The following is a 59,146-nucleotide window of genomic DNA, read 5'->3' as shown; positions in this document are numbered from 1 at the left end:
TATTCTGGCTAATATTGAAACAACACCATCAATTGTCCATATTCCTAGACAGATACCAAGGGAAGAACTTGAGCAACTTATTCTTCAGGTGTGGCTGACAAATTATGAAAGACTTCATGCTAACTCTAGACCTATCCAGTCTACAGAGTCATCCTTTCATCGACAGACAGATGGTACCATTCGAACTACATTTTAGCCTCCTCGGAGTTTTACAAGCACTCCTCCCATCTTTCAGTCACTGATGATCACTCCTGTTGATGAAGAATAAGAAAATATCCCTTTCCATTCTATTACAACAGAAGAACATTACATCTATCCCAGAAAGATAGATGGTCATTTTCTTTGGGATATTCCTAGATTGGATATGTGTAATCCCGACTGTGACTGTGAAAATGAAGACTGGGAAGGAGACAATGACCATCCTTTGGCTCCAAAACAGTGGAAAAAGTTATAGCACCGCTCTCATTCTCGGTGTAGCAACTATAAGCCCCGAAGAAACTCATCTCCTAATTTTGGGCCCTGGATTGGGATCAGAAAGGAAATTTAACAAAGAAATCCTTTGCCTATCTATGAGATGGCTTTGGAAATACTAAAGAAGGAAAGAGCTAAACAAGGAAAGTTAAGTACACCTCCACCACCTCCTTCGGTGTTACCCCTTGTAGCTCCATGTATGATGTTCTCAGAAGAATCATATGAAGAAAACTTTCCACCTTTACGGCATGGGATTTATCCTATCACAGGAATTTGTTTCAGACCTTTTGTCAAACATTATGCTATCGATGTAGAAGGAAAACCTACTTCTCTCACTCCTGCTTAAGAAGTCTTTAATTGGCAGACTCAAAATGCAAAGGCCTATAATAGTTTCCTGGAGAAAATTGATTCAAAGATTGATGTGGTAGTAAGTCAAACTCAATTAACGGAAACTAAGGTTGATTCGCTAACCCTACATATCAATACCTTGCGTGCTGAACTTCAAGCTCGGATCACTCAACTTGATAAAAATCTCAAGGCTCTTCTTCAATAGAAAAAATTTGGTCATGAATTTGATGAAAAGGGATCAGGGATTAAAAGATTAAAAGCTCAAATTATCCAGATTGAAGCTGATCTCACATCCAAGAAACAGACACCTTTTCTACAACTTTGTTTCACTAATTTTAACCAAAATCCTTTTATTACCCCTCCTGCTAGTCCTTCATACCCTATGTCCTCCTTTCACTCCTATTCCCTACTAAACCATTTTATCAACAATCACTTTTCTCCCTACTTTCCAGAACTCACCCTTTTTCCTCAACTACGCATCCTACACGTAGTCTCTCATCTTCTGAATTTATGAAAAGATTTAGCCATGAATTTGATGAAGAAGGATCAGAGATTAAAAGATTAAAAGTTCAAATTGTCTAGATTGAAGCTGATCTCACATCCAAGAAACAGACACCTTTTCTACAACTTTCTTTCACTAATTTTAACCAAAATCCTTTTATTACCCCTCCTGCTAGTCCTTCATACCCTATGTCCTCCTTTCACTCCCTATTCCCTACTAAACCATTTTATCAACAGTCACTTTTCTCCCTACTTTCCAGAACTCACCCTTTTTCCTCAACTACGCATCCTACACGTAGTCTCTCCTCTTCTAAATTTATGAAAGATTTAGCCATGAATTTGATGAAAAGGGATCAAAGATTAAAAGATTAAAAGTTCAAATTGTCCAGATTGAAGCTGATCTCACATCCAAGAAACAGACACCTTTTCTACAACTTTCTTTCACTAATTTTAACCAAAATCCTTTTATTACCCCTCCTGCTAGTCCTTCATACCCTATGTCCTCCTTTCACTCTCTATTCCCTACTAAACCATTTTATCAACAGTCACTTTTCTCCCTACTTTCCAGAACTCACCCTTTTTCCTCAACTACGCATCCTACATGTAGTCTCTCCTCTTCTGAGTCTATGAAAGAAGACAAGTTTGATAACAAACTAAAACCTAAATCCAAAAAGGACAAGTAGCACATGTATCCTGAACCCCCTCCTCAGCAAATGGCCTACCCAGCTTCATTGTCATCCTCTAAATATGAGAATTCTTCTTCCACCTCTGATTATTAAATAAATTTGGTAGACATTACCAACTTACTCATGGCAACTTTCGCAGGTTCCAATGAAGGAATCACTGAACCTCAGGTTAAGTATCCACTTGAAACATAATTTATGGAAATAATGGGCACTGCTCATACTAAACTTGTCGCAGGATCATAGTTCACTCTTGATGATATCCCTCCTTCAAAATGGAGGGATTGTCTTGCAGAATTTAGAGCATAGCTTGATGTTCAAATGCTTAAGCTTGAAGCCAACTTACCGAAAGTCCTGAAAGAATTTACTTCTAGAGCAATTGGCTCTCTACAGGAATGGTTTTCCACTCTTGTGGAATATAGGTTGCTCTAATTCTATCAGTTGACAATTCTGGGTGCCATCAATGTCCTTTATCAAGAATTTATTAGTGATGCTTCTCTATATAACAAACAAATGAAACAAGAATTTTTCAAAATGAGATGTTCATTAAGGTGAAGAGATATTGAGAGACACTACCAACGAATGTCGCAACGATATTATTTGTTGAATGGATATAATGATGTCAACTTGTGACATACCTACATAGTCTCTTTACCAGAGCAGCTCCAACCCGAATTGCAGAGATTAATTTTGGCTACCCATCTAGAAGTTGTACAAATCACTCTAGAAAAAATTCACCAAATGACATTGGCAGCCCTAGATAAGATGTGTGACAAACAAAGGTTTTTTCATGAGATGCTGGACAATAATAAGTCTCTTCGACGTGCATGTCAGAAGTCCCATCTCTCAATTAAGTGCAAAGACAAGAATTGCACTTGTCAAGAGAACAAGAAATCTCATCATCAAAAGCATTTCAAATTCAGATCTGGAAAATATAGAGGAAAGAAGAAAGCCAAGTCATTCAGATTTTTCAGATGGAGATCGGCCCACAGCAAAAATAAAAAGTCTTATAGATGTTATATTTGTGAGAAAAAGGGGCATTATGTAAAAAATTGTCCTCAAAATCCTAAAAAGACAGCCAAATTAATCCAATAAATTCATCAGAGTACCCATCTGGATCTAGAATAGACTGATGTTGAATCCTTATTCTCTGAACAAGAAGCAGTAGATGGAGAAATCATCTTTGCTCTCGAACCCGTATCAATAGACTGTGAAGATTCTTCAGAAGCAACAAGTTCTGATGGTGATTCTAATTATGTAGCCATTAATACTTTACAACATTGCTATTCTACTGAATGTTCAATTCCTATCCCTTTGGTGCACATTCATGTCTTGTTATCCAAGTACAACAGACCTATTCATGTTCTTAGATTCATTTATACGGGAGCACATAAAACTATGATGAATCCGGCTATCCTTCCTAACATAGCATGGGTTTCACATTTAGAATATTTTCGCGCTGCAGATGGCAAGACATTCAAGACAGAGCTGATCACAAAAAAAACCATAAGAATACAGTTTTCCCCTGACTATATTATATAGACAAAAGTTATTGGCACCGATCTTCCAGACAAAGACTTGCTAATAGGTTTTGATGTTTATCAGAAAGCATAGAAATTGCAAATCCTTCCCTCAAGATTAAAACTCAAACGAAACTTCAAGCCCTTCACTACAGTTCCAAAAATGTTCTCCTTATCAGAACCCCATCCTGATTTTGAACATTATCGATGATACGGTGTGTCCGCAAGTGCACGGGTCACAGTAGTATAGTTTTAAAAAATGATATCGATCCCACAGGGAATTGTGCTTAAATTGGAAATAAAAGTATAAGCTAATTAGAATGACAAAAATTAAAGATATAAAATGAAATTTGGAATTAAAATTGGTATTTGAGGAATTAAAACTAAATCAAACAATTAACTAAAATTAATTAAACTAGATTACCAAAAATTAATTTGAAATTTCTATTTATGAAATTTGAGAGGAATTAAATCTAAATTCAATAAAAAAATAAAGTGATTCTAGAGATTGGATTTTTCAATATTGTTTGCATGTGGTTTATCCCTAATTTAGCCAAACACATGAGAATTGCAATTTTGAGGGAAATCAATTCTTAAATTTTTGAAACCTTTTTCAAGCATTTCAAAGTTGATTTTCATTAAATCAAACCATGTTTTCACGGTATTTCAAACCTAACAAAAACCCATTTAAAGCTCTAATTGATTTTTGGAAAGTTCCCCTTAATCCTCTTAGCTTATCTCTAACACCAAAAAAATAAAGTTTATTGCAAGATTATCTATCCCTAATATTCACTTTTCAGTCCATCTATTAAGGATTAAAACTTAACTTAATGAGGGCCCATTCATCAAGCAAGGCAACAAGCTCACAAGCAATAAATCAAAATGTAACAAATCCCATTTAAATGGCTAAATCAGTTCAAAACCACAATACAAATTAATATTTACAAACCCATCTCTAGAATCTCAATCAACTACTCACAAATCATTGTTTAAAGACAAACCCAAATGTATAAATGAAGAAATAATGGAAATGTAAGCTAAGGGGTAGAAAAACCCAAAAATTGCGAAGGATCTGCTGCGAGAAAAGTGCAGAAACGTGATCCTTGCTGCTGCTGGAAAAATGCAGAACGTGCTCCCTCCTTCTCTCTTTCTAATCTTGCCAAAAATGCCTCCCTTGCTCTCTATGGAAATAAAATGATAAAATGAGACTTTATATAGGTGAGGGGCGCCTAGAATGGGTAAAAGGAAGGTTCGGAGAAAGTGAGGTAAAAAGGTAGAGTAACTAAATGCCACGTCAACCATTTCCGATAAAAATGACATAAGCCAGTCGGTTGTGTCGTTGGTTGTGTCGCGGGTTGTGTAGCTCTCGGCGTGAATATCGACGATCGACACAACTGCGACATAAGCTAATTCGGTTGTCTTTGCGAGTTGTGTCGCTCTCAGCCATTTTTTACTCAACTTCAAAATTTTTGCAATTCGACTTTAATCTCCTCCAAATGGCTACTCTGATCAAAATACATCAAATTTCTCCAAATTTAACCTACAAAACAAATAAATTCTAAAAATTAAACTAAGAAAAGTGAAAATTGCAAAATTGACTAAATATATACTAATATCTATAATAATGGCTATGAACAAGGGTAAATTATGTGCAAAAATTACATCTAAATGATGATTTAAAATGCATGCATCAAATTCCCCCATACTCAAACTCTTGCTTGTCCCCAAGCAAAATTTCATTAAAACTCATTTGGAAGGGAATAGAATCAGTCTTTCAAAACACAAAAATCACTAATCCAAACCACCAACTTACCTCTAGCCACTAACATTCCAAGTTCCCACCAGCAAAAGCACAAAGAATGAAGCAAGCACTCTCAATAATTACAGAATAGCTAAGAATTAACCAATCAACCTAAGCAACAAATACCAACTAGCTACAAGAGTCAATTGTGCCAAAACAAACCTAAATGAAATAGATAGCCAATGTGTCTCAAATAGATGGTGAGTAATGTATGGAAGATTATATTGCCAAACCCATATGCAAGCATAAAAGATCTAACTCTACTAATGTAACAAGCAATTTTCAAAGAATCATTAGGTCTTTTTAAGGGTTGTAATGGGGTCCAATAGGGTAAAATTATGGTTAACAAAGAAAGGGAATAAGGAAAACAAAATATGAGAATAATATTAATCATGAAACTCAAAGTGCATCCAATATTCTTTTTTTTTTTTTTTTTATAAAGAGGAAAGAAATTCACAATGAATCTTAAGTGCTAACACAATAAAGGGACTACTTTTATAATATATTTTTTTATTTTGTATGTGTCCCTATTTCACGTCACACCCAAAATTACCTTTGGGATATTTTTGTGACTATTATTTTTTTTTTATCAACTTTTCACAATTACTCTAGCACTTTTCAAGATGTTTCAATCCTCCATTTTTTTTTTAAATTTTTTTATGCACTTAATTGCTAAAATATTATTCTCATAAATAGGTGGTAGTGTTTAGGTTTTATGGCTAGGTAAATGATTTGGGTTCCAAAGAAATTAGGAAATTAAGGTTCAAGGGGGTTTGCAAGGGTTGAAATGAGATTAAGGTAGGTTAAGGCTAAATGTGAGGTTTAAAATATGAAGGAATGCCTAAATCATATTATTATCAAATGCAATTTAAAAATTTCGCTTTGAAAGATCTAAGATACTTGTTCTAGGAATGGTGAGACGACAAGGACCATTTTCTTCCTTAAAGGCTTATCCAGACACTCAAAACTCAAAATAACTAATCAGAATCTGCATACCTAGATGAATGTATTAATTTTCAGCTATTAAGTAAGAGAAAGAATAATGCTTAAGACTTTGTACCCAGCTGGAACTTTCATTCCACTAACCATCTAAAGGCAAGTTGGATTGCTTGAATAAGTGGCTTATGGAATTCAAAGACTAGTTTAAAAATCCAAAAATTTTAAATGAATGAATGATATGCATGAGTGTATAAATGTATAGTCAACCTATATATAACTAAGTATGCATAACTAAGTATATGAAGCTATATGCAGTGTATATAAGTGAATATGTACAAGTATGAAGTAATGAATGTATCGCTATATGCAAAGGAAAAATAATTTTTGCAAAAAATTTACCCTCTCCCCCATACTCAGAATTAACATTGTCCTCAATGTTAAAAGAGTGCAAGAAATGGGATAATTTGGCTATATGTGCAGAAAATGGGTGGCTCATATGTGCATAAAGAATTATTACCCTGTTGCATAAGCGATAGCACAACTTGTGTTGACAGTGACACAAGCTGAGATGAGAATTGTTACCTCATTGAAGTGCAGCCAATTTAATTAGATAAAATTTGGACAGCTGCTGCACTCATTGCAAAAGAAACAGTGCAATGGAATCCATTAAATCAATTAAACTAAAAAATTTGGAATAGGGAAGTTAAGCTCAAAAATATAGCCATCAAGTGTAAATCCGAAGGAGCATATCAAAGCAAGTGAGCAATGTACTAAAGATATAAAAGAAAAATGTATGTTATGAGGAACTAAAAAAAAACTGAATAAGTAAACGGTCCAAGTAAAAGAAAAACAACACAAGCAAAATATTAACTAAACAAGTTCAAAATACTAATTAATTAAGCAACGAAAATAAAGACATGAAATGTTTTTTTTTTTTTTTTTTAGTGGGCTTTTTGGGCTTTGGTTGGGGTAGCTGCTGGCCCATTCTGGTGAAGTGAGTTCTTATCCTGCAAAACAAACAGGCGACACAAGTTAGAACATAAGGATAGGGGGGTTGTGTCGCAGGTTGTGCAACAATCTGCCCAAAAGGGTGCCCAGCGAACACAAGCAACGACACAAGCAAACCCGGTTATGTCGCAGGTTGTGCAATCTGCTGCCCAAAATTGACTGAATTTCATAGCACCTAAAAAATTGAAACAAATTAGATTTCAAATGATTAAACCTTCATAACATGAATTCTAATTGTTCAATTTGTCATGTTCATCAAATACTCATAAAAAATAATTTTTTCAAAGCACCAATTCACACATCCACATTCAAATAATTTTCCTTTTAATCCAAAATGTCAAAATTTGGAAAAATTTTCTCTTGAAATTAACAAAAAAAGGGCAATGAATCCAGCAAAAATACCAGCAAATGCTCAACAAAAGAAAGATGAAAATTATAAGTGAACAAATTTAAAACTAAAATTTAAAGCTAAAAATTTAAAGCTAAAAATAAAATTTTTATTGCTCATTTGCTTGCAATGCATTGCATCCCATCTGCACAAGGAAATTAGAACAGTGTTAAACTCTGAGTAAGGAGTATAGAAAAATTTAAAACAAATATATATATGAAAGAAATAAAGAATCAATGAAAAATTGTGAGTTATGCACAAAAATGCTAAGTTTAGGTCTTTAGCTTGACCATACTCACTCAAGATTTTATGGAGAATGAGAGAGATAGCAAGTTGCTATCTTCTCAATTGGCTCACCAACTGAATAGTGCCTCAACCTTTGTCCATTTACCTTGAAATTACCCGATTTTTCACCAAAATTTTCCACAGCACCATGTGGTAAAACTTTCACAATTTTGAATGTACCGGACCACCTTGATTTTAATTTTCCTGGAAAAAATTTCAACCTTGAATTGAATAAGAGAACCAAATCTCCTTCTTTAAAGTCCTTTTTCTTGATATGCTTATCATGCCATTTTTTAGTTCTTTCTTTATAGATCCTAGCATTTTCATAAGCATCAAGTCTCAATTCTTCTAATTCATCAAGTTGCAAAAGTCTTCTGTGTCCAGCAGCTTATAAATCAAAATTGATTGCTCTAATGGCCCAATAAGCTTTGTGTTCTAACTCTACGGGCAAGTGGCATGATTTCCCAAAAACTAACCTATAAGGTGTAGTTCCTATGGGGGTTTTAAATGCTATTCTATATGCCCAAAGAGTGTCATCTAATTTAAGGGACCAATCTTTTCTAGACTTATTGACAGTTTTCTCCAAGATTTGCTTGATTTCTCTATTTGTGATTTCTACTTGGCCATTTGTTTGAGGGTGATATGGTGTGGCAATCCTATGCTTTACCCCATATTTTCTCATCAAGTTTTCAAATTGGTGGTTGCAAAAATGGCTACCACCATCACTGATTATAGCACGTGGGGCACCAAATCTAGTTAAAACAATTTTTTTTAGAAATTTCACCACAACTTTTGCATAATTGGTAGGTGTAGCAATAGCTTCTACCCATTTAGATACATAGTCCACCCCTACCAAGATATATTTATTCCCATAAGAAGATGGAAATGGCCCCATGAAATCAATTCCCCACACATCAAACAATTCAACTTCTAATATGGACTGTTGGGGCATCTCATCTCTCTTGAAAATGTTGCCTACCCTTTGGCACCTATCACACTTGCTTACAAAATCTCTCACATGTTTAAACATATTAGGCCAATAGAAACCTGATGTCAAGACCTTTTCAACAGTTTTTGAGACACTAAAATGACCACCATATTCAGAGGAATGACAATGGTAAATAACATCATTTATTTCTTCCTCTGGTATACATCTCCTAATTATTCCATCATTACATCTTCTAAACAAAAGAGGTTCTTCTCAAGAATAAAATTTAACATCATGCAAGAATCTTTTCGTTTGCTGCCAAGATAAATCAGGTGGCAAGACACCACAAGACAAGAAATTCACAATATCAGCAAACCATGGAAGTGCAGATTTCAACACATACAACTGCTCATTCATGAAAAACTCATCAATTGGCACAATTTCATCATCTTTATTTTCAGTTTTTATCCTAGAAAGGTGATCAGCCACCACATTCTCAACACCTTTTTTATCTCTTATTTCCAAATCAAATTCTTGAAGTAACAAAATCCATCTAATCAACCTAGATTTAGCTTCTTTCTTGCTCATTAAATACCTTATTGGTGCATGATCAGTGAAAACTATTACCTTTGAGTTGACCAAATAAGAACGAAACTTATTGAGTGCAAATACTACCGCAAGGAACTCCTTTTCAGTTGTAGCGTAATTGATTTGAGCTTCATCAAGGGTTCGACTTGCATAGTAAATGGCATAAGGTTTTCTATCTTTTATTTGGCCAAGGGCGGCTCAACGACAAACTCGCTTGCATCACACATGATTTCGAATGGCAAAGTCCAATCAGGGGTTGCATGATAGGAGTATTGTTAATGCCGTCTTTAACCTGCAAAAGCAACCATACAATCTTGATTAAAATCAAATTTAACATCATGATTCAAAAGATTTGTTAAGGGTTTAGCAAGTTTAGAAAAATTGAATAAATCGCCAGTAAAACCGGCATGTCCAAGAAAACTCCACTCCTTTGTGGTGGTTGGAGGGGCATTTTTAAATAATTTATATTTTAGCTCTATCCACTTCAATTCCCCTATTTGAGATTAAATGCCCTAAAACAATCCCCTCTTGGACCATAAAGTGGCATTTCTCCCAATTCAACACCAAATCATTATCAGCACACCTCTGCAAGATTTTAGACAAATTAGTCAAGCATGAATCAAAATTAGTGCCGTATACTGAAAAGTCATCCATGAAGACCTCCATAATTTCTTCAATAAAATCAGAAAAAATGGCCATCATGCACCTTTGAAATGTGCTAGGCGCATTACACAATCCGAATGGCATCTTTCGATAGGCAAAGGTGCCATAGGGACAGGTAAAGGTAGTTTTTTCTTGGTCATCAGGATGGATTGGAATTTGAAAGAAACCAAAATATCCATCTAAGTAACAAAAGAATGAATGCTTGGCTAATCTTTCTAACATTTGATCCATAAAAGGAAGGGGAAAATGGTCTTTTCTTGTAGCATTGTTCAACTTCCTATAGTCTATGCACATTCTCCAACTTTATACTTGATTCTAGTGGTTATCAATTCATTATTCTAATTTTTAAGAACTGTCACCCCACCTTTCTTGGTACAACATGCACAGGACTAACCCACTCACTGTCAGAAATAGGGTAAATAATTCCAGCAGCTAGTAATTTTAGGATTTCCTTTTTCACAACATCCTTCATTGTAGGATTCAATCTTCTTTGGTGTTCAATGGAAGGTTTACTATTTGGCTCAAGGAAAATCCTATGCATACAAACTGTTGGACTAATTCCCTTTATATCATCAATTGCATAACCCAAAACTCTCCTATATTCTCTCAAAACTCTCAACAATTTGTCAATCTCAATATCAGTCAAACATGCATTAATTATAACAGGATATGTTTCATTGGGTCCAAGAAAAGCATACCTGAGGTTGGAAGGAAGAGGTTTAAGATCTACCTTTGGGGCATCCTCTACCTTTAATGATGGTGGTTTGATCTCCAAAGTTTGCACTTCTTCAAGTTGAAAATTTGTGGCTTCAGGATGTGGTGGAGAGCTCTCCAAGTATTGTGCAAAAGCAGCTATGTTGTGATTATCATCATCAATGCTCCTACCATGGACTAAGAAATTTTCAAGAGGGTCTTGGGGATAGCTTTTTCTGAAATGCTCTTGAACAATCTCATCAATGATGTCTACCCGCAAACAAGACTCAACTTCTTCATGTTTCCTTTTCATGGCAGGATTGATGTTGAATATCATTTGATCATCTCCCACTCTAAGCGTCAATTTCTCACCCTTTACATCAATTAATGCACCAGCTGTTGCCAAAAAGGGTCTTTCCAATAAGATAGGAACTTTTGTGTCTTCTTCCATATCTAAAATGACAAAGTCCACCGGAATGTAGAATTTCCCAACCTTGATAGGCACATTTTCAAGAATGCCTTCTGGATACTTAATTGAGCAGTCGACCAATGAAAGATACATGTTTGTGGGCTTCAAATCTCCCATATTCAACTTCTCATATATTGAAAGAGGCATTAGGCTGACACTAGCTCCAAGGTCACATAAGGCATTTGCCACACAATTATCACCAATATGACAAGGAATGGAAAACACACCCGGATCTTTGAGTTTGGGAGGTAACTTCTTCTGAATTATAGCACTGCATTGCTCTCCCAAGTTGATGGTGTCATAATCTTCTAGCCTTCTCTTGTTGGAAAGAATCTCCTTCAAAAACTTGGCATAACTTGGCATTTGGGATAGTGCTTCAGTGAATGGCACATTGATATACAACTTCTTTAGCACTTCAAGGAATTTGCCAAATTGTTTGTCTAGCTTATGCTTGATGAATCTTTGAGGGTAGGGAAGGGTGGGCTTGTAAGGTTCAGGTGGGATGTATGGTTTCTCTCTTTCATCTTGCTCACTTTTGCTTTCTTCTTCTTTTTCATTTTTCTTGCTCTCAACTGAATTTTCTTCTTTTGTGCTCTCTTTTTCTTCTCTCTTGTTTTCACTCTCTTGACCAACTTTTTTACCACTTCTCAAGGTTACAACCTTACATTGTTCATGAGGGTTTTGTGGTTGGCTAGGTAGTTTCCCATAGGAATTGCTTCCCGATGAGCTTGCTTGTTGAGCCAATTGAGTCTCCAACATGCGGTTGTGGACTTGTAATTGATCCATAGTTTGTCTCATGTGTTGCATTTCTTCCTCCAATTTGCTATTCATCTTGCTTTGTTCAGCAAAAAATTTCTCCATCATGCTTTCCAAGGTTGGCTTTGGTTCATGAGGTGGGAGGGATTGTTGTGCTCTTACTTGATATCCAGGTTATGGCTGCCTTGTGGGCTGAAATTGAGGCTGAAATTGAGGCCTATTTTGCTGCATATACTGCTGGTTATGAGCATAATTTGAGCTTTGACCTTGTTGAGCAAAAGTTGCTTGTGGTCTCCATGTTGAGTTGTTCACATTAGAATAAGCATTTCCCATAGGTTTCTGTTGATAACCTCCTGCATAAGCAGCTTGTTCTTGCAAATAATCATCACCATAAGAAGAGTAATCAACTCCACAACTTTGAGTTCCATCTGTGAAGGCAACTTGTTGCATAGTTGTAGGAGTTGAGGTTGTTGCCTTTGTGCAAAAATCACTAAGAAGCTGAGTCAACTGATCAAATCTTGCATTCATGTAGCTAACTGAGTCAAGTTTATAAATCCCAGCCTTCTTTGGCTCAAGTGCTCTAGGATTTCCCCACAAATGGGTATTATGAGCAATCTTCTCTAATAAATCATAGCATTCTTCACTTGTCATTCTCATGAAATCTCCTCCTGCTTGTGAATCAATTGTGTTTCTTATGGCTGGAGTAACTCTGGTGTAGAAATTCGGAACAATCATCCATTTAGGTATTTCATGATGAGGACATTGCCTTTCAAGCTCCTTAAATCTCATCCAAGATTCATACAAAGTTTCATCTTCCCTTGGCTTAAAAGCTACCATTAAATTCCGCAAATGAGTGGTTTTCCCAGGTGGGAAAAATTGAGATAGAAAAGCTTGAGATAGCTGCTCACAAGTAGCTATAATAGCTTGTGGAAGTGAGTCATACCACTCCAATGCTGAATCCCGAAGAGAGAATGGAAATAAGGTGAGCCGAATAACTTCATCTGAAACTCCAGGTTGTCTTTGTGTACCACATATCATCAAAAATTTCTTCAAATGAGAATGAGGATTTTCAAGTGGACTACCTCCAAATTGTGAATTCTGAACCATTTGAATTAAACCAGTCTTTAACTCAAATTGATTAGCTCCAATAATAGGTCTGTTATCTCTCACATCTGCACATCTAGGAAAAGCATAATCCAACATGGATCTTCTTTGAGGATCATTTTGATTAACCACTTCATTTTGCCCGTTTTGTTCATTTCCTCCATTGTCTCCACCAATAGCTCTATTTTGATTCTCCATATTTTCTATTGTCTCCTCTTGCTCAAATCTTTGTTGTTCTTCTTTTTCTGCTTCCTTTCTTCTCTTGTATTCCTTTTTGTTAGCTCGGCAGAATTTTTCAATTTCTGGGTTGAACAACAATTCAGTGTCACTTGTGCTTTTCGATCGTCTCATAAACAAGAAAAGTATCTGAAAAACACAAGGAACAATAGTGAAAATAAAAGAAAATAAAAATTCTAATTAGCTTAAAACAATTAAAATCCAACTTAAAAACAAACAATTCCCCGGCAATGGCCCCAAAAACTTGATACGGTGTGTCCGCAAGTGCACGGGTCACAGTAGTATAGTTTTAAAAAATGATATCGATCCCACAGGGAATTGTGCTTAAATTGGAAATAAAAGTATAAGCTAATTAGAATGACAAAAATTAAAGATGTAAAATGAAATTTGGAATTAAAATTGGTATTTGAGGAATTAAAACTAAATCAAACAATTAACTAAAATTAATTAAACTAGATTACCAAAAATTAATTTGAAATTTCTATTTATGAAATTTGAGAGGAATTAAATCTAAATTCAATAAAAAAAAATAAAGTGATTCTAGAGATTGGATTTTTTCAATATTGTTTGCATGTGGTTTATCCCTAATTTAGCCAAACACATGAGAATTGCAATTTTGAGGGAAATCAATTCTTAAATTTTTGAAACCTTTTTCAAGCATTTCAAAGTTGGTTTTCATTAAATCAAACCCTGTTTTCACGGTATTTCAAACCTAACAAAAACCCATTTAAAGCTCTAATTGATTTTTGGAAAGTTCCCCTTAATCCTCTTAGCTTATCTCTAACACCAAGAAAATAAAGTTTATTGCAAGATTATCTATCCCTAATATTCACTTTTCAGTCCATCTATTAAGGATTAAAACTTAACTTAATGAGGGCCCATTCATCAAGCAAGGCAACAAGCTCACAAGCAATAAATCAAAATGTAACAAATCCCGTTTAAATGGCTAAATCAGTTCAAAACCACAATACAAATTAATATTTACAAACCCATCTCTAGAATCTCAATCAACTACTCACAAATCATTGTTTAAAGACAAACCCAAATGTATAAATGAAGAAATAATGGAAATGTAAGCTAAGGGGTAGAAAAACCCAAAAAATTGCAGAAGGATCTGCTGCAGAAAAGTGCAGAAACGTGATCCTTGCTGCTGCTGGAAAAATGCAGAACGTGCTCCCTCCTTCTCTCTTTCTAATCTTGCCAAAAATGCCTCCCTTGCTCTCTATGGAAAGAAAATGATAAAATGAGACTTTATATAGGTGAGGGGACTGCCCTAGAATGGGTAAAAGGGGGAAGGTTCCAGAGAAAGTGAGGTAAAAAGCTGGAGTAACGGAAATGCCACGTCAACCATTTCCAGTAAAAATGACATAAGCCGAGTCAGTTGTGTCGTTGGTTGTGTCGCGGGTTGTGTAGCTCTCGGCGTGAATATCTGATGATCGACACAACCTGCGACATAAGCTAATTCGGTTGTGCTGCAGGTTGTGTCGCTCTCGGCCATTTTTTACTCAACTTCAAAATTTTTGCAATTCTACTTTAATCTCCTCCAAATGGCTACTCTGATCAAAATACATCAAATTTCTCCAAATTTAACCTACAAAACAAATAAATTCCAAAAATTAAACTAAGAAAAGTGAAAATTGCAAAATTGACTAAATATATACTAATATCTATAATAATGGCTATGAACAAGGGTAAATTATGTGCAAAAATTACATCTAAATGATGATCTAAAATGCATGCATCAATCGAACCCTTCTCCTTTGGTCTTATGCATATTCTCATGCAGAGTTCACTCATCTGCAGCCTTTGTGCAAAAACAAAGACTTCTTCATAAGGCTTCCTTTTAAGGGAAATGAGGATATCAACCCTACAAAGGCATCTCATCCAGGCATGACTCCATTAGACCTTGCATTAGCTCAGGCAGAGTCTCAACAATTACTCCAACAAGGTCTTATTGAACCCATTAGTTTTGCGTGGGCATGCCAGGCTTTTTATGTGAAAAAACAATCAGAAATGCTTCAAGGGAAAAAATGGCTCGTAATAGATTGCAAGCCTTTAAATCACTTCCTTCAAGATGATAAGTTCCCACTTCCCAAAATGAGCTCTTTGTTCATCTAACTTTATGAAACCTACATTTTCTTAAAGTTTGACTTAAAAGTAGGATTCTGACAGCTTGAAATTGATCCTACAAGTAGGCCAAAGACAACATTTTGTATTCCTGATGCTTAATACTAATGGACTGTTATGCCTTTCGGGCCTAAAGTAGCACCCTCACTGTTTTAAAATGTCATGGTTCGAATATTTGAGCCTATTCTTCATAGTGCACTCATCTATATCGATGAAATTCTACTTTTTTTCAAAGGATGTTCAGGCCCATAAAGAGCTCCTGGCCCAATTTTAGTCCTTAATCTATCATTATAGTATAATACTTTTAGAAAAAAAAAAAAAGAGTTACATAGCCCAATCTGATATTGAGTTTTTTGGCATGAAATTTGAGAATGGCAAATATCAGCCTCGTCCGCATATTACTCAAGAATGACTCAAATTTCCTTATAAAAATCTAACAATAAAGCAAATTCAGTTGTTTCTTGGTATCATCAATTATTTGAGAGACTTTATTCTTCATATCTCTAAACATACCAATCAACTTTCAAAGATGTTAAAGAAACAAGCCCCTCTTTGGAGAACTGAGCAAACTACAATTGTCAAAGAACTAAAGCAAATAGCTTAACATCCACTCCCTTTAAAGATTTCCAGTACAATATAAAATGATCTTAAGAAAATGTACAAGCTTAATCCATTCTCAAAAATTAAGTTAAGGTATTAAACTAAGTTCACATTTCTGTATTCTATGATTGTCAAATTGTTTGGATAGAAGCCATATGTGATTGGCTCTGGTTAGATAAAGTTTACTTTCAATTTGGGCATTCTTATAATATTTGTTCTCACGTGACATGTTCCAAAATCTTCTTCATATAATCATGTATACTTAAATACCAATTTTCTTTTTATTTATTTATTGCATGTATATTAAATTTGAGATTATGGTTGTTAGGAAGGAATCATCCATAGAATAACCCCCAAACGAAGAATAATCACAGGGTAAGTCTTTAATATAAATATAATTCCATGATTTGACTGATTCATTTGATTCACTGATTTAAAAAATAATAATAATAATAAAATATATTAAATCAAATTGATTTTTTAACTAATTTCTAATCGTTGAATCGGTTTGGTCCAATTTAATACATTCTCATTTACTTATCCTCTACTCTCTATAAATCTTAGGCTTGTCTTATCTAGACCATTTCTTTATTTCTTTTACATCTTCATTTGAAAAAGAAAAAAAACGAACTTAAATCACTTATATTTTTAATATATATAATATTTTATTATAATCATTAATTAATCAATTATGCAAGTCAATTTTTGTTTTCTAAAAAATTAATATTTAAATATAATATTTTATTCATAATTATATTCATATCTATTTAAAATCAACTTCACACTGAATTGATAAAAAGAATGTGTATGATTAAAAAAAAATATATGCTCAATACAGCAAATATAATAATAAGTATGCTTCAATACATTATCTTAAATATTATGTTAATATTCAAAAAGTAATAACAAAAAAATTATAAAAGGTCAAAACTATAAAAATTTTAATAAGTTAAGAGTGATAAATTTTAATAATCCATCTCTATATCAATAAGTGAACAATGAATAATTTCAAGTGTTAATTAATAAAATTTTTAATATAAATTTATTTAATAATAGATGATTTAAATTTTAAGTTAATTAATATGTCACGTTAGATATTTTCAAATAATTAATATGAAGCGTGATAATTTTTTAATAGTAATTGATATAATTTTGTAATAATAACTTATATAATATAATTTTTAACAGAAACTAATGTAATTTTTTAACAGTCGCTGATATAATATTATATGTCACATAGCATTTTTTTTTATTTAGTTACTATTTTCCTTATTTTATTGACTTATTTTTTTAAAAATGTATTTTAAAAATTAAATAATAAAATATATATATATAAAACTGATGCCAATTAGTACATTCTCGATCATCTTGTGCTCTACTCTCTATGTATAAATCTAAATCTTGTGTAGATCAACAGGAATCAAAGAGAAAAGAAAAGAAAAATGTGTGGGATATTTGCATACTTGAACTATAATGTGAATAGGGAGAGAAAATACATCCTCCAAATCCTCTTCAATGGCCTAAAGCGCCTTGAATACCGTGGTTATGATGCCTCTGGAATTTGCATCGATGTTTTTCCCTCGTTTTCTCGCCATCCAAACACTAACCACCACTCTTCTTCTTCTCCTTATCCTTTTGTATTCCGTTGCACAGGAAACATTCAATCCCTCATTGAATCATTCTATCGAGGTATGAACATTATTTCTTTTACATTTTCATTAAAAAATATATATATAAGCATAACTCACTGGAGAATTTATAATTTGATTCTTGAATTTTTTTCTATAGTACACTTTAGTCGGTGAATTTGGAAAAATGAATTTATTTAATATTTTAATTTTAATATATAAAATAATTTAATTCTGTTCTGTATATTAAAATTATAAGAATTAAAATGTGATATAGTATAAAATTTAAAAATTAAATAATTAATTTTTAAAAATTTAGAAATTAAAGTGTAATATAGTACAAAATATAAAATTAAATAATTAAATTTTCAAAATTTAAAGACTAAAATACAATATAGAATAAAATTTAGAGACTTAAGCATAATATAGATGCAAATTTATTTTTCCCTATTGGGTAAATTTCGTTATTTTTAATATAGATGCAAATTTATTTTTCCTTATATGGTATGATAACCAATAGTTACTAATATAGTTATTTTATTTATATATAATGTAATCAAATATTAAATTTATTTTTTAATTAAAATATTAAAATTCTATAATAATTAATATTATAATTTAATTAGTACAATATAATATATAGATATTTGAAATGTTTTATATCCATTATTTTATTGTTGTTAGGATTTTTTTTTCATATCTACAATAAAAAACTATGCAAAATTTTTTTAAATATAATAATATATTTTCTTTGACAAGTATATTGTATTAGTGTTAATTTAAATATTTATGCCTATTAATAATTTATTTACTGTTAAATAATTAATAATGATACATTATTATTATTAATTACTTTTAATTCAATAATAAGTATTAAGATTGACAGTTCATTATAAAAAAAAAATTTAGTAAACCTATAATAATCATGAAGATTTGTGAAATCCTAAAATATAAAAGTTACTCTTATAATTATAATAATTATAATAATATTTATACATATATTTAAGAATATATTTATTAGTTGAAGTTTACAAGAAAATTTTAAATTGAAAATATTATTTTTCTATTTTAAAAGTTTATGGATTGGAATTGGAAATAGATAATTTTTTAGAGAATTACAAAGTAATTAATCTTTTTAATACGAATATTTAATAAAAATATTTTATATTAGAAAGTGGAAATCCAATAAATTTAAGATTATAAAGTTTTTTTTTTAAGATTATATACTTTATAAATATTACAATTATTTATTTTTTAAATATATTTTCATACATAAATAAGATATTATATAATTAAGTAGTATAAAAATTGAAAGTTATATATTTTAGGAAAGCTTACATTTAAAAATTTTTTAAATCAGATAAATAAAATTTTTTTATAAATTTTAATAAAAATAATTAATCTAGAACGTAATATTAATATTATAATTATTTTAAATAACAAAAATTATTTTAAAGATTAAAAATATTTTTATCCTTTTATAAATTCGTCTTCTAATTCATATTTTTCTAATTTGAAATAAAAGTTTTAAATAGGATATTTATCTATTTAAATAATAAAATTTTAATTAAATTGAAAATTTTAATTTTAACTTAAAATTATTAGGAAAATAATGAAAATTTAATTTTTTATTTTAATATTTTAAATATTAATATTATTTAATAATAAAATATAACTTTCATTAATTAACTAAAAAATGTAGCCTTTAGCTTTATTTATTGTTATATTATTCGTTGTAATCAATAATTTAAAATAAAATTTTAAAATAAAATAAAAATAATAAAAAAATAATTATAAAATAAAATACACTAATTTAAATATAAAAATAAATTAAATCTATAAATAGAATTTTAATTGTTTTAGAATTATTTATCAAATCAAAATAAAAAATTATATTTTTTAATTTTTTATAAATATATTTTTAATTATTAAAATTTTAATTATAAATAAATTTTACTTTCCAAGTAATTTGATTTTTTAAAAAAAAAAAAGACATGAAACATACCTTTTTGTCATATGAATTTATGATTTTAATTAATTTTTTCATAAAATTTTATTTAAATTGCAAGAAAATTTTAATTAATAAATAAAAATTAAATATAATTAGAGTTAAGAATTTTAAATTTACATTAATTTTAAAATTAATTTAAGTAATTACACATAATATATTTATAAATAACATAAAAAGTTAAGGATATTTTTATCTTTTAAAAGTTCGTTCAATTATCCATATATTTATATATATTATATAAATATATTATTTTAATTTATTTTAGTAATATTCATTTCATATTAAAACTCTATTTGAAATTGTTATTGAATAATAAAAATATTTTTGATGTTAATTAACATATTCAGTTAGTTATTTTCTCAAAATAATTTTAATAGTAAGATGAAAAATATTCTAAGCATATTGTTAAAAATAATTGTACTTGTAATAAATAATTTTTTTTTATTGAAAATATGCATAATTATCTTATGCAACTCATTTTTTTGTAATAAAATAAATTTAAATAATATTTTACTCACGATTATATCGACATATATTTTAAATTTTAATTCAAAATGGAAAGAGACTGAATATTGTTATTGTTGAACATGTTGCTTAAAAAAAATATTTTAATTATATTAACTGAAAGATATTAAAAAATTATTTAAAATTAAATTTCATATATCTTAATTATGAAAATTATAAAATAATTAAAAAACTTTTGATTTTTTTTTAAATAATAAAACATTTTTAATTGTTTAATCTCAATCCTAAATGGATTAGAATGTTAATTACCAAAGGATAGAGTTAGAAAATTTTTCTTGAGGGACCAATGCAATGACAAAGCTACGTGTTTTTGAATATGATTAAATGTTTCATTTAATTTTATAATTTTTTAAAATATATGTATAATATATGAAATATTTGAAAATTTTTAAATAAATTTCATTAAAATTAGTAAATAAATAAAATTGGGTCAATGTTACATTTTAAATCAACACATATAAAAATATTTCAAGTAACTATGTGATTCATTTTTCAAAAAAATTTATATAATTTATTTTTAAAATTTTGTTTTTAATATTTTAAATGATATATAAAAATATGTGATATGCAAAAAAATATTTTACCTTTAAATTCTGTTAGATAGTATAAATAAGAAGAAAAATACTCTTAACGTGTTATCATCACTAAGAAAAATACTTTTAATGTGTTATCATCGCTTTAATATTTTAATGTATTAAAATAATTCTAAAATATCTTGATTATTAATTTTTTATTTACAATTTTTTCAAATTTTAAATATTAAAAAAATTTAATATATATATGTTGTCCATTGTAGCAACCTAATAGGGGGTGAATTGGATTTTAATTACAAAATTAAAGACTAAAATAAATTTAAATACAAATAAGAGTAGAAAAAGAATGATGACACAATAAATTTATAGAGGTTCGGCTATCCCAAGCCTACGTGCTATCCTCGATACCCTTATTGAGAGTTAACTCCACTAAAACTATTTATTGGGTGAAGAATAAACCCTTACAATCACTACAAGAACAAACCCTTGCTCATTTACAATTCCCTTTACACTCAATAGATATTTAAAGCTCTATCACACTCAAAGTTATAATAAGTGCTTACAATAACCTTGAATGAACTCTCAGAATAAAATATTTACAACTCAAATATCAAGTTTTCAACATTAATTATCATAGCTCAAGTTCTAGAAAGAAAAAATGAAGAAAATTTTTAGAACACAATAAATTTTCAAAGATATTATTGTTGTAAAAACTTGTTTTCATGTCTATTTATAGTTTTTGCAAGAAAATAACTGTTTAGGGTGCATTAAATGCTAAACTAGTCGTTTAATCACCAAAAACTCTGCTTTATAGTTATTTACTTCGACTGCCGAAGGTTGGAGTGGCAAAAAATAGCTTTTTAAAAGTTATTTTCGGTTGCCAAATTTTCAATTTCGACTGCTGGAGTACTCTCTAGATAAAATGGCTTTTAACACTAAAAAACCATAATTTAAAGAATGAACTTTGGTAGTCGAACTTCTCACTTTTTGCTATCGAAGTGCTATCTGGACAGAAATTATCAAAATGACAGTTAAGTTTCGAAAATACGTAACTTTTTGACCGGAACTCGGATTTTCGATCTGTTTGAACTGTTAAAAAAGCTAATTTAATAAACTTTTTAATAAAAATACTTTGAAAAATAAATTTACATTTCTTAAATATGAAATTTTCATTTTACTTTCCCTTAGTAATGGAAAAGTTACAAGTAAAGATATTAAGAAATTAAAAGTTAAAAAAACACTTATAACTTTTTGATCCGATCTTGGATTTTTGATCCGATCTTGGATTTTTGATCCGTTTGAACTATTGGAAGGCTAATTCAATGTATTTTGTAACTAAAATACTTTAAAAAATTAATTTTGTATTTTTAAAAAATTTATTTAATTTTTCCTTGATAAAAATTTAGCTGAAAACTAAATTGAACAAGATATTCTTAGTATCACCTAGACTTGAGCCAACACAATTAATTAAATGATATTTACAATATATAAAATAAATAAAAGTTATATTGTAGGGTCCCATAAATATTTGCTTTCTTATCTTGCTATTCCTTAATATTGATTTGAAGCAATTTAACAATTTTGAACATAGGACCTATAAACTCAACACAAACACTTTCAAAGTATATTAGTAGCACATTAATTGTTTATTATCATAGATAAAAAAATATATATATATATATATGCTCTTAAAATTGACAAATTAAAAAATGGCTCCTTAAATAAAGATTTAAAAAATTAATTACACTTATTGTGAATATATTTTTAAGAAATCAATGTTACGTATTTAAAAAAAAAAAGTATAATGGAGTATAATTAAATAAAAAATAAAATTTGTGAGTGTCAATATTATAAAAATTTATTGAATATATGAAGAAAAATAAAAAATTTATATATTTCACATTAGTTATATCATTATAAAGTAATAAAAATTATTTAAGAGGTTAATAATTAAAATTTAAAATAAATTAAAAATGTGTAAATATATACTTAAGAATATTTTGAAAACTATTTTCAACAAGTGATTTTATCTATATGGTGTGCGATTTATTTATTATTTTATTTTAATAATATAATTTAATATTTATTTTTTCATAATTTTATTTTTAAAATTTTATTATAAAATTTTGCTAATGATAAAAATTCTTATTAATTAATTATAATTTATTTCAAGTATTAAATACATTTTTAACAGTAATTTCTATATATAATTTTTTTTATATATGATATAATTTTGTATTTGTTAAAAATATAAAAATATATATCTACTTTTAATATGTTGATTAATATATTAATTAATATTTTTAAATTAGATGTTATATAACAATAAAAATAAACAAAGTATTAAAAAGCACACATGCCACATGGTGTTTTTTAAGTATTATTATTAAAATTTTTAAATTTTAAATATAAGAATTTTTTTAAAAATGAATGCTTGAATTTTATAAATAATTTTTGTGAATAATTATTTATATAAATTAACGTAATTTTTAAAAACATTTAAATTTATCTTGAATGTTGACAAAACCTAAAAATCTTAGAATAATTCACTTAACAAAAAATTTAATTAAAAAATAATAATTTTTGAATATATAAGAGGATGAGTAGAGTTTTATAGTGTCTGAAATTATAAATTTAATAAATTTAAAATTTTTAATAGATATAATAAAAAAATTTTTTAGATAATTATTAATTTTTTATGAGATAAAATTTTAATAATTAAAATTTAAAAATAATTAATAGAAAATTAATATTTAATATGGTAATTTAATTTTTATACCAATAAGATAGTTTTTTAAATATTACTATTAGAATTTAATAAAAAAATTAATTATTTATTTTAATTTACATGCATATTTTTCTTTTTTAATGAACATTAATGCATACTTGAATAAAAATGAAAAAAAAAAAATTTATCTTATTTTTTTAAAGAAAAGTCATCCTTCGGAGAAATTGTTTATCAGCGGACAGATCAACACGTACCAGCAGAGGCTTCACATGGGGATGAATGTCATGCAATAGAAAAATGCCACGTTCACACATATGATGCATAACGATAAGACAAAAACGCCCTCCATGTCGAAAACTGATTACCAGTACCTGTGCCTATCATATCCTTATCAATCAAACCAGATAAACAAATCCACAAGTCAAACGTCAAATTTGCCCACCTCCTCTGTTATTTCCCTCTCTCTTCCTCCTAGCAGCCTATAACCAGAAGCCAGAAGAAGAAGAGAAGGAGAATAAGAAGAAGTAGAAGAGGAAGAGGAGGAAGAGGAAGAAGGCGATAATGTGTGGGATATTTGCGTATTTGAATTATAACGTGAACAGAGAGCGAAGGTACATCCTTCAGGTCCTTTTCAATGGCCTTCGCCGTCTCGAATACCGCGGATACGATTCAGCTGGTATTTCCATTGACAATTCTACTTCCGATCCAATCACTTGTTCATGTTCGTCATCGTCATCATCATCACAACCACTGCTCAATTCTCTTCCTCTTTCACCTCCCCCTCTCGTCTTCCGCCAGGAAGGAAACATCGAATCCCTCGTCAAATCAGTCTACCAAGGTAAAAAAAAATCGCTTTTTCTTCGTATCGTTGTCGGATTTTTCACCATTGTGTTTGGTTGCCTAGAAAAATTAAATTTACTCGTTTGGATTCTAACGTCTGGCTCCGGATTCGGGTCGGGCTGGCCCGTGGATGACTTGGTCAGAGTTTTAATTTTATTAGTTCCGGGTTTTTCCTGTATCGAATTGACTGGGTTGGTCGCGCCGTCCCGGGTTAGGTCCGTCTGTTGCAGGGGCAGACTGGCGAAGGAAAGCAAAGAACAAAAAAATTTATAAGTTATCTTAATTTTTGTAAGCCATAGAGTTCTTTCTTTTTTTTTTTTTTTTTTTTTTTTAAGCTTAAGCTCAAGCTTGCTTCACTTTAAAATTAATAAAGACAAGGACAACTAAGCTGAGTTGTGCCATTTTCCTTTCTGTACTAAAAAGCTAACTAATTTGCCTCAACTTAAGTAGTAATAGTAGTAGCCAACTGGGCATGCACATGATTTCTGGCTGAAACATTTTTTTTTTAAGACATTTGTTTGGACTTTTTACATAATTGAGGATAGTGATGTTTCATGGACCACTTTTTTTTGCGTATTTTTCACTTTATCTATCTGTAAATAAGGGGATTTCTTTTTCTCTTTTTAATTTTTGCGTTTTGATGTTGGTTAAGCAATATCAGGATAACTGTTTTGAGTGCCATGAGCAATTTTGGACTGTAAATTCAGAGTGTAATTCTGTTGTCATATTTATATGTAACACATGATTTGACCTTCTATAGTGTAGCATATGACCATTAGATGCAATTGTTCTTTGAAATGCATATCTATGAGATTAACAAATAAAGGAAAAACAAAAATAAAATTATTTGTTATTCTTGTTATTTGGAGCTTTGAACTCTGTAAAAATGATACACAAGCTGGCTTATTATGCATGGGTCTAATGGTATTTTTCTATTTCCTGAGTTTCCTACTTTTGATTTAAATTTACAGGAATCTTGTTTCTTCCTTCCATGCTTTTGTTTACTAGCATATTTGTTTGGTTGTGACATTTGTTTGTACATTATTAAGGATAGTGATATATCATGGACCACTTTCTTTTTTTTTTTTTTTTACTTGATATTTTGCAAATAACAACTTTTTTTTTTTAAATGTTGGCTATGCAATATTAGAGGAGCTGTTTGAGTGCAATAAGGCCTGTTGAACTCTAAAATGAATTGTATAATTCACTTATCATATGATGTGGCATGAAGTTTAGCTCATGGCAATTAGTTTTAGTTGTTCTTTGAAATGTATTTCTGAGAGATTAATAAATAAAGGGAAAGAAATGGAATTGTTTGTTATACTTGTTATTTAGAGATTTAAACAATATATGAAGCAAGTGATTTAGTGTTTCTTCCTTTTATTTTTTGCAAGTTGGGTTTCTGAAAATGATATATTTTTTAATAGGCTTATTTTATGTACTTGAAGAACTAATGGTGATTTTGCTGTTGCCAGAAGTTGCTACCATTGATTTAAATTTGGAAGAATCCTTTTCTATTCATGCTGGGATAGCACACACCCGGTGGGCTACTCATGGAGAGCCAGCTCCACGGAATAGTCATCCCCAAACATCTGGTGCTGGAAATGAGTTCTTGGTTGTTCACAATGGCGTTGTCACTAATTATGAGGTTTGCTTTAAATTTCAAAGTCAATATCAATTCCTTCTTATCTAGGCTAATATATACACACACCCCATATCAGTTTGTCTGTAATATTGGCTAACCTGTACGGCTGATTGTTATTTTGCACTGTTGTTGATGTAAAAATGAAGGTGCATGGAAGAATATGGTTATGATGTCATTAGTTTACTTTTACATAGGGATGATACTTGGGGAATAAGTTTGGTATGGGAACGAGTTTTTATGCCGATTACTAATATAGTTGCATCAGACATGTTTTTCCATATATAATATCTTGCAATATAAAAGAATTCCTAGCTGAGTTGATTCGGTTTTAGCCCAAGAGAACTAATAGTTTAGGCAAATTCTATTAAAATGATAAGAAGTCCAAAACAGTTGAAACTAATTATTCATGTTTTAAATGGAACTTTAGAAAAAGTTATTCAGATAGAAAATACTTCTTTGAAAAAGTCAATAAAGAGATGAGGGGAGTGCAATTGTTGTATTGGTCCTGCCCTTTTCTATTTGTGATTACTGCTGCTGTGGGGTGCCTATTGCGACTGTAAGCACTTTGTTTCCTTGCTCTGCTTGATGACTTTGAGGCAAAGGTATGAACTTTATAATTATCTGATGTAAAATTACTAGTGTTATTGAGATTAAAGCAACCTTTTGTAAAATTGCAACCTTTTCTAAAATTGCACCCTTCTATAGTCAATGTTAACAATAAAGCAGCTTTTGATGTTGGGCTAACTGGGAGTAAGATGCTTACTTATGATGAATTGTACATGGAACTTGCCATATTAATTGCTGGTTTTCTTCTTTTCCTAATTCCTACCTGCTACCCCAACCTTTTTTAACTTTGTTATTATTCTGTTACAATATAAATGAGTTCTGTGATTATGTTGATGCTCAAAGTGAACAGTATTTCAATATTCTCTTATGCCAAACTTCTTATTTTGTAATTATCATCCTCAGGTCTTAAAGGAAACACTAGTTCGTCATGGGTTCACCTTTGAATCTGAAACTGACACAGAAGTAATTCCAAAGCTTGCCAAATTTGTTTTTGACAAAGCCAACGAGGGTGAAGGTATGTTTCATATATGAATATAAATAGTCATTTGTACCTTCATTAAAGCATTTTCCTACATGGATATAGGGTTACCTGTCATTTTATGCAAAAGAACCTGAAGGGTGTAAACATCCTTGCTATTTTACCAGAAAGTGATATTCTTTAGTTCTATGATAGTATGATATGCTCTGTACCTTGATTCTTTGTGGGTTGTGAAAAGAATTGCAATGAAAACGTGCATATTAAAACTGAAGAATGCATAATATTTTTACTGAGAACAAATCTTCAGGAAAACATAATAATTGCATCCTAGTATAAACTATGTACAACAAAAGAGTACAATTCGCTCTATTGTTTCATCTCTAGAGCCTATCATGTATTTTGAATTACTTGAATTGCTTTGCCATTAGAATACAAGTATTCAGTTAAAAGGAGTCCATACTTTTGAATATATTATTTTACGTTATTTTGATGAAAAGCGTTTGAACCTGATTATAGCATTTTGCTTTTAAAGCTAATGCTGTTGCTCATTACATATGGATTTCAGGTAATTGATGTTATTTCTATCTGAAATGCCATGTCTGTTTTACTTTGATTTCAAAATATAGATAAAGAGTCATTGGCTTATCTTGTTCTGTTATTTGTGTTGCAGGAGCTCAGCCTGTCACATTTAGTCAAGTTGTGCTTGAAGTCATGAGGCATCTTGAAGGAGCCTATGCTCTTATTTTTAAGAGCAGACATTATCCAAACGAGTTAATTGCATGCAAACGAGGAAGTCCATTGCTCTTGGGTGTGAAAGTATGTTACAGATGAATTCCATGAGTTCCTAATAGCATTACTTTCTTGTTCAGAAAACACAAACTTATTAATTCTTGTTTAAACTATATTTATTATTTCTTCTGGCTTGTTAAACCATGTTCATAATACAAAAGTGAAAATAGATAAGCAAGTTGTCTAGGAAAGCTTTTCTCAAAGCATGGGCTGATGATTTGATTACTGGCTCAAGATGTAGCAAAATCCTTAATTAATATACATTGATTATATGTGTCTCCTGTTCAGTTTTGCTTTTTTTTTTTTTTGTCTGGCTTGTGGTTATATTCATAAAAATACTATTGCTGTCTACTCAGGAGCTGAATGAGGATATTAACAGTGGATCAGCATTTCATGATGCTAAATTTCTCTCTATGGATGGCCATTCTAAAGAACTTTTTCTGTCCAGTGATGCTAATGCCATTGTTGAACACACAAAAAGAGTCTTGGTGATTGAGGATGGTGAAGTGGTTCATCTTAAGGTACTTCTTCAGTCTATGTTACTCTAATTATATTTATTTTTTTCTTGTGATTATCTTTTACCAGTGTTGTACTTTTGGACTTAGTATATGCTAATATCCTGAGGAATATTTTTGCAAAATTAAAGTCTTAGTACTAAAGTTCTGTTGGTCTTAACTTTTACAAGAGAATTAATACATTCAACCTTGTTTCGTAGAAACTTAATTCAACTAAGCTTTTATCCCAAAAATTTGGGGTCGGCTATTTGGATTCTTTTTCTCTACTCTAAACGATTTTGGGTTAAATCCTCGGAAATGTATAATGCTTATAGGTCATGTTGTACTGCTCTCCTCCAGGTTAGTTTAGGTCTACCCCTTCTTTTTTTTCTATCATCTAACCTAATGTACTCTACTTGTCTAACTGAAGTCTCCGTATGTCTACGCTTCACATGACCAAACCACCTCAATCTCCCTTCTCTCAACTTATCATCAATTGGCACCACTCCTACTTTTTCTCTAATACATTCATTACGGACTTTATCTAGTCTAGTATGGCTACTCATTTACCTTAACATTCTCATCTCCGCAACACTTATCTTAGACGCATACGACTCTTTCAGTACTCAAGACTCACTATTACATAATATGGCCGGTCATATGACTATACGGTAAAATTTTCCTTTCAACTTATTGGGAATATTGCGATCACATAAAACTCCCGTGGCATGTCTCCACTTCAACCATCCGGCTTTAATCCTATGACTAACATCCTCCTCACATCCCTCATCTACTTGAAGGACTGAGTCGAGATATTTAAAGTGATTACTTTGGGACAGTACCGCTCCATTCAAACTAACTCATTCTCTATCACGAGTTCGGCCTTCACTGAACTTGTAATGCATGAATTCTGTCTTCGTTCCACTTAACTTAAAGCCCTTTGGCTCTAAAGTACTTCTCCAAAGCTCTAGCTTTCTATTGACTCATTTTCGCATCTCATCTATTAGAACTATATCATCCGCAAACATCATGCACCAAGGGATACTTTCTTGTATATGTTTCGTCAATTCATCTAAAACTAATGTAAAAAGGTAAGGGCTTACAGCTGAAATTGGGACAAGAAGGATAGAGGAGTAGCACCAACTCTTTACCCAATACAACACAACTCAACTCAACCAAGCCTTTATTCCAAAAATTTGGGGTCGACAATATGGATTCGCTTTCTCCACTCTGAACGATTTTGGGTTAAATCCTAAAAAATGTGTAATGCTTCTAAGTCATGTTGTACTACTCTCCTCCAAGTCAATTTAGGTCTACCCCTTTTTTTCTTTATATCCTCTAACCTAATGTGCTCTACTTGTCTAGCTGGAGCGTTCGTATGTCTACGCTTCACATGACCAAACCACCTCAATCTACCTTCTCTTAACTTATCTTCAATTGGCACCACTCCTACCTTTTCTCTAATACTCTCATTACGGACTTTATCTAGTCTAGTATGGCCACTCATCCATCTTAACATTCTCATCTCTGCAACTCTTATCTTAGATGCATACGACTCTTTCAGTGCCCAACACTCACTACCATATAACATAGCCGGTCGTATGGCTGTACGGTAAAATTTTCCTTTCAATTTATTGGGAATCTTACGATCACATAAAACTCTTGTGGCACGTCTCCACTTCAACCATCCGGCTTTAATCCTATGACTAACATCCTCCTCACATCCTCCATCTACTTGAAGGACTGAACCTAGATATTTAAAGTGATTACTTTGGGGTAGTATCACTCCATTCAAACTAACTCCTTCCCTATCACCAGTTTGGCCTTCACTGAACTTGCAATGCATGTATTCTGTCTTCGTTCTACTTAACTTAAAACCCTTTGACTCTAGAGCACTTCTCCAAAGTTCTAACTTTTTATTGACTCCTTCTCGTGTCTCATCTATCAGAACAATATCATCCGCAAACATCATGCATCAAGGAATACTCTCTTGTATATGTTTCGTCAGTTCATCTAAAACTAATGTAAAAAGGTAAGGGCTTATGGCTGATCCTTGGTGTAATCCAATTGAGATCGGAAAATCTCTTGTGTCCCCTCCCATTGTGCGCACAATAGTAGTTGCTCCTTCATACATATCTTTCAATACTTGTATGTACCTAATAGATACCCTCTTTTGTTCTAACACATTCCATAAGACCTCTCTTGGAACACTATCATAAGCCTTCTCCAAATCAATAAAAACCATGTGTAGATCCTTCTTCACATCTCTATATTTCTCTATCAAGCTTCTAATGAAAAAGATCGCTTCCATAGTTGAACGACCGGGCATGAAACCAAATTGATTGAGAGAGATAGAAGTATCATGACGTAGTCGATGCTCCACAACTCTCTCCCACAACTTCATAGTATGGCTCATGAGTTTAATTCCCCTATAGTTTGAGCAACTCTGTATGTCTCCCTTATTTTTAAAAATAGGTACTTAAATACTCTTCCTCCATTCATCAGGCATTTTCTTTGAGTTTAGAATCTTATTAAATAATTTAGTTAATCATGTCACTCCCATATCTCCCAAATACTTCCACACTTCAATTTGTATTTCATCGGGTCCACAGGCTTTACCCACTTTCATTCTCTTAAATGCTTCCTTTACTTCTAAAGATCTAATCCTTCTAGTATAATTCACATTCTTTTCTATTGTTCTATAATTTATATTCACGCTATTACTATTTTGATTATTATTAAAGAGACCATTAAAATAATTTCTCCATCTTTCTTTAATGTCCTCATCTTTCACTAACACTTTTCTTTGTTTATCCTTAATGCACCTAATTTGATTGAGATCTTGACATTTCCTTTCTCTCCTCCTTGCTAATCTATAAATATCTTTCTCCCCTTCTTTAGTTCCAAGTTTCTCATATAACTTTTCAAAGGCCTGTGCTCTTGCTTGATTAACTGCCTTTTTTGCCTCTTTCTTTGCTATCTTGTACTGTTCATATGCCTCATTATTAACTCTTTACCCAATAGATTAAGCCAATTGATTGTGTCAACATCACATGTATAAGCCTTGTCTAAGCTTCAATGTCATTTCTAGTTCTGCTCTTTTTACTTTAGGTGCCATTTAATTCACAGAAAATAACTTGTCTGTGGAAAATATTTTCTAGGAAACAAATTATTATGTTGTTTGCTTATACAATAGAAAATGTGCTGGAAAATATTTTCTGACTTTTGATGAACATTAATAATAATTAATTTTCAGTATGAAATTCATGTCCAAAATTAAATCAAACCATCATTTATTTATAGAAGGACGAAATGAAAAAATTAGAGATATTTTTAACTTGATAATAATAATTTCTCTTATCTTTTATATGTTTTTGGTGAAAAAATTTTAGAAAAAATAAGTTATAGAAAACTAATTAAATTCACGAAAGATATAAATTAATTAAGAAAAAAATAAAATAAATTTATTGTCAAAAACTAAGTGGTAAAAAAAACAACTAACCAATTTGGACACTGGGGACGGTCATCCAAATCCAAAAGCCAAATTGGGCCTGCAACCAAAAAAGTAACCAGTTGTAATCAAGCATGCGTGGGGGAAAATGACTTCCCAATCTCAAAACTGGAAGTCATTTTCCCAAACTGGACGAGTTATTTTGCATGACCAGGAAAATAGCTTCCCTACAGTACTATTTACTCCCAAACAGTGGAAAACATGGAAAATATTTTTAAGAAAAATGTTTTCCGTGAAACAAACGGAGCCTAAAGACTATGCATTTTGTGTGCAATGCTTTGGACAAAGAATTAATGAAATACTAGAAAATTGGCTCTACTGGGTTCATTACTTGATTTTTAACTAAACAAACTAAAGTACCAGTTTGTTTTGTAGTAACATTTATTAATTCTCTCAGGATGGAAGTGTGTCTATTCTGAAGTTTGATAATGACAAGGGAAGACATAGTGGTGCCCATTCCAGACCTTCATCAGTCCAGCGTGCACTATCAGTTCTTGAGATGGAAGTAGAACAAATAAATAAAGGAAATTATGAGCACTATATGCAGAAAGAAATTCATGAACAACCAGAATCTCTAACCACCACCATGAGGGGGAGGCTTATACGTGGAGGTTCCTGCAAAGCTAAGACTGTTCTGTTAGGTGGACTCAAGGATCACCTTAAAACAATTCGACGAAGCCGTCGAATTGTTTTTGTTGGTTGTGGTACAAGTTATAATGCTGCTCTAGCTGCTAGACCCATCCTGGAAGAACTTTCCGGTTTGTGCTTCTTGATTGTTGTAAAACAAAGCAGCTTGACAGCTTCAAAAATTTTTTTTCCCCATCCTAGTACTGACTATTTTACATTTTTTTTCTGGATTATTGCATATTAATACATAGGTGTCCCAGTTACCATGGAAATTGCAAGTGATCTGGTGGATAGGCAAGGGCCCATATACAGAGAAGATACTGCTGTTTTTGTTAGTCAGTCTGGTGAAACTGCTGATACTCTACTTGCTTTCGAATATGCTTTAGAAAATGGGGCTTTGTGTGTTGGCATAACAAATACTGTTGGTAGTGCCATAGCCAGGCATACACACTGTGGTGTTCATATAAATGCTGGGGCTGAAATTGGTGTGGCGAGTACCAAGGTAAAATACTGTGCTTATTGGATCATTGTTCAGACATTATTTATTATTGGTTTTACAATGCGATATCATTGTTTTAATAGGCCTACACGAGTCAAATAGTAGTTATGGCCATGTTAGCTCTAGCAATTGGAGGCGATGCTATTTCTAGTCAAGCAAGGAGAGAAGCTATAATAGATGGTCTATTTGACTTGCCAAGTAAGCTTCTATACTTACAACCTCTCTCTCTCCCTCTATGTGATACTAGAGCTCTGGTCTTCACTTTGATTCCCAGGAAGTCGTAGTTATTTTTCTCATCTTTGCAGACAGAGTCAGAGAGGTTCTGAAGCTTGACCACGAGATGAAGGATCTTGCAAAGCTATTAATGGCTGAGCAATCACTTCTTGTGTTTGGGAGAGGATACAACTATGCAACAGCTTTGGAGGGTGCTCTAAAAGTGAAGGAAGTGGCACTTATGCACAGTGAAGGAATGCTTGCTGGAGAAATGAAACATGGTCCTTTAGCATTGGTGGATGAAAATCTTCCAATTATTGTCATTGCAACTCGTGATACCTGTTTCAGGTTGGTTTTTTTTTTTTAATTTTTTAATAATTGTTGTCTGCTGTACATAATCTAATATTCATTGTTTTATAATTGATACTGACTCCTAGTTGCTTACAGCAAGCAGCAGTCAGTCATTCAGCAACTTCATGCTCGTAAAGGTCGCTTGATAGTGATGTGTTCAAAAGGTGATGCTGCATCTGTGTCTCCTGGGGAATCCTGCCGAGTAATTGAAGTTCCACAGGTTGAGGATTGTCTTCAACCTGTTGTTAATATAGTTCCATTGCAGGTATTCCTATTGTTATTTTGCTTTGTACATATGGACTCATATGCACTCATACATATCACCCTGTCATCATTTATTAAATGGATATTGATGTCATAGATAAAGTGATACTATTACTTTCTTCTTAGCCATTTGGAACTATCAACAACATACAATATATTCATATATTTGATATGGTGGATAGTATGATTTATGGTTTGATAGAACACTGTTTTGTGTCCTTGGTACTGGGGCCATGGCATCAATAAGTTCAATCATATTTTTGCAGATATCCTCAGTGATCTTTACATACAAGATTACATGATATCAGTGTTTTGCATCAATGAGATGCTCCACAGTACATGCTTGTGAATTGTGAAGGATAAAAGCTGCAAAAATGCCTTTTAAAATATTGGCAAGAATCTGTTGCTTGTGGCATTCTACATTTGCAATTTATGGATTTGTTTGCCTGAATTTAATTCTCAACCACTCATGGGGTCTCACTTGTTTTACGTTGACAGCTTCTGGGTGCCTTGCTAAAATGTTTAGTTCTCTTTCTGGTGCAGTTACTGGCATATCACCTCACTGTTCTAAAGGGTTACAATGTGGACCAACCTCGCAATCTTGCGAAGAGTGTGACAACACAGTAAGTTCAAGCTGACAATTCTCATGCTCCTTTGGTGCTCGTCGGACATCGGAATATGGCTGATCATCTTCATCTGGAGATTTTTTTTTTTTTTAAATTTCTAAATCCTTATTGTGTCCATTTGTTTTGTCAGAGGTCGTACAATTTGTGCATTGTAAATATAGGCACGTTACTGATTTCATTAACATCCTGACCTCTTCCCTCACCTCCTTTTATCCTGCTGTTTAGAGGTTGTATTCGTGAATCATGAAATATATTGTCTTATCAATTCAAATTATCTGCAATCCATTTGTGAGAAGATTCTTGGAGGGCGATAAAGCTTGAAAATCAATGGAGAGGCTTGCGATTTTATGGTGAAAAAATGGTGGTGGTTTACATTTAGTGGAAGTCATGAAAGTTATGGCAATGTATTCAGGAAATTTCAATAAGTTGGTTAATAACACTTTATTTGCAAATTAATCAATTCAAATGTAATGAAATTTTTTATAAAATATAAACTAAATGAAATTCTAAGACATCTATAGATCGATCACCCTTAAACAGGACATCATAATGCAGAGAACTGTACCATAAGTAATTAAATAGGAAATTTAAGATAATTTTCTTTTTAAAATTCAGCGTGAAAACTCAATTATGGAAGGCCATTAAAGCCGCGCAAGGCCAATTAAATTAGCTCTTATTACGCCAGCTGATGGAAAAACTCAATTAAGCAAAGACCACAAGGACCATCAACAGTATGCAATGGAGTCCATCTACTTATTCATCGTGGTGGGAAGGGAGATGGTTATTTCTAGCCCATCAGTTGTTAGTCTGTCAATTGAGCCTCCATTGAATAAAAAAAGAAACTGTAATATTAAAACTTGATAAATAAAGCTATAATACTCCTTAAATTTAAATACTAAGACTGATTATATATATAAGTCATAAAAGTGTTGATCTTATAGTAAAATACACCAGAAATTCAATTCCAACGTATAAAAGGGGTCTCAAGGATGGTTTCACACGTCCCAAAAGCAAAAGAAAAACAACGCTATATGGCTGGAAAGAAGAAAGAAAAAGATTACTACTCTTTAGACTTTTGAAGCTCAATCTGTCCAGGCTTAGGGCACAAAGTAATCAACTTTTCTTTAAGAAAAAGAGTATATCCTGCATCGATATGATCATGTTAAACTGTGTAGATCTCAGAATTCCCCCCTCCCCCTGATGGGTTGGCGAAGCTCGATTCGAAGGCGGCACAGGTAGCTGGAGAATCTGGGCAATATTGAAGCCGCTGGAAGTGTTTTCCAAGGCAGTTCATGGCAGTGCCATTGATAAGCATATAATATATTAATGTATATAATTTTGAACATAAAATAAAAATTATTTTTTAAAAAAATAACAAGATCTAGATTGAAAATAGACAAGGAAATAACACAAGTTTATTAAGATATATAGCTAGAAAGGTCTGATGATTCAAATGACCAGATAAACATAAATAAACCCTGCTGAGTGCATTTTGCCTTTTTGATCACTTGTTGATGATGATCTAATGAAGAAAGCTAGTATTATTGGCTTAAATTTTGGATATGTCTTAAGATACCTGAATTGTGATTTGACCTATGAGGTCTGAGGGTATAGACCAGTATGAATATTATAATATTCTACAATGATATAGATTTGTGAGATATTTAAGAAACACATTGGCGTTAAAATTTAAGAGTTCTCAGTGATTGTATCTTAATTTTTTTAATTATAGTGAAATTTTTTCTCTTGTCTTATCCATGGACTTAGACCTTATGATCGAACCACGTAAACTTCTTAATTGTGTATATTTTAAATTTGAGTGCCTGATAAAACACCTAGCTTTCCTTGGTAGCACATTAATGGATTAATTTGCATCACACAAGACATGCACAGAATGCAAACATTACTTCAACTTTTACAATTTAGATATATCTAATAGGTTTATAGACGTGAAAAATTTAGCTTAAATTAAGATAGGATTTGGATTCATAGATTTGAATTTAAAATTAAATTTCATGAGAAATTAATAAATAAAGAAACATACAAATCTAATTAATCTCCCTCCCTAGCTAGCTCCTCCATCTCTCTCTGCTGGTTTCCCAATTAAAAAAAAAAAAGAAGCTAAGTTTTCATATGGATATAATCAATATATATGATTGAGCTTTTAATGTTTAATTATGAAGCTGAAGCAGCATATAGTATATATAGCGAACATCTGTTAAGCTCCGAGGCAGAAGTGGACGTGTCCTCCTTGCATGCAATTCAGGTGCATGAAACACTAACACATTGGAAAATTTCTCCATGATTATTTGGCGAATCCATTGATATAATCTTTGAATTATCAGACGAAATTCTCCTATCGAAACCAATATATAAAATGCATATAAAGGAATCCGGAAGCAATCTGGTAAGAGTATTGAAGCCAATGAAGCCAAGGAGAGGGAACCAGAAAATGTCATCAAACCACGAAGAATATAAGCATAAGTTAAGGAAGAAAATGCCTGCTTAACACCATATGCTAAACAATACACAAGTAAACTAAGTATAGCAACCATGGTGGACAAAGGGTGAGTGTCAAAAGGAGTAAATAACTTCCCTTGGAATTTTACCTCAATAAAGTTGACAAGTATAGGAACAATAAACACAAGAATTGCATGGCGAGAACTTGTAGTAGATGTTAACATTTGTTGAGCAAAGTTACATCTTAGAACATTGAAGGAGACATTGAGAGGAATTTGTGTACGAGAAAACAAGTATTGTCTCCATTGATGATGAAGAAATGGGGTTGCTGTTGCTCTATTAGCCATTGCAGTAAATTATATATATATATCTCTTACAACCAGAAATGATCGATTATGCTTATAAAATACACAGAAGAACACTTGGAGAACTTGAACTTTTGAAGACTGTGAGGGAAAAAAGAGAGTGCATGATGATGATTTATATAGGGGAATTAGGATTTGAGGCCTTCCAACAAATGCATCTCAAGCTCTCCTCTGTTCATCTTTGTGGAAGCGAAGTGCCACGTGGGCCATCCAGATGCAAATGTACGGTGTAGTGCAATGACCAGAATGGTAGCCACAAGGGCTTTGTGATGTGTGTGGGTGGGTTAAGTCGGTTACTTTTGGGAAATAATTTCCTGACTTGTGTCTTGGTTATAATGGCTTTTTGTTCTTAATTCTTTTCTTAATATTATATATAGTTACTTTGGAGTGATCCCTGTTGCATTTCTACACATTAATGGCTATAAAATATGCAAACCGCACTTTGCTTCTAACTTGTAATAATATCATTAGCGTTAGGAGTGAGGTAAAAAGAAGTCAATTACCATGTTCATGGTTTCTGCTTTAAAGGATTTAACAATTTCTTGAAGTGGCGTTGACTTGTCATTCCTGCAAATTAAGTTTGGAGAAAAGTCTATCTTCATTATTAGTTTTTCAGTAAGCTATTTATACAGGTTGGTATAACAACTTGGTAAGTTCCTAATCAACTAATTTAAAATAAAAAATATTTAAATCAATTTGATTAATTGAAATTGATATTGAATTCAATGGGTTAAGTACTTAAGTTTCTAGTTAATTTTTAAAAAAAAAAAAAATTAAATTTTTAACTATTAGATTTGATCAAATTAGATTAAACTATGATAAAATCAGAATTAAATCGAGACTGAAATCAAAATAAAGTCTTTTTATATAGAAATTCTTCATTTTTTTTTTTTTGAATTCAACTTAGATACAAAAATATATATACCCTTTATTTGTAAACATGAATACTTGGCATGCAACAACTAGCTATGTAATGGCATCTTCTTTTAACAGGGTAGAAGACTAGAGACATTAATACATAAAACAAATTAATTAAGTAGGGTTCTGCTTTTCGTTTGTTCAAAAGGGTGGTGATTACCTAACATAATTTTCTTATAGACAAATCATGCATATGCCAGCTACAATAAAATGTTTTTGCTTAACCTATTTAATTAATTCTGAACTTTAGTGGGCTTGACTCTTTGTTAATTTCTTCCATTTTTCTCTTCCTACCATTCATGCATATTCCTACATCTCTCTCTCTCTCTCTCTCTCTCTCTCTCTCTCTCTCTATATGCTAATAGATATGCTAATTACTTGTTCCCATGATAATGACAAAGTGGGTTTTGTAAAACAAGACAATGCAAGCAAAGCAGTGCCTTCCACAGTCCACTTGGTATGAGCATAACATTACCAAACTCCAATTTAATTTACTAGGAAGCAAATCAACTTGCTTTCTGTATTTAATTAGAATTATATGATCCAAAGGTAAGATCCTGTTTGCTTTTCATATTCTCCACATCTTGTACCAACTACCAACAGTCCACTCTTCTCTTGTATTTGTTTAATTATCTTGTTAATCAATCAATTAATGTCAAACAAATTGATTAATTAATTTGACAAATTAAGTTGAGTCAAAAGCATGCCATATATATTAACTTAACTAATTAAATCAATCTTCTGATGAAGTTAAACAATTAGATTTAATATAGATAGGATCACACAAAAGAGGCAAAGAATATGAACTTGTGGCTGATAATAAAATGTAGGCAACCTGAAAAGGCTATCAATGGACAAATATCAACTCCTTCACTCACAATTTGGCAGGAAAATTGGGGTTGGCCATGTTAGTACGCCACTATCCCCCTCACATTCTTAGAAGTCTATATAAAAAAAATCTCTTTTATATCCCAGCAGCCTAGTGGACCTTTTTTCCCATCATGAAAATGACTAGCTGTTTTTCTTTGACTCCATTTTCATAGTTCAATTACAATTCCAACTTGTAATAATTACTTATTAAGCCATGATATAACTTATTTTTAAATGTTCATAATATAATTATTTATACATAATAATTCATGGATCACAATCACATTGTCTCTATGTTAATATGAACTTCCTTTGGGTTTGGGCTTGCTTTGTTATTCACAAATAGGCCTTTTATGAGTCATGACTTGTGAATTGAAAACCCAATCAACTTGGGCTGCGTCCGTTTGGATTGGGCTTCAACCCTTTTCAATTTTGTTTTAAATTGTGATTAAAATTATTTTATTTTTTAAAAATATAATTTCAAATATTATTAAAAATAATTTAAAAATAAATACTATTTTGAAAATTCTAATAATCAAAATATATTAAATTTTAAAAATACTTTTAAATAATTTTTTAAAATAAAATCCCATGCCCCCTCAATCAAATGATTTAATTAGTGAAAAATTATTCTGAAAAATGTCTTATTTTATTTTAATCCATAGTATTTAAAATGATAGTGAGAAGTTAATATCTTTATTTTTCTATATTATAATTTCATTTTATTATATAAAAAATATATAATTTTTGCCAAGCAAGCAAAATCCCTGAAGACGACAGGTGGTAGTGAAAGAAAGCGAGTACGTAGAAATCTACACTCTGTCTTCTTCGCCCTCTCCTTGTCTTCGGTTTCATCGATCTTCAAATTCTGAACTCTCAAGAGGGAAAAGCCATTTCTCTGTGTCCTTTCTCTGCAGATTCCTCAAAACTCTCTCTTTCTTCGTCTGCGCTTGACCTTATTCTCTCTCAGCAAAAGCTCGCTAAGGCTGAACTAGAAATCGCTGAAACCAATGGCGTCTTCACTTTCCACTTCTGCGTCTGCTTCGGCTTCAGCTTCAGCTTCAGCTTCAGCCGTCGCCAAAGCCACTGTCAATTTGCCTCATTACAATACTTACGCACTCTCTCGGGTCTCCTTTCGCGTCTCTCCTACATCCAAGACCAAGGTTTTATTTCTTCCCTGTTTTCTTCTACTTCTTCCTTTTTTTTTTTAAAAAAAATGAGGCAAGTTAAATTCTTTGTTCGTACTTGTTTCTGCTTTTGCCTACCTGGTTTTCTTTGGATTGTTGTTGAAATGCGAGGAAGAGAAAGGAGTTTGTGACTTGCTGTTAGTGTTATTTAAGAGCTTTAGATTCGTTGATTTTGGATTTGCCAAGTTTGAGATTAGTTTTTAGCTGATAATCTTTTGCACTTGTGTAAATTTTGGAGGAAATTGAATGCAATTTTCATGTTTCTTTACTTAAATTAACTTCTTTTTTTCCCTCTCTTTGTTGCTTGGGAGCTAAAAGACGGCAAGACGTATTTAGATTTGTGATTCTCTCTATACTGAAATGTTGATTGTAAAGGAATAAAAATGAGAAGGAAAAGAAAAGAAAAGAAAAGGAAATGAAACCAAAAAAAAAAAAGAAATAGGCTTCATTGAATATTCAGGAGACTAAGTGGGTAGGAGAAAAGCAAGGAAGTGGGTAATTTAGGCTATACAAACTATGTGGTTTACCGGAAAGGAGATAAACAAAAATGAGGTGGGCATAATCATAGACAGGACATTGAAAGGTTTTGTAATAGTTGTGAAAAGAGGAAGAGATAGAATTATCCTAGTAAAGTTAGTATTAGAAGGAGAAACAATAAATGTAGTTAGTGCTTATGCCCCACAAATAGGACTAGATAGTGAGAGTAAACAAAGGTTTTGGGAAGATATGGATGATTTAATGCAAAACATACCGAATGAAGAGAATGTTTTCATTGGTAGAGATTTGAATGGACACGTAGAAATTGATAGGCAAGGTTATGAGAATGTTCACGGAGGTTTTGGTTTTGACAGTTGAAATGAGGAGGGAAAAAGCATCTTGGATTTTGCTATGGCATATGACCTAATACTAGCAAATACCTACTTTATAAAAAGAGAGTCACATTTAGTGACTTTCAAATGTGGGCAACATAGAAGCCAAATCGACTTCCTCTTAACCAGGAAGACAAATAGAGCTCTATGCAAGGATTGTAAGGTCATTCAAGGAGAGGCTTTAACAAGTCAACATCGGTTAGTGGTCTTGGATGTCAAGTTTAGGAACAATTCAAGTAAGGTCAGAAGAAATAGTGTAGCTTGAACAAAGTGGTGGGAGTTCAAAGGAGTAAAGTAAGTGAAGTTCAAAAATGAGCTTCTCGAGTCTGAAGCATTGAAGCTGGATATGGAGGCCAATGATATGTGGATACAGATGGCATCAAAGATTAGAGAAGTAGCTAGAAAAGTAATTGGAGAGTTTAAAGTACATGGACCACCCTCAAAAGAGAGATGTTGGTGGAATGAGGAATTACAAAAGGCAGTGCAGAGAAAAAGGGAATGGTATAAGAAATTACCTAAATGTGATAATAATGAGGCATATGAATAGTATAAGATAGCAAAGAAAGAGGCAAAAAAGGCAGTTAGTCAAGCAAGAGCACAGGTCTTTGAAAAGTTATATGAGAAACTTGGAACTAAAGAAGGGGAGAAAGATATTTATAGATTAGCAAGGAGGAGAGAAAGGAAATGTCAAGATCTCAATCAAGTTAGGTGCATTAAGGATAAAGAAGTAAAAGTGTTGCTGAAAGATGAGGACATTAAAGAAAGATGGAGAAATAATTTTAGTGGTCTTTTTAATAATAGTCAGAATGGTAATAGCGTGAATATAGACTATAGAACAATAGAAAAGAATGTGAATTATATTAGAAGGATTAGATCTTTAAAAAGAAAGGAAGCACTTAAGAGAATGAAAGTGGGTAAAGCTTGTGGACCCGATGGAATACCAATTGAAGTGTGAAAGTGTTTGGGAGATATGGGGTGGCATGATTAACTCAATTATTTAATAAGATTCTAAACTCAAAGAAAATGCCTGATGAATGGAGAAGGAGTATTTTAGTACCTATTTTTAAAAATAAGGGAGACATACAGAGTTGCTCAAACTATAGGAGAATTAAACTCATAAGCCATACTATGAAGTTGTGGGAGAGAGTTGTGGAGCATCGACTATGTCATGATACTTCTATCTCTCTCAATCAATTTGGCTTCATGCTTGGTCGTTCAACTATGGAAGCGATCTTTCTCATTAGAAGCTTGATGGAGAAATATGGAGATGTGAAGAAAGATCTACATATGATTTTTATTGATTTGGAGAATGCTTATGATAGTGTTCCAAGAGATGTCTTATGGAGTGTGTTAGAATAAAAGAGGGTATCTATTAGGTACATACAAGTGTTGAAAGATATGTATGAAAGAGCAACTACTATTGTGCACACAGTGGGAGGGGACACGATATTTTTCGATCTCAATTGGATTACATCAAGGATCAGCTATAAGCCCTTACCTTTTTACATTAGTTTTAGATGAATTGACGAAACATATACAAAAGAGTATTCCTTGGTGCATGATGTTTGCGGATGATATTGTTCTGATAGATGAGACGCGAGAAGGAGTCAATAGAAAGCTAGAGTTTTGGAAAAGTACTCTAGAGTGAAAGGGCTTTAAGTTAAGTAGAACAAAGATAGAATACATGCATTGCAAGTTCAGTGAAGGCCAAACTAGTGATAGGGAAGGAGTTAGTTTGGATGGAGTGGTATTGTCCCAAAGTAATCACTTTAAATATCTCGGCTCAGTCCTTCAAGTAGATGAGGGATGTGAGGAGGATGTTAGTCATAGGATTAAAGCCAGATGGTTGAAGTGGAGGCGTGCCACGAGAATTTTATGTGATCACAAGATTCCCAATAAGTTGAAAGGAAAATTTTACAGTACAGTCATACGATTGGCTACGTTATATGGTAGTGAGTGTTGGGCATTGAAGGAGTCGTATGCGTCTAAGATAAGAGTTGCAGAGATGAGAATGTTAAGGTGGATGAGTAGCCATACTAGACTAGATAAAGTCCGTAATGAGAGTATTAGAGAAAAGGTAGGAGTGGTGTCAATTGAGGATAAATTGAGAGGAGGGAGATTGAGGTGGTTTGGTCATGTGAAGCGTAGACATGCGGAGGCTCTAGTTAGACAAGTAGAGCATATTAGGTTAGAGGATAGAAAGAAAAAAATGATAGACCTAAATTGACTTGAAGGAAAGTAATACAACATTACCTAGAAGTATTACACATTTCTAAGGATTTAACCCAAAATCATTTAGAGTGGTGAAAGCGAATCAATATAGCCGACCCCAAATTTTTGGGATAAAGGTTTAGTTGAGTTGAGTTGAGTTGAGGCTTCATTGAATATGAAAGTTTAGATAAATATATTGTTTATTGAATTATGGATCCATTGGCATGTTTTATTGAATTTATATACGGTCTGCTTTGGTGAAATTTCCTTGCTTGTTCACTTAGATCCAATATATTGTTTACTGAATTATGATCTACTTTTAGACTGAATTTTGTTGATTGTTTTTTCTTCTTCATAAATTTAGTAGTGTTGTCATATGAAACTTGTTGTAGCAAATATGATTTTCCTTGGAAAAAATTACACATAAAAATTACACATAAAAGGTGTTGTGGGGTGGGGTGGGGGGGTTGGGGTTGGGGGAGGTGGGTTGTGGTTGAGGTTTGCATGATGATGGTTAACAGGACACCACTGTGTCATGGTGTGACTTTGATAAGCTGCCATCTTACTATGGAAAAGGTGAAATTATCTAATGCCATTGCGATTTTAGATGACACGAATTTTTGTCGATTGTGATATGTCTTACTCAGCCATGGTTTGATAAGAATGGAAATGCTTATATTAGAGTGTATTTACATCTGTTGATCTGTTCCTATTCAGTGTCTGGTTTTGATTAGAAAAATGGCAAACTTGGATATCATAATCTATGATTTAAGTTTTATATTTTAGATTTCAAGGTTTTCACTTCTTTTCCTCCTTTTCTTTTCAAATCCAAAATATGCCAACTTGTTAATTGGTCTGTCAGTACATATATGTGGTTTGATAATTCACTCAAATGCTAATTGACTGCTACAGTCTTACTTGCTGCATGTCTGGTGTGATAAGTTTTAGATATTGAAGTATCTTATTTGGATTATTTAAATCCTATAATAAGTTGATTTCGCTTGTAATTTCATTAGACTTTTCATACCAATGTTTTAATTGCTGTTTCAAACCTTAGAGAATTTTAGCAGCATACAAATATTTTGTGGTTGTTGATATGAAAAATTTATATTGTTCTTCTTGATGAATTTGGTTGTGGTATTTATTTATTTATTTCCATTCTGGAGGCTGTTTGATAGTTTTGTCTAGTGGCATAAGTGACAGATCCATAAATTGGTGTGGACGTTCCAATTTGTTCTATCTACACTTTTTATTTCAAATATCTAACTTATGTCTTTACCATCTTATTGTCAAAATGTCATTTAAGTGTCATGTTAGATTTGAGCCAATTCATTATGAAGTCATGTCTATTGAATCAGCTTTATATCTTTCAGTTTGCAGAAAACAAAAATATGGAAAATCATAGCTTTATTTTTTGAGTTTTAACTTAGGCAATAATTTTTGGTATCATCACTTTGTAGGAAACTTAACAGGCATTTGTTATGTACAACCTGTAAAATTCTTGACTTCATTTTATAGGGGATTTTGTTTATTTTCACTTATAAAGGCCTTTTTGTCAAGTTATGACTTGAAATTCATGGTAATTTGATTATTGGAAGAAATTCAAAAAATGATAAAAAGGGAGGGAGTTTGTGGCACAATGTAACTCTTCTGCCCGCAGATGACTTAAAATTATTACTAGATCTAGAGTAGTTGCTTAAGCCTGAACAGATCAGAAGTATTCTGCCTCTCTATCTCTCTTGGCTCTAGCATAATAGTCAATTTACAAAAATGCATACTAAATGAGAAATTTGGAATATACTATTTTTCCTCCTTATTCTATGCGTGAAGTTTTCCATTTATGAAGAATCCATTTTCCAACCTGCAGAAGTTTAGAACCAGTTGCAAGTTACAAAATTTATTTATTATTTACTTTTAGTTTAGAACATTCAAACTCATGTTCATATTTAGCATAGAAAGAGTGAAAATAGTCTCTGCAATGTAGGGTTTGAAGCTTGGTCGCAGTTCCACTTTTGTGAAAGCCCAGTTGAATGAGGTAAGTTTCTTTCAGTGGTTTTCATTAGAGGATATCTTTTCAAATTTTTGTTCCTGCCTGGACATGCTTTTGCGGTCATTTGCCCCCTTCAAGGTTGCTGTGGATGGATCCTCAAATGCTGCTGCCTCACCTCTAACCAAATCAGAAGTACCGTCACAGGAAGCAAAGGATGCTAAGCCATCAAATGAGCCTGCACCTCCAACTTTGGCTACAGAGGAGTCAATATCTGAATTTATTACACAAGTTGCAAGCCTTGTGAAGTGAGGGAACTCAACTTCCTTGCTCTTTTCCATCCTACACTTATTTTGAGAATGTTATATTAACTATATTTTATGTTTTGTCATCATTGTAGGCTGGTTGATTCAAGAGATATTGTGGAGTTGCAGTTAAAACAACTTGATTGTGAAGTGCTAATCCGGAAAAAGGAGGCCTTGCCTCAGCCACCGTCTCCTGCTCCATTTGTTATGACGAATGCACCTTCACCTTCACCTTCACCTTCACCATCACCACTAATGCCACCAGCCCCATCTGCAGCTTTCTCTACAGCCTCTAGTCCGGCTTCCACTGCTCCACCCCCATCACCTGTACCTTCTGCTGCTAAATCACTCAAGTCATCACTTCCACCGTTTAAATGCCCTATGGCTGGCACATTCTACAGAAGTCCAGCACCAGGTGAACCACCTTTGGTGACGGTAAATCATCTCTACTCTTTACTTTTCTTGTCATGGATGATACGGACTTTATATTTGACTTGGCATCTTTACTTTTATATATTGCTTATGTGATTGATATAGGTTGGAGACAAAGTGCAGAAGGGACAAGTCTTATGCATCATTGAGGCCATGAAATTGATGAATGAAATAGAAGTAAGTTACTTCTGTATTTAATTTTTATTGGAAGCTTACTATTAACCTTTGTATCGTTCATAGTTGATTTGGTCTTAATTTATGCAGTAATTTGTAAGTTTTTTCTTCATTTGTGGTTTGTTCTATTTTTCCTAAGTGTCCTCCTATTCATATAATAATCTACTTGAAAAAGATAAACCTGTGAAAAATAGGATATGCGGTGATACCAGATCAAACATAATCCTTATTTTGTTTTTGTATATTGTGAGGATAGGAGATATAAAGATGCGGCAGGATTGACATATCATGTAGTTTCAATGTCATTTGGTCAAAATGTAATTCTGAATTATCTTGGCCAAAAAATTTTTAGTAGGAAAATTACCTAAAAACATCTAAATTGGTGAGATGGTGGGTGTGTTAGAAAGATAGATAAGTTGATGGGATGCAGTAGTGTAGGTCATAGCTGCAAATTCTGCCAATTAAAAGGGGTAGAAGAAAAATGATAGATGTGGATGCAAGTTGTCTTAAAGTCTCCCCCTGAAGTTTTGAGAAATCCCCTGGAAGGCATAGTTGACAGGATTCACTTTAAAATTCGGATCAATGTTGAATGTATCGGTTTCTTTGGCCCCAGTGACATAATTTGTATCACTATAAATCATATTAGGAACAGATATCATAAACGTCTGCGCAGTATTCATCTAGATGAAAGGAAAGATGAAGTTGTTGAAGGAGCAAGAGAATAGAAAAAAGAGAAATACAGAAAATCACACTAGAAGAGAGGATTTAGGATTACACCCTAGCAAGCAAATAACATATTTAGTTTGTTCAATAAAGTGTATCACTAAGAATATGCATCACTGTCATCTGTTATGGGAAGAGACTGCTTCACATTTAAAAGTTTCACAAGTTTGCTTCTTGTGACCTGCATACTATCAGCTACGTGTGTACAAGTTGCGGCTAATTTACTAAAATGGAACCCCTTGTTAATTGATGGGTGAATTTCAAAGTCAAAATGTATTCAATAGTTGAGCAGTAGACTTTTTTTTTTGTCAAGTATTTCCAGTTGATTTTATTTTTCATATTCAATGAAAAAGGAAAAGAATATCAAAGGTGGTTTGCTGATTGTACATGAAATGTAATGTTCACTTTAGGCTGATCAGTCAGGGACCATTGTCGAAATTGTAGCAGAAGATGGGAAGCCAGTCAGTGTCGACACGGTAAGTTTTGTCAGCAAGACCTCATTGCAGCAGTTTGAAATTGCAACATATTTATGAAGTTTAGTCTTTGTCTTCCGGCCTGACTTCTCCTGTTGTTCTGTTAACAGCCTCTGTTTGTGATTGAACCTTAAAAGCACGCCGGTTGAGTAGACAAGTACTAGGTAAACATTACTTGGCGAGTGAAGTTCTTGGAAATGTTGAGAGATGCGGCATTGTTATTGTATTTGCATGTTTTGTTTGGGAAGAGTTGTTATGAGGGAAAACATTAATGATTCTAATATGAGAATTTTGTTTTTGAAATTTATTACTACAACTAAGAAATAGCTTATTTTTCCATATTTAGATAGTCTGTCTAATAAATCAGTTGTTAGTTGCTAGTTATATTAGTAAAAGGTAATTTACCTAATGGGGTTACTCTATTTGAAGATACGCAAACTATCTAATTAGCAATTGAATTATAGTTTATTGATTGAGTAATTTAAATCTGTGCTTGTTAAATTGCAGTTTTGTGTCTTCCTGTTTGAATTTAATTTTATATAATTATTTAAATATTCAATATAAATGTAGATACTATTTTATTAATAAAAAAAATTTAGGAATTAAATTGTTTTAAATTAAAAAGTTAATAGTATAAATTTGTAATTATATAAATAAAAAATAAATAATAATGTAAATATAAAATTTTGATGTATTTTATTAATAAAATAAAATTTTAAAGATTAAATTATTTTAAATTAAAAAATAATTAATGAAATTAATGATTAATTTAAATGGTAGAGATTAATTTATTAATAAAATTAAAATTTGAGAATTAAATTATTATTAAAAAAAATTTTAAAGCTAATATATGAATTTTATTATATCTTAAAAATTTAATTGTAAATTACCTTTCGTAAAATTTATCTCATGGTCCTAAAAAAAATTTAAAGAGTGCATATGATATAAATTAAATTTTATATGAAAAAATAAATTTAATGATTTTTAAATTAAATATAAATATTAAGATCCATTAAAATTAATTAAAATAATAAATATTTAAAATAATATATTATTTAAAATTATAATAAATCATATCTTTAATATGAAAATTTCTAACTGATATTAACGTGTGTAATACACTCCACTAAAAAAAAAAAAAAAAAAAAAAAAAATTAGAATTTCATATATAAAAAATTTCTAATCAGATCATACATACGATGCAAGAAGTTCCCCTACAAGATATAAAACTAACTTCGTGGGTTTGCACTCGCCCCGGTTTTATGCTCCTTTCCGGACGGTGAATCCACGCTCCTCCAGAACGCGTGACCGCAAACCGTTAACGAAAAAGAATATGAAAAAAAATATATAGATATACACTCAATATTTTCTCTGCTTCTCTTCTTCAACCTTAAACAATCGAAAACGAAGAGATCAATCTCTCTCTCTCTCTCTGAAAAAAGTAAAAAGAAATCCTCCAATGGGTCCCTTTCCCAAATCCCTAACTTTCCTTCAAGTTCCTGCACTTTCCATTGCTTTCTTCCTCTTTCTCTCTACTCTCTTCCCATTTTTCGCAGCATCCCAGCTGTCCATCTACGACCACCTCCACCAAAACGGCCTCCCCATTGGCCTCCTCCCTAAGGGCATTACCGACTTTTCAGTCGAGCCCACCACCGGTCACTTCCAGATAAATCTAACCCAACCTTGCAATGCCAAATTCGAGAACCAGCTACACTACGATTTCAACATTTCTGGACTCCTTTCCTTTGGAATGATCGGTGAATTATCCGGTGTGTCTCAGCAGGAGCTCTTCCTTTGGTTTCCAGTTAAGGGTATACGCGTCGATGTCCCCAGCTCTGGTTTGATATACTTTGATGTTGGAGTTGTGGACAAGCAGTTCTCTTTGTCCTTGTTTGAGAACCCTATCGAATGCACTGCTGCTGATCCTAGTGATGGGCCCATTGATTCGCGGGGATCGGACGACTCTAGGGTTCGTCTCTATCGTCTTTGATTCTTGTTATATTTAGATTGCATGATTTAGTGTTTTTGTTTTAAGTAGGAAATTGTGAATTTAATTGGGGGTGTGATTATTGCTCCTAAGGAGTATTGGGTATTGTTTTTGGATGCAAAATGGGCGCTCCTAAGGAGTATTGGGTATTGTTTTTGGATGCAAAATGGGCAAATTTTATTGGGATTTTGATATCATGCCCTTCATCCATTTGACTTATTCCCTGCATACGTAGAAAGTAATCAAAACGTGCGCTTTCATTGGAGATAACCATTTGAAATGCATATGAAATTTTCTTAGTTAATAGGTGGAGTCTTTTTGTTGTGTGTTGTGTGTTCAAAATTTGATTTCACTTGAAGAATGTTAATTTCTAAGTATTTTTTATATTGCTTTATATTGTTTGATGATCCCCCTTTATTCCATCCAGTTGGTTTTGTCAGGTTCAGTTTGGATGTCTCTAATATTTACTGTTATCTGGTTTCAGTATCAACCAGGAAGGCTTGAATTTGAAATGGCGCAAGGGAACTTGAGGGCTGCTTTATAGATTGCGGAGACATATATATATTTTTAAAGGTTTAGATGTTGCCTCTGGATTCTTCATGCCAAAAGAGACTGCTGGGGAGTTTGGTTTGACAGATCCTATGTCTTTTGTATGTGTGCTTGTTTGCTGTCCTGTACAGATTTTTAGGCCTGATACTTCTGAGTTCTGTCTCTGCATTGAGAAGTATAGCAGTTTTGACCAAGAGAAGAGAAAAGAACAGTTAATAAGCATCGGATCTTATTTTTCATGAAGATTCGTGAGATGAGGACCCTTATTTTCAGCTGGTAAGTTTGCTGGAGATTTACTTGGTTGCTGTTGTCATACCACTATACATACAGATGTATGAGCGTGTTGCAATTGTGTTGTTGTAAATGGAGAGAATTGTTTGTGTTTGTACATTGTTATCATTAAGTGTCAGTCACATGTGATAAACTAAACTACCATTAAATTATGTCTTCATGTGTGTTGGCTGTTTTTGTTCCTCAACTTTTTATTCTTATATTGGCAGTCACGGTTATCTGATGTTTTAGTCGCTTTTATTATGCCTATAGCCATCATGACACCAAACCTATTCCTAACTGCCTGTCTGCCTGCCGCGTTGGTCTGTACCATCTTTCTAAGGGGCTTGATCCTGTGAATTGCATTTATCTCTACGGTAGAAAGAGTGATAGCATGTTTTTCAGCTATAATGGAATAAAAATGAAATCATATGATGAATGAGAATTTTGTTCCCTTGCCTTGAAACAAAGAATTCAATTTAATTCGTTGATAAGCTTGCTTATAGAAAGCTGATGTATGTGCCGATTTACCTGCCAATCAATGCTCTGAAACTTCACATTGGGGCGCACTTTCTCATTAGCCCTGATTGGGATGAGTGATGTCCTAGTTAGATATTGGAGTTGGGTGGCCATGCTGTGTGAGTTCATTATTTACTGGATTGCTGCCTTGGATTTGACCAAAAATAGAAAGCACTATGATCAGTGTGGAAATGTCTTTAGGATGTCAGGAAGACTATATTCTGTGAAGCTAACCGAAAGATTAATACGAGAATGAAGTGAGGTGGCTGATGACTTGCGAGAACTGCAGGTTTTTTCCCCGTTGCAAGGATAGAGTTTATTAAGTTGGTTTCTAATTCTTGGCTGTTTTCATCTCAATAGAAATGAACGGCTGTGGATTATGTCATTTTTTCATTTGAAGTTTGTTTTCTGAAGAGAATTAAGGTTTCTGATAGGCAGGGACAAGATTAACCATTCATTAATGGAATTGAAGATTTTAAATTTGTCTCTGTATACGTTTTTCATGGGATGGTTATTGTTGTGTACATGCAAGTGTTACAGGGAAATGAAATCAAACTTTTGCCCAAGCAGGAGATGGCACTAGGTGACATTGAAAAGGCAACTTGGGGTGGCTTCAAAGACAATCAGCCATTGGTAAAGTAGCAAGGGCCAGGCCATATTCTATGAGACATCAAGCGAATTGAAATGATTGCAACATCGGAAAATGCTAAAAACATTCAATTTAACTCAAATGGAAATTTACTTGAATTGATTCATTTTTATAGCACAGTAGATAATGTAAATAAAAATGTAGTGTATACTTTAACTTTTAAATTAAAAATTTTATTTAAAATAAATTAAAAGTCATAAATAAAAATATATTATTTATAATTTATTTATTTATTTATTTTAAAACTGTTATTTTATCAAGTAATAATAAATTTTAAAATATCAACATTATCCTATTTTAATAATTATAATAGGTAATTATATATATATATTTTTTTATATTTTTAATTAATTAAATTATTTTTAATAAAATATTTAAATTAATTAAAATTTATTTTTAACTAATTTTATTAAAAAAATTAATCATTTATTTTTAATTTATTCATAAATTAAAAAATATATTTTAAATTAAAAATTAAAAATTAAAAAATAAATAACCAAATTAAATAATTTCTAATAATCTGCAGAGCAAGCCTTATCCTAACAATTATGAATTTCCATCAACTTGAATACAGAAACAGCATTAGATAAGAGGCAATAGAAGAGCAAAACCTTTGATTAAAAATGTATATTATATATATTGAAGAGAAAAACGGAGATACTGACGTCTGCTACTTTTGACAGAGAAGCCTAATGTAATTATATTTTTACATGGGGAGCAAAAAGAGAAAACGTCCATATATATATGTTTATATAAACAAGTTTTTATTCCCATTCAAAGCAAAGCTAACAAAATTTCAGAGAAGAGAGATCGATGAAAATAATGGCTTGGAGGAGCTTCAGCCTCCACCTTCAACTGCAAAGGCCATTAAGATTTGGTACCATTCAATCTCTAACTCTATTATTATCTTCCAATTCTTTCCATTCTTCTACTCCCACACATCCGAAAGATGCACATTTCTTTACTTATAACTTCAAATCTGCTTCTTTTACCCACCTTGACGATGCCTTAGCTTCTTTCAATCACGTTATTCATATGCATCCTCTGCCTTCTAGGGCTCAATTTAATCGATTTTTATCTGCCCTTGTGAAAATGAAACAATATCGCACTGTCGTTTCCTTATCCAAAACAATTGAATTGCTAGGGATCTCACACAATATTTATTCTCTTAACATCTTGATTAATTGCTTCTGCCACTTACACCTTGTGGATTTTGGCTTCTCTATTTTTGGGAAAATCATCAAATTTGGATTGGAGCCTACCATTGTAACACTTACTACCTTGATTAATGGGCTCTGTATAGAGGGTAAAATTGATCATGCAATCGACTTTTTCGATCATATGGTCCTGGCAGGTTATCAACCTGATGTCTATGCTTACAACGTGTTAGTGAACGGTCTGAGTAAATTTGGAAAAACAAATGTGGCAATTGGTTTGCTAAAGGGAATGGTTCAGAGAGGTTGTGAGCCAAATGCCGTGACATACAGTACAATCATCGATGCCCTTTGCAAGGATAAGCTAGTTGTTGAGGCTTTACACCTCTTCTCTCAAATGAGGAATAAAGGCATCTCACCTACTGTCATAACTTATTCCTGCCTAATTCATGGTCTTTGCAATTTAGGTAAATGGAACCAAGCTTTGGCCCTGTTGAATGAAATGGTCGGACAGAACATTTCCCCAAATGTTATTACCTTCAGTATATTAATTGATACTCTTTGTAAAGAAGGAATGATTTCAGAGGCGCAAAATATAATCAAACTAATGTTTCAGATCAGTGTGGAGCTTAATGTGGTCACTTATAACTGCTTAATTCACGGTTTTTGCAATTTGGGCAAATGGAATCAAGCTTTGGCGTTGTTGAATGAAATGGCGAGGCAGAAGATATCACCAGACAATATTACATTCAATGTTTTGATTGGCAGTCTTTGTAAGAAAGGAATGGTTTCAGAGGCTCAATGTATAATCAAAATAATGATACAAATAGGTGTGGAGCCTGATGTGATCACTTATAACTGCTTAATTCATGGTCTTTGCTATTTAGGCAAATGGAATCACGCTTTGGCTTTGTTAAATAAAATGGTGGGCCATAACATATCACCAGATGTTGTTACCTTCAATACATTGATTGACACTCTTTGTAGAGGAGGAATGTTTTTAGAGGTTCAAGGTATTTTCAATATGATGGTTCAAAGAGGAATAAAGCCCGATGTTGTCACTTACAATTCATTGATGTGCGCATATTGTCAGCGTGGCCAAATGGATGAAGCTAGAAATGTATTTGATTTGATTGTAACCAATGGAATAGTTGATGCTATTAGCTACAACACATTGATTAATGGATATTGCAAGAGCAAGAGGATAGATGAAGCAAAGGAACTTTTTGATGACATGCCTCAAAAAGGTGTAGTTCCTAACTCTCTTACATTCAACACTCTTTTAAATGGCTTGTGTCAAGCAGGGAGATTGCAGACTGCACAAGAGGTTTTCAAAAATATTTGTTCTCAGAGTCAGCAGCCAGATATAATGACTTTCTCAATTTTGCTCGATGGTTGGTGCAAGCAGGGAGACCTTGATGAGGCACTCACACTATTTAAAGCAATGGAAGAAAGTCAGTTGGAGCCTGATCTTGTGATCTACAACATTTTGATCGATGGTATGTGCAAAGCTGGAAAGGTTAATGATGCCAAAGAATTGTTCTCTAGGCTTTTTGAAAATGATTTACAGCCTGATGTCAATATATATCATACAATAATGAAAGGACTTTGTAAGGAAGGGTTACTAAGTGAAGCATACAAGGTGTTCAGAGAAATGGAAAAGGGTGGATGTTTACCGGATGATTATTGTTATAATGTGATTATTCAAGGGTTTCTTAGGCACAAGCATGTACCAAGGGCAAGTCAACTTATTGATGAAATGTTTAGCAAGGGATTTTCTGCAGATGCCACGACTGCTGAATTGGTAGCACTTATTGCACAATGACAGTCTCATTCTAAGTAACTTGCCCTTGGTACATGCTTGTGCCTAAGAAACCCTTGAATAATCACATTATAACAATAATCATCCGGTAAACATCCACCCTTTTCCATTTCTCTGAACACCTTGTATGCTTCACTTAGTAACCCTTCCTTACAAAGTCCTTTCATTATTGTATGATATATATTGACATCAGGCTGTAAATCATTTTCAAAAAGCCTAGAGAACAATTCTTTGGCATCATTAACCTTTCCAGCTTTGCACATACCATCGATCAAAATGTTGTAGATCACAAGATCAGGCTCCAACTGACTTTCTTCCATTGCTTTAAATAGTGTGAGTGCCTCATCAAGGTCTCCCTGCTTGCACCAACCATCGAGCAAAATTGAGAAAGTTCTAAAGGTGCAAATGTGAAGTGAGCTTTTAAATATCAACACTTGATCAACAGATGCAGGAGATTTTCGTTGTGTTGTGTGTTATTGGTACTTCACTGTATTTCAATAATAGTGCAATTACAATGTTGCTAGTTGGAAGCTTCTTCTTTATACAAGAAACTATTTAGAATTAGTACTCAACTCTTGTTTTGAGGTTTTACATGCGCTGTAACATTAATGAATGTGTTTTAATACTGCATTGTGCTGAATGTGTAAATTAACTTCAATTTTCTATATGCAATGACAAAATGGTACGTATTCTCTTATATATGTACCCATTTCACTGATTTTGAAATTCTAGTTAGTGTGACAGTTTTATATTTTACCTGGTTTGGTTAGGTATCGGATCATTTATTGTCATGTATGCATAAATCAGAAAGGACGACAACGATATCTTTTGTTATTTCATTGTCATGTTTCAATTGCAAACATTCTTCCTCCTTATTACTTTACAAAATAAAGCATACAATATCTTCAGAAGAATGGAAAAGGATTCTCTTTCCCAATCAATTGTTGTTACTTTTGTAATGTGATTATTCAAGGCTTTACCAAGTGCAACACAACTTATTAATGAAAAGGCACTGAGTGATTCTCTTGCAGAAGGGAAAAATGTAAAATAAAAATCCACAATGGAAGAAACACCCAAACTGGATACCAAGATCCAAATAAACCCAGCGGCGGAGGCAGAGCCCACATTTCCCTCGGATTTCACTGACTCTCTTCAAGACCACAAAACGTTGTTCTTCAAATCCTACTCTCGCCGAAGAAGAAGCGAATCATGGGTCATTTCCATCTTGACTAACTTCCACCTGATAGCCTTCTTCGTCAACATGGTTGTCAATGATTGTTGGACTAACTCTCATGGTGGTGGCACTGTCAAAGCCCTCAAAAAGACGTCGTTCCATCCCCTCTCTGAGAACCCCGTGCTCGGTCCCTCTGCTTCCACATTAGTGTTTGTCTCTTGCCTTTTGTGCTTCTTAATTGAATGTTGATCTGATTGGCTCGGATATATGCATGAATCTGCATGGGTATTAGAAAATGAGAAATTGATTCTTGGTTTCAAGTTATTTCTTTCTTTGAAAAAAACAAACTCTGCTCGATTTATGGGATAATTTGAGGAAAAGCAAAGGCAAGTACGTTGTTGTTTATTGTATACTAACGTTTCATCAGTGATATCTGCAGTTTCGTTGCTGAGAAAATGATATGAAGAAGAGTGGTTTTTGTCATGTGTGGACTATGTTCGGTGCCTTATATTTTAACATCAATGTTGTTGATTCTCGTTTGATAATTGAGAAGTCAAGTTTAGTTTTGCTTCCGCTTTGTTTATGTGAATGCATCTGAATTCTTCTTGCGTTGCTATATGGGAAAATTCCATTGCAGAGAGATTGATTAAGTGCGTTTGAATTCTTGGCCTAGTTTTGTAATGTTTGTTGAACGATGGGACCTGTTTGTTAGAAGCTTTTGACTCCGGAGAAAAATTTTCATAGTTTCAATTACCAGTGAAAATATCTCATCAGAATGAATGGTTGATTTGTTCCCATGTAGTTGAAATTAAACATGATAAGATTGCTTGCATAGTGCCGTATATAGTAAACTAGGACTGATTCAGAGACTTCTAACCCATATCTTTAGAACGTGTCTTCAACATCATTTGTTAAAGTACCCAGAAGATGCAATACCGTATCAATGTGTGGTTTTCTACAATGCTGAAATCCTCCTCTATTTCAGGGTAAGAAAAATGGGATTTTTTTTTCCTTAATTTATTGGATCTATATTTTCAGATAATAATATATCCATATTGATGAAAAATTAAAGTTGTTATAATAATTTTTCCCTACTAAGAAAATTAAAGTGCAAGAGAAACACACTATCCACTGCACTTGCTTTGGCTGCTGGCTGGCTCAAATTTTCTGTAAGATAAGTAAGGCTGCTGCTTTCCAGCCTGCCATTCATTGTTCTTTTGAATTATCATTTAGTTTCATTTATAAATTTTCTTTATATTTTCTATTTTTTTTTTATTATAAAATACAATAACAAATAGATCCACATTCTGCATTTGCATTAATTATTAATTTTCTTTTTTAGATTAAGCTGGAGGATCCACCTTCTGCTTTTTTTATTAACAATTGATGGAAAAACTCGAGTTTTGCCCTGGAGGATGATATGAAGCATCAATTATTGACATTTGCAGTTGATTATGCATCTGTTCCAAGGAGAAGCCACTGGTATGATCCTTTCACTTGCTTGCCTGTTGGACTTTCTTTCAAATTATCTTATTTGGACTTGAATTCCAAATCAGTGAAGTAGTTGTATGTGCAGAACAATATGTGAAAACAGGTAAGAAGGTTTGTGATAGAAGGACCTGGCAGAACCATCTTAGCTATGGGAGATGTTGGAATGATTATAATAGCTGATATCGCCATTTTCATCAGTAGGTTGGAAGGTATGCAGGTCGGTATATGATTTCTGCGTGGAGTATCTATAAGAAGAGCAATATGACCTTTTCTTTCACCTACTTTTAACTCTGTACAACTAAAAGTTGTGGATTCTTTTTTTGTCCTTTGCAGGCACATTTGGTAGCTAGGAATTGTACTGCCATTTATCCACTTGGCCCAGTAATGTCTGTTCAGCCTTTTTCTTCTTTTCTATCTTCGTATGGTTGAATTCATCATTCAAAGTGCAATCAAATACCTCAGTAATCTGTTCTGCAGGTTCAAGTACAAGCAATTGTCCATTTCTAGCAGCATTTCTCATCTTTTGCTTTCCTAATCAAAGGCTTGACCAGAGTAAAAATCATTTTGAAACAGAGGTCAAGAGAGATTTATTATTTGGGACTTATGGTCTAAGCTCTAATTTTTCACATTGTGGTGTGCCAATATTATTTATTTATTGGCCTAACTAATTTTCCCCAATTAATACTAGTGCAAGTGCATTAAAAAAAATTCTAATAAATGAATCAAACTTAGGAAATGGATTCCTCCGGCAAAACATGGAGGATAAAATGGTGTTTCTGTCAGAATTTTTTTTTTTTATTTAGACTCTTTACCACAAATATGTAAAACTCAATATTAAAATATGTGAATTTTACTACATCTCTTGTTTTGAATTTATAATGAATGGTTAGATGATGGTAAATCACCAATTTAATAAAATTGATTAAATTAATAGTGAGAAAGCTGTAATTGAATTCCCCATTATCAATTTGGGATTGCCAAACATTAATTTCAACTAAAATTTATCTTTAGAAGAACCTTGGAGTTGGAGGGTTATTGGCCTTATCTTATTTAACTATTTGGGCGCTGTTCCGCAACAATAGTGTTTAGTGTTTTAATTCTTTTATTTATATTATAATACTTATATTTCATGTATCCTCTTAATTTTTAGAGATGGAGAGAGCGTTTTGACTTGAATCAATAATATACTACTAATTTTTATATTTAATAACTAATACAATAATTATTTTTACTAAAATTTTTTGTTTTATATCGCTTTTGCTATTAAAATAGTTAATAACTGCTAAAACAATTAATAATTACTAAAATAACTAACATTGCTGAACAAGAATTTGATGTAAATGCAAAGATATAATTTAATTGTTTCCATAGCGTTTATGCTAGTCTATTAATGTTGTCCTTATCTATTATACATATCGTTAATAAAACAAACAACTCTTAATCTCACCCTTTCATTTGTTGGGTCACTCTGCAAGTTTCTTATTAGTTTCTTCTGAAATGGAATATATTGTTAATTATTATTCTCATTATTGATAATAATATTATTAATTGTGATTAAGCCCTTTTATATTTTTATATGTGTTTGTTTGTTTTATTTATATTTTGAAGTGTCGCTTTGTGTAGAATTTCAAGCTAATAAACTTATTCTAAAACAGAGGGGTTGCTTAAGAAAGCATTTGCTATGGAGGCAAAAAACACACCATTGATTGATTACTAGTGACACCAACCAAAAGCTGCTTCTTTTAACTTTCCTTCTGTCATCCTTGAGATAGGTCTTACTTTTTCCATAAATTAATCCAATTGAGATAAGTGCATGAATTTAAGGCACATAAAAAAAAATAGATATTTAAAATTTATGTGATTCGATTGCAAACTCTAAGTTCATAGATAAGATACCAGTGAAAAATTAATTATGGTCTCTTTAAACTCTCCAGATTCAAATATCAATGAATTTTTTTTCAAATCTTATGTTTGTCTAATATGTAAAATTTGCAATATTTATATTGGTTCATACTACGAGAGCAACTCAAATCTCATAAAATATTTAATTGAAATTGCATTATAAGCTTTTTAGGTTGGGTCATACTTCTTGCTCGAGTAACATTTTTCATTTTATATT

General features: G+C 32.3%; 5 protein-coding genes and 1 long non-coding RNA gene across 11 annotated transcripts in view; 5 read left to right on the top strand and 1 right to left on the bottom strand.

The window, feature by feature from the left end:
- Window positions 1–23,906: 23,906 nt before the first annotated feature.
- On the top strand, window positions 23,907–34,733 carry LOC110659918 (glutamine--fructose-6-phosphate aminotransferase [isomerizing] 1). 4 transcript variants are annotated; one of them, XM_021818005.2, is made up of 12 exons: window positions 23,907–24,372; window positions 25,853–26,022; window positions 26,989–27,100; window positions 27,597–27,629; window positions 27,735–27,880; window positions 28,210–28,374; window positions 32,256–32,616; window positions 32,737–32,987; window positions 33,068–33,182; window positions 33,290–33,545; window positions 33,645–33,813; window positions 34,356–34,733. In XM_021818005.2, exons 1-12 carry the CDS (start codon window positions 24,096–24,098, stop codon window positions 34,437–34,439), a joined length of 2,139 nt encoding a protein of 712 aa, XP_021673697.1. In that variant the 5' UTR covers window positions 23,907–24,095; the 3' UTR covers window positions 34,440–34,733. The 4 variants fall into 4 exon arrangements, with proteins under 4 accessions (XP_021673697.1, XP_021673696.1, XP_058005539.1 ...); XM_021818004.2 differs by having other exon boundaries at window positions 23,910–24,372; window positions 25,850–26,022; XM_058149556.1 differs by lacking the exon at window positions 27,597–27,629 and having other exon boundaries at window positions 23,910–24,372.
- Window positions 34,734–39,801: 5,068 nt separating this feature from the next.
- On the top strand, window positions 39,802–47,715 carry LOC110659919 (biotin carboxyl carrier protein of acetyl-CoA carboxylase, chloroplastic). Of its 3 annotated transcripts, none has more exons than XR_009149948.1 (7): window positions 39,802–40,214; window positions 45,303–45,353; window positions 45,447–45,613; window positions 45,706–46,025; window positions 46,148–46,219; window positions 47,350–47,415; window positions 47,523–47,715. XR_009149948.1 is itself a non-coding variant. In XM_021818007.2 (7 exons), exons 1-7 carry the CDS (start codon window positions 40,062–40,064, stop codon window positions 47,544–47,546), a joined length of 873 nt encoding a protein of 290 aa, XP_021673699.2. In that variant the 5' UTR covers window positions 39,805–40,061; the 3' UTR covers window positions 47,547–47,715. The 3 variants fall into 3 exon arrangements, 2 of the variants coding, with proteins under 2 accessions (XP_058005537.1, XP_021673699.2); XM_021818007.2 differs by having other exon boundaries at window positions 39,805–40,214; window positions 45,706–46,045; XM_058149554.1 differs by having other exon boundaries at window positions 45,303–45,613; window positions 45,706–46,045.
- Window positions 47,716–48,652: 937 nt separating this feature from the next.
- LOC110659920 (uncharacterized) lies at window positions 48,653–50,462 on the top strand. The gene is made up of 2 exons (XM_021818009.2): window positions 48,653–49,381; window positions 49,884–50,462. The coding sequence occupies exons 1-2, from the start codon at window positions 48,872–48,874 to the stop codon at window positions 49,941–49,943; spliced, it is 570 nt and encodes a 189-aa protein (XP_021673701.2). The 5' UTR covers window positions 48,653–48,871; the 3' UTR covers window positions 49,944–50,462.
- A 1,590-nt stretch (window positions 50,463–52,052) lies between these two features.
- Window positions 52,053–55,080, top strand: LOC110659921 (pentatricopeptide repeat-containing protein At1g63330). The gene has a single exon (XM_021818010.2). The coding sequence runs from the start codon at window positions 52,200–52,202 to the stop codon at window positions 54,363–54,365; it is 2,166 nt and encodes a 721-aa protein (XP_021673702.2). The 5' UTR covers window positions 52,053–52,199; the 3' UTR covers window positions 54,366–55,080.
- A 218-nt stretch (window positions 55,081–55,298) lies between these two features.
- On the top strand, window positions 55,299–57,696 carry LOC131181449 (uncharacterized). The gene is made up of 3 exons (XR_009149947.1): window positions 55,299–57,018; window positions 57,113–57,244; window positions 57,361–57,696. It is a non-coding gene; the product is annotated as an uncharacterized LOC131181449 (long non-coding RNA).
- A 1,352-nt stretch (window positions 57,697–59,048) lies between these two features.
- LOC110659874 (pathogenesis-related thaumatin-like protein 3.5) overlaps window positions 59,049–59,146 on the bottom strand; it is a 1,216-nt gene continuing 1,118 nt past the window's right edge. Inside the window, exon 1 of the mRNA XM_021817944.2 lies at window positions 59,049–59,146. This exon is cut by the window's right edge and continues 1,118 nt beyond it. The gene's annotated coding sequence lies outside the window, so the exon portion shown is untranslated.

The sequence above is a fragment of the Hevea brasiliensis genome, chromosome 7, assembly GCF_030052815.1.
Source record: "Hevea brasiliensis isolate MT/VB/25A 57/8 chromosome 7, ASM3005281v1, whole genome shotgun sequence".
NCBI classification, from domain to species: domain Eukaryota; kingdom Viridiplantae; phylum Streptophyta; class Magnoliopsida; order Malpighiales; family Euphorbiaceae; genus Hevea; species Hevea brasiliensis.
This window is presented reverse-complemented; position numbering and strand designations above follow the sequence as displayed.

Coding starts and splice junctions, on each gene's coding strand:
- LOC110659921 (XM_021818010.2), top strand. CDS start 52,200: ATGAAAATAATGGCTTGGAGGAGCTTCAGCCTCCACCTTCAACTGCAA.
- LOC110659918 (XM_021818004.2), top strand. CDS start 24,096: ATGTGTGGGATATTTGCGTATTTGAATTATAACGTGAACAGAGAGCGA. Junction 27,630..27,734: donor TCATTACATATGGATTTCAG/GTAATTGATGTT, acceptor TTTGTGTTGCAG/GAGCTCAGCCTGTCACATTT. Junction 33,183..33,289: donor TGGTCTATTTGACTTGCCAA/GTAAGCTTCTAT, acceptor TCATCTTTGCAG/ACAGAGTCAGAGAGGTTCTG.
- LOC110659920 (XM_021818009.2), top strand. CDS start 48,872: ATGGGTCCCTTTCCCAAATCCCTAACTTTCCTTCAAGTTCCTGCACTT. Junction 49,382..49,883: donor GGGGATCGGACGACTCTAGG/GTTCGTCTCTAT, acceptor ATCTGGTTTCAG/TATCAACCAGGAAGGCTTGA.
- LOC110659919 (XM_058149554.1), top strand. CDS start 40,062: ATGGCGTCTTCACTTTCCACTTCTGCGTCTGCTTCGGCTTCAGCTTCA. Junction 45,614..45,705: donor CAAGTTGCAAGCCTTGTGAA/GTGAGGGAACTC, acceptor TCATCATTGTAG/GCTGGTTGATTCAAGAGATA. Junction 46,046..46,147: donor GTGAACCACCTTTGGTGACG/GTAAATCATCTC, acceptor TGATTGATATAG/GTTGGAGACAAAGTGCAGAA.